Consider the following 72,089-nt stretch of genomic DNA (forward strand, 5'->3'; position numbering starts at 1 on the left):
TTCCTTAGCTATTACAGTGTATACATCCCAAATCAACAACATCAACACATTCATAGCCGGAGTTTCTGTGCTCAGGATGATAATTGTTGAGAATTGTCAAGGGTTTACACTAGAAACGCTCTCTGAGCTTACATTAAAAATGCTCCAATTTAAATTCAAAGAAGCTTACTTGAATGACTAACGAATTATACTGTTGTCAAACAATAACAATTAACAATACATTTACAGTAATTATAATAATTATTATTTCAGATATTTGCTAGCTTCCTCAGTCTGTGACAGGAAGGTACATACTGGTCTGCCAAATTTGTTGACTTCCCTCCCAACATGATATTGAGAGCTAATGTTATTGTGGAAAATCCCTGCATATTTCTTTCAAAGAAGCACTCCGTGTTCTTTCTGTCTCCTTTCTGCTTAACGTATGGGAATAGACTGACCTCTCTGGGTAGACAAGTCTGTCTTTTTTGCCCAGTGTCTATGTCCAAGTTGTGGTCAGTTAGCCTATACTGTTTTTGAAGTCTCCTTGCTGTTTCAATCTGTTCACTGTGTTTACTTTAGAAATTATTTGATCATTAATACATTTTTCTAAAGGTTATACTGATACAGAAACATTTAAGTTTTGTTTGCATTTCCTATTTCATTTGTTGTATCCTTTTTCCATCTTGCAGTATAGTTATTCATTTTAGAGCTTCAACCATATATTATCAATTTAGTTTACAAATATATTGGTCATAACAGCCCTGATTCATAACCCTTTATAATGTGAAATCTAAAGAAGGTCACCTCTGATGAATATTTTTAAGCTTGTAATAGAAGCCTGGTGCTGTGTCTTTCTCTTCTCAGCACCTGCGGCAGGTCCCAGCTGCAACAGTGCAATTACTGTGCAGTCCTGCTGAGGGAGGTTTTTGTATGGCTGTGTAACACTGTGTGAACAGACTTTTACTGTTAAGCCAGTGGTAACTCTGACAGTAATAATCTGCTGCATCTTCAGCCTGGACTCCTGTGATGGTCAGAGTGAAGTCAGTCCCAGATCCACTGCCACTGAAACGCTCTGGGATTCCAGTATCAAGGTTAGTTGCAAAATGGATCAGGAGTTTAGGAGCTTCTGCAGCTTTATATTGGTTCCAGACTAGCTGATGGTTATTACATGCTGCAGGACTGGTATTTCATGTGATCGTAACTGTGTCACCTGTCTCAGATGATATCACTGCTGGAATCTGAGTCACTTTAGCCTGTCCTGTGTACTCTGAAAATGACAAACAACACATGAGGGGGATAAAATTATAATTATAATTTCATTGTATAATTTATTGTTATAATTGTTTACACCAAATAGTATTTTTTTCTCAATTTAGTAGTGAGATAAGTATAATATAGTAGGTTGCTGTTGGGTGTTGAAGATCCTCCAGAGGAAAGTTTTGCTTTAATTAAACTCCTTGGACTGTTATTATTCTACAATAAAGAATAATTATTTATTCTACAATAAAGATTTTATGTGCTGGGGCCACATGATCCACAGGTATTTAGGTTGAGAACTATTCACAAGTAGGTATTTTTATAGCCAGCCTTGTGGGGTTAACTACCATCTCCCTGCAGTGTTGAATGAGATCTCTGCTCTTCTCTGTGATAATGCCATCTGCAGCTGAGTGTTTTATGTGGGTTGCCTCCTTTTATACCCCAGGGAAACAGTAACCTGTTGGAGGCCTCTATATACACTTGGACATGTTCATTGTAATTGTAATTACAAGTGTGGAATGTTATTGTTGATTTAATTTTGTTTAATTTCATTTTAAAAATGAGATATTTGCAGTATTTAAAGAAGTATTAAAATAAGTCTTTGCCACAGCCGTTAGACTCTTAAAGTCCGGCTCTTAATTAACCAGCCCCCACTCACACCCCACTATTTCTGCACTGAACTCACAATACTACCTCTGCTTGGTTTTTGCACACTACTGCTGTCTGAATGCTAGTGGACATAACAGTTGTTATACTTCATTTATACTACTGCTATTGTATCCTGTATTAATCACATGCAGATTCTTGCCAACCACAGTTTTATTTTTTTATTTTCATTTTATATGGCTTCTTATCATTACTGTATGCTGTTGGCACACATGCCATTATGTCCCTGTCTCCAACAATATGTGCTGTCAACTGTTATGCCATGTGGTATTTGAGGAAACAGGCAAGTAAGCACTTTATTGTACTCAGGTACATATGACACTAAACTTGAACCTGAGGTGTGAACAGAAGTGACCCTTTTGTTTTATGGGAATCAATCAACTATTAATCAAGAACAATTTTATTTTTTTAGTGCTATTAGTGTTATAGCATTGTATTTTTAGAATAGATTAAATAAATCTATAATATCTTAAATATAAAGATATCTGTCATATGATGTTGTTTGTTCCTGTTTTATCTGTGGTATGAATATAGCTAGAGCCTCTGTGTCTAATTATGAACTCCATATTACTACAGATATGTCATTCATGAAATTCAGTGTGTTTGTGTGCAGTTGAGTTCTATTTCATTGTCTTCATCCCCAGCATCTGCAGGAGGTCCCAGCTGCAGCAGTTCATTCGCTGTACAGTCCTGCTGAGGGAGGTTTTTGTATGGCTGTGTAACACTGTGTGAACACCCAGTTACTGTTGGGGTAGTGGTAACTCTGACAGTAATAATCTCCTGCATCTTCAGCCTGGACTCCAATGATGGTCAGAGTGAAGTCAGTCCCAGATCCACTGCCACTGAAACAACTTGGGGTCCCAGAGTTTAGTTTATTTACAAGATAAATCAATAGTCTAGGAGCTCCTTCAGATATTTGATGTTAGCAGGCCATGTATTCACCATAGCTGTTACTGTAAACTGCACTGCTGGTCTTACAGCTCACAGTGACTGTCTGTCGTTGGAGAACTGATCTCACTGAGGGAGTCTGAGTCACAGTAACCTGTGAGTCCACTGGACTCTGAAATGAACAAGATAGAACAAGAAACAATGAAAGTTATGCTAGAGTATTGTTCAAATATGTAGTACAATATTTGTTTACATATATCTTCCACAAAATCTTTCTGCTGTATATCATTCTTACCTTGAATGCAGAGAAAGAGAACAAAGATGAAGATGGTGATGAAAGTCATTGCTCCTGTGGGTTCTGTTGCCATGAAGGGCAGCTCTCAGTCATGAAGTGTTAAACTCACAGGGCTTTAAACACTCCCAGAGCACTGAAGCATGTGCTGCCAATGCAAAGTGTCTCTTCTATGTAAATGGTCTTCTTTGATAGGGAAGGATATTTAGCCAAGAAGAGCTGTAAACAGATTTTGTGCACTGAGGTCTGATATGAAGACATGTCTACTGGAATCTGGTCCAGCATCATTCTGAATGTTAAATTTAAACAATGTTTTTTCATCTTTAATAAATGAGTACTACAGATAACAACCCCCATGCCCAAATTTAACTCATGTTTTCCTGAAAAGGTAATCCGTTGTTTCTGAAGTTCAGTTTGGGATCTTGTTCTATTCGAACAGCATGTGACATTAACTGAGATAATTTGCACACTGTTGTGTTTAGTTGAGACTCACAGTGTGGATGAGTCACTGTTCAGCCCTTTCAGGGTCACTGATGTTGTCACGAAGCCTTTTTCAGGACCCTATGCAGATGATAGAATCTGGAAGGGAGTGCAACAAACACGGGGAAAGCAGACTAAGATCGGAGCTGGAAGACGAACAGGGGGACTTGACGACTGTGCACTGGTGCTTGGGGGGGCGTGGTCCAAGGCAAACAGGTCCAAAGGGAGTCTGTAGGGCAAGCCGGGGTGATCAAAAGGTCCAGAGCCGGGCAATCCATCCATGACTGACGAGCCAGGCGCTCCAAGCCCCAGACCCAGATGGGCAGGACACCGTTGTGAAGCCTATGCCATCGGGCCTCTCCTGGACCTGCTGGTAGGTGGGCTTCCGGGCATCCATCTTCCAAAGCTGAGTCCAGATTGGTAGGAGCGGCTGGGTTTTATACTGAGGAGCTGGAACAGGAGGCAGGTGCAAAGAATGAACAGAAACAAGACAGAGCAGGAGCGCCCTTAAGAGGAGAGGCTTACGATTGAGACAGATGCCATTGATTCTACTGCTGGAGACACTGCGGCAATTTGATCAATGAAGCATTGAAACAAAAAATCAATCTAACATTGTTTGACTTTAGTTCTACAATAAATCTTAATCATAATTGGTTAATTTTAAAAATGAAATAAGTAGAAATGTAGCAAATGTGTTTTCTCAGGCAATTCACTACACGAATCTGTATAGAAATAATTAATTCATTATTGTTGCTATTTTACCTCCAGAGTCCAGTGGGCAGATTTTCACTCAGTCGCCAACTCAGACTGTTCTCCCAGGAGAAACTGTCTCTATCAGCTGTACAACCAGCAGCTCTGTTACTATTGGTAGTATCGACCTCTTGCACTGGTACCTACAGAAACCTGGTCAGGCTCCACAGCTCCTGGTTTATTACACAACAAACTGGTATTCTGGGGTACTGAATCAGTGGCAGTGGGTCTAGAACAGCCTTTACACTGTCAATCACTGGAGTCCAGGCTGAAGATGCAGGAGATTATTACTGTCAGCAGAGTAGCACAGTGACACACATCTGCACAAAAATCTCCTACAGGAGCTGATCTTTTTCATCAACAGTAACCACAGAGGACTGAGGTTGATAACAGCCACTGAGATGCTACAGGTGAACTGAACACTGTTGGGTTAATTAGGAAATCAGTAATATATAGTACAAATGCAACATAAACTTGAGATTTTGTATCTATATTACAGTGTGAAATATATTTCCTGAAGAGTTTTAAATGCACTTCTCTGGTGACATAGCAATACCCCTGTGCTGAATAAAAAACCAACTTGGTCTCTGATACTGTAGCTCTCCAAGAGGATGACCAGCTGAAAAATCTATCTATCCGTGTCCAACACATCAACATCTGCTGTTCAGACTCAAAAACTAAACGTCTTAACATTACTAAGAATCACCAGTGGACACAATCATCCAGAACAGTGGACATCACCTTCATCCTTGTGATGCACTCATGCTTCAGCCTGTTCCTGAGAGCTGATTTACTCACCAGTGTCTTGTTGACTTTATTCAGGGCCTTACTTGCTGTACAGAGTAATGAGGACAGTATTAACCGTGCTCACTCTAGTAATCGAGAGGGAGATTGAATAGTAAATATCCTGTATTGAATCCTGTGCTACACTGGTGACTCTGGGAGGTCTGACAGCATGTGTGGAGATAAGGTGTGAGGAATTGCTAGGTGATATAGTTGGCTACAGATTTGTGGGTTCAGTATCCCAGGCAGTATCCCAGGCATTGTGGGTTCAGTATCCCAGGCAGGAATAATAAATGTTCGAGTCGAGAGTTGCTTCAGTGTGTGATCTGTAAGAGATAGAGGTTTAAAACACATTCCTTTGTAAAACTACTTATTTGATATTTAAACAGGTGTGTCATTAGCACAGGTGGAATTTGTATAAATGAGTTCCAAATAATCCAGAGAAAAAAAAGAGCCTCCAGATCTCACAGAACCCTGAGAGCCCAGATGACCCTGCTGGCTTGCAAGAAACAGCAGTGGCCACAAGGTGGTGCTCATCTCAACTTTACACTTCATAACTGGCTTAAAATTAATAAATCTACTTTTTTAAAAAAGAGGATTTCACATAAAATATTTGCTTGAATTTTATATACAGAAAACTTAGTAAAGTGTAAAGAATGTTCAAGCTTGTAAGTGATTTAGGGACAAACTGTTAATAGTACTGCTTTAGAGCACTAATTCATTGAGCTTTGAATGCAACACACATTAAAGTAAATAGCAAACCCTGACAGATTGCACCTGTTCTTCCAGCTCAGGCCTTTTCTAACTGTCTGAGACAGGATTTGTATACAAGGAGCTTTGCATACCTGTGCCGCCTCACTGCTCCAAATACTTTAAGACTCACAGTGTGGATCAGTCACTGTTCAGCCCTTTCAGAGTCAGAGTCCAGACAGAACATGCAATAAAATACTTTCCACTCCCTTGTAAAGACTATGGGTGTTAATTAACAAAGTCGAACTACTTCACTACACTACTTAAGCACATTTTTTGAGACCTGTACTTAAGTATTTTAAGTTTTACCCAAGAATGTTGTTTTAGAAAAGAAGCTACTTTTACTCCACTCCATTTCCCAGAAACATCTGTATTTCATGTTCCGTCAGGGATACTGATGTTTATATGGGTTGGAATTCTGATGGGTTAAAGCAGGGATGCATGTGGATTGCTATTGTTCTAAGCCCTGTTGGTTTTTACCTCCTAAGAGCAACACAGGGTGTCCCAGTTAAACATTTTAAATGGGGATCATGAAACATGGACCCTAAACGTGGAATTATGTCCCAAGAGGAAATATGGAAATAGTGGTTAATGGGGATCTATAATACATTAAACATGACTATTTCTCTATAAGAATCAATTGTAACGCTTACGGCCGACAGGCACTGTGTAAGAGCCGGCGTACCAGAGCAGGTGATGTCACCGCCCTTCCCTGTGATAGCAGGACTACAGCTACTGGGCTGTAGAGAGGTCTCTCTTTAGCTCACGGGGCTAGGTCACTGCAGAGAGACATGGGAGTCCCGGGTTTGAGCCCCCGACGGTGGGGGGCCGACCTAATGCGGCAAGGGTGCCCGCCTGAGCCCCCGTTGCGTTACACAATGTACTTCAACACTAATAGGGACCTAAGGACATGATGACATGAGTCTACAGTAGTGTCCATTCACGTCTTCTGTGTGTAAACAGAATGACCCATTACGCTGAGCACTTAAATGTAATTAATCCTTGTCTGAAAGAAACACCTAGAATTTGAAAATTAACTGTGAATGAGAAATGAAGACTGTGGGTATCAGTGATGAACAACATTTTTAAGCATTACAGTGCAGAATGTTCATCTTAAAATTTTAAATTTAAATGACATTAACATGTTGTGTATTGTGTATGAGCAGTGCACACAAAGATTCAACCAACACACAGCAAAATACTTTTAAATTAATCTAGTACAGTATAATGCTTCTTAAAGTTACATTAAATACTATATATATATGATAAATAGGGAAGTCTAATACTGAATAGAATAAATTTACTCATATTTGAACTCAATTAGCAACGTAGTTGCACTAGACTTTTAGAGCACTTTGCAATCAGAGGATAAAGTCAGGGCATTGAAAATACATAACAATTTCATGAACATGTCAAACACAAACAATTTGTAAATAATATAGTAAGTATATATTGACAATGATTGTTATAATTTGACAAAGCTATTTTACAAAATATTTTAAATTTTTATGCTCTGGTTTGCATCCATTGGACTTATGTCGGGGGAATTTTTATGTCCACAATCTTAAAAAGTCAGTGTTGTAAACACTGGGAGACGTTAAGCAGGGACCCTTGTATACACATCGATCTATTGTTTAAACCCTAAAGTGAGCCAAGTGTTGAACCTTCAATTGATTTTGCTGCTTAATTCCGATGCTGTGGACCTGATGGAAAAGGCACTGAGTGTTCTCCAAGCTGAGAGCAGCACACAGAGGGGAAGGATGCTGCCCTCACTGTACCAGCTTGTAGAGATCTGACTCTGGCCTGGGATCAGTACTCTTGACCTGGCTGGAGTGCATTTAGCGCATTATTCTATGATTCCATACAATTGGCAAGGGTCACTCATAAACTCCCATCCATGGTAACAGGAAAGGGTTATCATGACTGTTGACAGACTATAAAACCCTCTGTAACACTGTTGGACTTCAGGACACTGTAAGGGATGAGCCTTGTGTGTGACCTCTCCCAGTGTTCTCTGGAAATGTCTGTTTTTGTCACCAGTTAAACTCATCTCAAACCTTCACTGAACTGCACTGTGACTCCTTGAATCCCTACACAGCCATCCTCATCACCAAATGTTCTGTAGACAGAGACACGACACATAGGTGTTGACATGAACCCGACAGGTTAATTTTCTATAAGCACACACAGACACTTTTGTGGACCAGCATGTGATACTCAGTCTCTTTATGGCTGTCCTACAAGAACACAACCTTCAAACATAAGTTCTACAACACTGCATCCCAGTTCTCCAGCAGAATGCTGGGATTGATTGTGAATTCCACTGACAACAGGAACCTGGTTTTCCTTGGAGGTCTCCCACTATGGTGGTGATCTGGCCCAGCTGTGATCCATGAGACCAGATGAGATGAGACCAGGCTATAAGGGGGTAGTGCTGTCATTTGTGAATAATATAAACAAATGTGACATTTATCAATTATTACTAGTTTAGTGTGGACTTCTTCAGGACATGATCTGCCATTTTTTTATGTTTTATTCTGTCAAAGCGTTAGTGTAAAAATAATAATCAATTATTTTCAAATATACAGAATTGTCCTGTATAAGCACTTTTGAAACATTACAGAATTTAAAACAATTTAAAATTGATCTGATCAGCTTTCATTACTCCAAATTGTCATTACCTCTGTGGTGATGACAACTGGGAGTACTAAAGGCAGATTAATTGCCATTTATCAAAGTACTGTATCAATCCAGTTAGTATTGACATGATCTGTCTCCCTCTCCTGGTCAGTATTACTAACTGCAGTCTGTGTTTGTGATTCTATTTAATAACAAACATAGGAAGTAAAAATAATAGTTTCAGGGTCTCCAGGCTGGTCCTTCATCGATTTGTCGTCATTCAAATACATCCAGTCTAGTCTCTCATGCTATTTACAAATATTTTTTTTCACACAAGCTTCTGTGCCATGCCTTAAAAATGTTGGTTGGATTGCATCTTGACAATCAATATCACAGGATGAATAATTCAAGAAATGCTAAATATGTATGGTAATATTTTCTCTGGTAGCATTTATGAGCTAAAATATTTAATAGTATTACTTTTATTTGTTATTTTCAATTTCATAGCTTTCTTAGTTAACAAAGTTGTATATCTAGACATTATTTCTGTGTTTAGAACACAATATTAATAAATAATGCACTAACCCAGCTCTAATCATAGCAATCGTAGCAGCTTTGCAGCTGTTCTCAGCCTCAGTCCTCTGTGGTTCCTGTTAATGAACCAGAGCAGCTCCTGTAGAGCTGAGGGAGGTTTTTGTACAGACGTCTATCACTGTGTGAGAGGGTAGCTGGAGCCCTGCTGACAGTAATAATATCCTGCATCTTCAGCCTGGACTCCTGTGATGGTCAGAGTGAAGTCAGTCCCAGATCCACTGCCACTGAAACGCTCTGGGATCCCAGTCTGACGGGTAGTTGCATAATAGATCAGGAGTTTAGGAGCTTTTCCAGTTTTCTGTTGGTACCAAGCAAGACAGGGGCCAGATAAGCCAGTATAAGAACAGGTACCCACAGAACTGCTGGTCTTACAGCTCACAGTGACTGTCTGTGCTGGGAGAACAGATGTCACTGCTGGAGTCTGAGTCACAGTAATCTGGCCACTGGAACCTGGAACAAAATAAAAAATAAATGTATTACAAGGAAAACAATTGTATAATGTTAACATTTCTGTAATGCCTAGGGTTAGATTTGATTCGTCACCTTGCAAACAGTTTCAGGATTGAAAAATAATAATATAAAATATTCACATTGCAAATCTCCCCACTTTTTAATCTCCCCACAAATTTAATTTCTACTCACCATGAAAGCAGATAAGTGTCCAGATGAAGATAGTGATTAAGCTCATTGTTGCTGTGGGTTCAGTTGCCATGAAGGGCAGCTCTCAGTCATGAAATGTAAAACTCACAGGGCTATAAACACTCCCAGAGCACTGAAGCATGTGCTGCCAATGCAAAGTGTCTCTTCTATGCAAATTGTCTTCCTTGACTGAGCAGGACTTTTAGCCAAGAAGAGCTAGAAACACAGTTTGTGCACTGAGATCTATGAAGACTTGTCTACTGGAGTCTGGAACTGCATCATTCTGAATGATAAATAAGACATCTTTGTCACAGCAATATTCCAGGTTCATTCCAGGATTGTTCCTATAGATAACAAACATTGTGCCCAATTATATATCTTGTTTTGTTCAAACACAATGTGGATCAGTCACTCTTCAGCCATTTCAAATTCACATAGGACAGCATTCAAACAAAACTCAATCTTTTTGACTAAGTTAACTTTAGTCCTGCTATCTTAATCACAGAAGATTTTTTTTAAATAAAGGATATGTAGATATCTGTTTTCTTAAGAAAATCAATACAGTTAAATAGTTATATTATTGAAATTTCTCATGTAAACATTGAACACACAAAGCAACATTCTGGCTCTGCCATTCTGTGGAGAGTTTGAAAAGTCCCACAGAGAGGAAGCACATTGAATTTGTCACAGTCTCCTGCTGGCTTGGCAGTAAGTCAGTACTGTTGTTTTACTTAGGAGAATTTAGTGTGTATGGCTCTGGGACATAAGAGAAAAAGATTCTACTCTTAAGTGACTTTACACCTGTTTGTACACATGGTGTGACCCGGGAACAGACTGTGAATCAGGACAAAGGAGAATAAACTCAGTTCACTCCCTGTGTGTAGCTGCTACCACTGACTATACTTCAATAGCCAGGCTTGTTGATAGGAGTTTACACAAGATCATTTGTATTTCTTTATTAGATTATGGGATATTACAGCTGAGAAGCAAGTAGCAAGATTGCTTTTGTGCTGAAAGGCCTTGCGGAGAATTGTAATTCATTGCAATATTTTGTAATGATACAGCTGCTTACTTGGTGTGAATCTCATCAGTAATCAGGCTGAGGAATCCATGTGCCAGAGCCAGGATGAATGGAACTCAACTGAGGAACATGTGGAAGGTGAAGCAGGCAGGGTAGGCAGCAGCTAGAGCAGGGGCAGGGGCAGAGGTTTGCGCAGGGGCTGCAACAGTGCAGCTGGCAGACTAGACTGGAGCTGCAGGAACAGCAGGCTGATTAAAGGATTAAACAGACTTTAAAAAAAAGGATTCCACATCAAAAAATTACATGAACCTTACATACTGAAAGTATAAATAACTAGTATATATAACTTGCAGGCTTTTAAATAGTTTACAGACAGACATTGGAGCTGTACTATTGCACACCAAGCTTTAAATGCAACACATATTTAAAAAAATAAGAGGAAGGATCCAAACCTCAACAGATTGCACCTGTTTTCTCAGCTCAGGCCTTTTCTAACTGACTGTGACAGGATTTGTATACAGGATGGAGCTTTGCATACCTGTGCCGCCTCACTGCTCCAAAAACTTAAAGACTCACAGTGTGGATCAGTCACTGTTCAGCCCTTTCAGAGCCACTGACACACATGGGACAATGATGTCACTGATTCTACTGCTGGGGACACTGGGGCTCTTTGTTCAAGATGAGAAGTATATTGGTATTAATGTGAAAATAGTTCTAAAATATTTCTTTATATACATATTTCTGTTACTTTTTAATTATATTAGCACTTCAGAAGAATATAGTTTTTGTAAATATGTTTAGGTCCAACATACACTTTATTAGATAACTGATTAACCTACATTTAATCAATTTCTGAGCCAAGAGTTCAATAGATCTTCATGTTATTTCAGATAATACAATTTTCTGATTTCAGAGTCCAGTGGGCAGATCATCATGACTCAGTCTCCAGCAGCTCAGTCTGTTCTCCCAGGTGCTTCTGTCTCGATCAGCTGTCAGCTGTCAGTCCATTGGTAGAGAGCTCAGTTGGTACCTGCAGAAACCTGGCCAGGCTCCACAGCTCCTGGTTTATGGTACAACAAACCATTATTCTGGGGTTCCTGATAGATTCACTGGCAGTGGGTCTGGAAGAGCCTTTACACTGACAATCACTGGAGTCCAGGCTGAAGATGCAGGAGATTATTACTGTCAGCATGACTATAGCTTCCCTTTCACACAGTGATAAACATGTGTACAAAAACCTCGTTCAGCTCTACAGACTGAGGACAGCTGCAGAGCTGCTACAGGTGAACTGTACACTGTACAAACACTGTATAATTAGGAAATCAGTCATATACATTGCAAATAAAGCAAAATCATGAATGATTTTATTGACATTTATGAAATATAATATAAAATGTTTTCTAATAACAAGTTTCTTAAATAACAACGAGGCAGGATTCTATTAGCTCAATTTTGTTATAAGAGTACAGTACAGTATGTGTTGGTAAAATTTTGGATCTCTATCTTATTGGAATGTAACATTTTATTGTATGTATACTGTATATGATCCGTGAATGTTATTTAAGCTTTTGTATTTCAGGAGTGCTAGGGACCAGGACATGATGACATGAGTCTACAGTAGAGTCCATTCACGTCTTCTATGTTTCTATGTGTAAACTAAAAGATTACTCTCACGCATTCTACACACTCTCACAAACGTCCCAAGCGCACCCACTCAAACAGACGCTCACAGTGCAACTAATCTTCTTATCGCCTTTCACTCCTGTCACTACTTTAACCCTCCGCTTTTCCCTGACAATCACTCACTATTTCGGATTCTCCCTGGAGCTTCCTAGTGCGCGCACCCTCCTTGTTTTGCTTTTTTTATACCTTACTTCCTGACACTCGCTCGATTCTGACCACGTCTCTGCCTTTGCGTTTTTGGATTTGTTGCCTCGCTGTATTGTCTCTTCCCGATTTTGACTATCGCCTGCCCTTTGGATTTTGGGTATTATGACTTGTTTTTTTTTTTGGTAGCCTTTTCTATCTGGGTTTCCTATTGCTATTTGGGAAATAAGCCTACCTGAGCCCTGCACATGGTCCTTATTTTTAGCATTCATAATTGCTAACAATTACAGTAAAGAACCATTAAGTTGAGCACTTACTGCAGATGTAATTTAACTTTAATTTGAAATGCTTGTTTGAAAACACTAAGACTTTAAAAAGTAACAATGAATGAGAAAGAGCCTTTGAGTGATTTTGTGGGTATAAGTGAGTGATGAACCACATTTATATACATTAATACATTTCAATTTACATAATTTTAACTGAAGGTTAGGGAGTTTTTAAATCCACAGTCACAAAAAGTCAGTGGTGTAAAAGTGGGGTGATGTCAAGCAGGGATCCCCTGTAAAAACCTTCAGATTAATGTCGCTGCTTAATTCCGATGCTGTGGAGCTGATGGCAAAGGTGCTGAATATTCTCCAAGTTCAGACCAGCACACAGAGGGAAATGTTGCTGCCCTTTGCCCTGACCTGGCTGGAGTGCATTTATACACACATCTGCTGTATGAGACCTGTCAGAAATAACTGTTGTACAAGATGGCTCAGAAGTAACAGAAAGGCAGGGATAACATTATCAGGAATAGCCAATGTGCCATTAGTGGGAATATTTTGTATTAATCCATTATGATTAATAATGGTCACTCATAGTTCCCCATTTATGGTAATAACACAAAGTGAACATGACTGTACACAGACTCTAAAATCCACTGTAACACTACTGGAGTTCAGGACACTGTGGAGGATTCACCTTATGCGTCTTTTCTCCCAGAGTTCTCTGGAAATATTATTTTTTTGTCACCAGTTAAACTCATCTCAAACCTTCTCTAAACTGTGCTATGACTCCTTGAATCCCTACACAGCCATCATCACCAAATGTTCTGTAGACAAAGATGCAACACATAGGTGCTGACATGAACTGAGCAGGTTTATTTTCAACAAGCACACATGGAAAGTCATACTTGTATGAAAAACTCGGTCTCCTTATACCTGCCCTACAGGCACTTGAACACTGTGCAGTAAATATACACAACCACAATCTTCCAACATAACAAGTCCTACAGCACTGTATCCCTGTGCTCCAGCAGCATGCTGGGATTGTTTGTAAATCCTGGTTCAGCAGCTCCACTGACAGCAGGAACCTGGTTTTCCTTGGAGGTCTCCCACTGCTATACTGATCTGGCCTCAGCTTCTGAGATCTGATGAGACCAGACTACATGGGGACAGTTCTATTGTTTGAGTGCAATATAAACAAACAACACATGTACAAACTTCTTATTTAATGTGGACTGTAGTTCAAGACCTGTCAACTGACAGCTAGTTTTAGATCTTTCATTCTGTCAGAGAGTGTAAAAATACTGATCAATTACTTTCAAATATACAGAATTGCATTGTGTAAGCTCTTGTGAAACACTACAGAATTTAAAAAGATAAAAACTGATTTGCTCAGCCTTCATTACTCCAGATGTCATGAGCACTGTGGCAGGGTGTGTTGTAATTGTGAATAAATTCTGTTCAATGTTTAAAGAGTAGGCAAAAACTTTGGACAGTACATGTTTTGTATTTTCACTCAGGAATAATATACGTTAGGAAAGATGGGGCTGCTCCAGATTAGACATATCCCAGCAAATCAATTTGACTTGTTAAATACTTTCATTATTGTCCTATTCTTTGAAGTTTATTACGTCTCAAATTTTAACAAGGAAATAAGTTGATGCAGCTGTTAATACAAATCAAATTCTTTTCTTACCTTTGTGATACAGTCACTACTGTACATGGCTGGGTTAATATACTCCTGCAACTCCTCTTATACTTCTGACACTGTAAATAAACAGTAAGATTGTAACCTTGATTCTGTGCAAGATGTCTGTTTTCATCTTGTGATTGTTATTTTATGTCAAATACAATCCAATCAACTCCATTTCTAAAGACAGATCACAGAAGCTATTGTTAAAGCAGAAGAATCGGTAAAAATATCATGTGACACACTGGGGATCTGGATGTTTTTCATTCAGATATGCAACCCCGGCATCCTGACCAAATTTCCCATAGGCCCTTACCAACCACGGCCTCCTAATAATCCCCATCTATGAATTGGCTTCATCATTCCGGTCTCCTCCCCACTGACAGCTGGTGTGTGGGGAGCATTCTGGCGCATCCAGGTGGATGCTGCACATTGATGGTGGTGGAGTCCACTTTTACAGTCCCCATTACCTGTAAAAGCGCTTTGAGTGGAGTGTCCAGAAAAGCACTACAGTATATAAGTTTAAGCTATTATTATTATTATTATTATTATTACTAATCGTCATATACAACCACAACAAAAGCACAGAGTGCAGTATTAATTTTGACCACAAGAGGTCACTGCTGTCTCCATTGTAACAGCACTATGATTAAGTCAATGTAACAGCCTTCTTTCCCCACAATAGTCGACTCTGTTCTCCCAGTGTTGACATGCATCTCCTCTTAGTTAGTGACATAAAAACTAAACCTGAGGTTTTTAGATTGAAAAATTAATCATTTTAACATTGTGTATAAAAATACAAACTCTTTGTAAAATCAGTGAAGTGCTTCAGACCTGCTTAGACAAAGAAATTCTGTAGTAATGAAAGTAATTGAGAAATAGTACAGCTACTCAGTGAAAGAAAACTTGTTGTCTTACATGTCTTGATCACAAGTCTTGAACAACATTCTACACTGAATGAAAGGACATTATGGCATTATGCACCTAACACATTATTTTTAATGAAGTGTGAGGATTTTTACAGACTCAAACACAACAGTGTGCAGAGAGCAGAACTTCAGTGCCCATAACTACTTACAAGGGGACTTAATAACAAATCTGTGCTATTCCGTATTCTTAACAGTTGTCCGTGATAACTTTAATCTGCCCATTATTCAAGGGAAACATCCAGTTCCTCATCTAACCTCCCCAGAAGAACTCTCATAATCTGCTCATTATCCATTGGAAAGACAAGGACTGCTGTAGTATTTTAGTGTTACTCTAGAGCCTCTCTATAGTGCAGTGTATCTGCACCAGGTCTCTGGTCTCACCTGTCACTACAGTATCCAGTCAAAACATAGCAAAAGTACCACATACAGTACAATATCTTGTTTCATCTAGGTATTCTAATTTACCAAAATGACCTTCACAATCTTCCTAACTAAGCTGTGTTTCAGGCCTATTTTTTGATTGAAGGAAATTTAATATTTTTTGTTTTTTCCCTCAAATTTGTTGTCGGTTCAGTATCTCTATTATCTAACCCCCACATACAAAATGAACAAGAATTAAATGTTTGAAAACACTTTCTCCGTGTTAAAATCTTTTATGATTTAAATTAAAAAGGAAAAAAGCTAATTAAATGAATAAATGTTAATAAAATCCTAACCTCAGCACAAAAATGTATTTTGAACATTTTTTTCAGCTGCATGTAACACAAAAAGAAACAGCATAAAATGCATTACTTTCTAGTTGGTATTATAGTTGTTTCGTAAATGATTCTGACTAATTTTGGATTCAGTAAAGGACATTTTCAAGTCAGTCTAAGGAACTATTTAAGACAGATTTTCCACAACACATAGGCATTTTTTGGTGTGGTTGCTGAACTAATTGATTCATAAAGAACACAGTAACATTTTATCGTGACTAAACCCCAGTGGAAAGTCAGTCCATGCACTTTCTGCAGAGTTCGACATTGTCACAAACACTAACCTCAAAGCTTCAGCTGAGCTCTCGGTAGCTTCTAGGCGCTGTCAGAGCACATTTTATTAGGTTGTTCATACACTCAAATGATTATTGGTATCTCATGATTCTGAGATAATTTACAATCTTGTAATAACAAGATATTGTACCATCTTGTAATTAAAAGATACTGGGGCAGCTGTCAATCGACACAGATGGAAAGACACACTATTGACCCAGACGCCTCTCAGTTTCTACACAGTAAGAGCTGTGTGTGGTGGTGGTGCTGAATCAACGTGGACCAGACCTGAGGCAGAGGAGACAGAAGAGGAAACAAAGGAGTGACAGAGCTCCACCACACCTGGGAAACCACACACTGACAGTTCTCAAACAAGCCTGATTATTTACACTGAGCTTCCTGCTGTTATCACTTGACAAGCTCCCAGAGAGAGGGATAGTGTGGCCAGAAAGAACTACTATAAAAAGACTGACCTGTGCAGATAAGAGCTGCTCTCTTCCTCCTAAGAGCCCCTCTATATCAGACAGACAGAACATAGGAAGCCCCTTCTGTCAGACCGCAGGAGAGAGGAACACTTGGTCCAGGACCAGCAAACCAAAGGAGACATTAGAGACAGAGCTGAGGTAGTGTGCTGGGAATCTGTTTACCTGCAGGTGAGACACAGACAAGCTGGTCTGGAGAGCTGAAACTTAGGCAGTGGACAGAGTGGAAACAGAGCAGGGCTCTCTGAAGGTAGTCTACTGTACAGTAAGTACAGACTGGCGACTGCAGAGACTGGAGAGATCAGACTGTGAGGAATTATTTTTACTGTTGCTTCTTGTTCCCAACCCACACATCTACAGCTTTCAAACAACATATCTATGGCTTTGATGGAATGAGAAAGGTGAATCTGTGTATAAAGGCCAGCCTGTGATTGGAAGCCATACAGTGTGATTGACTTGGTTAAGAGAGTAATGTAAACTCTAGTAAAGCATGCTGGACCTTTAGGCCTGGGAGCTGTTATGAATGCTATGGCTGAAACTGAGGTGTCAATTACACTCATCCCCACCCAAGTGAACAGTACTTGTTGGAAAAGCTTAAACACACTCCTGAAATGTCTGGGATAAAGGACAGAGTCTCCTTTCACAAATGCTGCTACTGTGTGTCTGAGGCCCAGCTTGTCCCTAAAGTTTTGTTTCAGACACCATATCATATAGAAGTGTATCTCATCAAAAATGCCAATTATTTACAACACACATGGCTAACTATGTATCTGTGTATCGTATGGCATGCTTTTATTCATGTAATTAGCTAGTAAATGTATACTTTTTAAAACTGTTTACAAGTTATGTTTTGCAGTATTGAAAAAAAATCAAGTTATTTTTTGCAGTGTCAAAAATGTTTGTAAGTTATGTTTTGCAGTATTCTGAGTGTTTTATTATTATTATTATTATTATTTAGATAAAAGTGTTCTACCTATCATTTGTTTGCCTGTTTTATAATAAATGGAGCATCAACAAATGTATTCTACATCAATCATTTTATTTACGCAATCCTGATACATTTTAGGTTTGCTAGAGTTGTAATCCATTTTAACACGTAAAGTTTAATAGTTTTAAATCAAACACTGATACATAAAGGTCTTTTATTACTTTTACGTCTGAAACCAGACAATCTTTTTGAATAACGTTTCCAAATTCCCATTCCAAATTCTTGTGTGGGAAAGAGTTAGAATCAGAAAACTCTGCCTTTTCTCTTTAAAAAGTGAAACTTTCCTAAGTAGGTATAAAATGTAGCAAGCCAGTGCTGACCTGGTAAGTGACTTGGATGAGTGCTGACAATCAGGCACTGTGAAGCATAGTTCAGGACCCTATGCAGACGGTTTAATCCGGAAGTAAGTGGAGAAGGACAACAGAGAAGAGACGACAAGGATCAGGAGGGATTGACAGACAGGGGTGTGTGACGATGGTGAACTGGTGCTTGGGGGGCGTGGCCAAGGCAAACACGTCCAGAGAGTCCAGGGGGGAAATCCAGGGCAAAGTCCAAGGTCCAAAACTGGGTGATCCATCCAAGACGAAACAAAAGAAGATTAAAACCCAAAATAGGATCTGGGACAGGGATAGGGAATAAAAACAGGATGACGAGGCCAGGTGCTTCGAGCCCCGGACTCAGATGATCAGGACGCCGTGATGAAACCTATACCGTCGGGACTCTCCTGGACCCGCTGGTAGGTTGGCTTCCGGGCGTCCATCTTCCAATGCTGAGTGGGGAATAGCAAGAGCACCAGGCTTTAATAAGTAGGGGCAGGATTGCGTGCAGGTGCACTTAATCAGCAAAATAAGAAAGAGCCGGAGCACCCTTAAGAGTAGGGATTACGATCGTGACAGGCACCAGGTGTCTTCAGACTTCTGTCTCTGGGTAATTCTGAGGAAACTGTCATGTGACTGTCTAGTGCCAGAATGTCTTCAAGATGTCTTGTGTCCATGTTGTGCTTTGTCCACAGGTTCTACTCTTCAGCTGAAGTCATATAGGACCTGACTCCTCATGTTGGTTTCAATTACATTGTTACAACCCCAAGTGTCTAGGGGTAAAGGGGTGTAACATTTAGGATAATTTGTGAATGCAGGTGGGTTCTGGTGAGGGACTAGGAAGTGTGATAACAAGTTTTGGTGCACAAGTGATTTCTTTTAAGGGTGAATAAGTGACTGGTACGTAAAAAGACAAAATAACACAAGAATAGGGAACTAGAGTGGTGCCAAAGAAAAGAAAACAACAAACAAAATGGAGCTGGCTAAGAAAGTGAGGGAAAGCTGACCTAACTACAAAAGAAAACCCAAAACACTCGGTCTTCGTCATCTTCAAACGTCCTAGCTAACCTTCACTGACTACCCGAAACCATACAAGACAAAAGGCACTCACCCTGCCTAAACTAGTGTTACTAATACAAACATCAACTACGTGTGTAGAATGGACCCAAAAACCTTAACTAAACCCTATACACAAAAGTTCACACAAATACACAAGTGAGCTACAAATACAAACGAGAGTAGACAGAAGTAACAGGGTACAAAAGCACACAGAGGTTTAAACAATACATCTGGACAAGGTAATGGTTAAATAAAGGATAACACAAACCAACAAATGAAAGTACAAGGAGATGAACACAAACCAACAAGAGCCAAAGCTATACTAAAACACATACAGACAAAGCAAAGCCGAAGCAAAAACCAAAAGCGAAATGAAATCGAAGCTGAGCCGAGCGGGACAGAAGTCAAACGAAAGGCCCCTTCCTTCTGAAAACCTCCAAGTTATGTACTGAATAAGCTGATAACCTGAGTTCTGCTTGGTCGAGAGTTAATTAATGACGACATCATATGGAAACAATGATGTAATGATGGACCAATAGGGGAGGGAGATCAAGGTCAGGAAGTGTGGAACATACAGTAGCAACAAAACACACATGGACCACACACTGGGACCACACATTGTCAAAAACGGCGTCAACAATCATATTGATAATGTTTGACAGGGGTTGTGTGAAGTGCACTTCAGCTCTCAGGTTTCCTGTTTTTACTGAAGAATAATGTCCAGTGCACTCTTGGTCCGCAGTAAGATTAAATATGAACAAGGTGTAACCTTTTGCAAACTCATTGTGGTCGAGCAGCACTAATTAATCTTTCAGATTTCTGTCTCCTTTTTCCACTAGTTTAAATATTCATGATGGGACAAGTGGATGGGATATGGGTATGAGGGTATGAGGGTATGAGGATCCTAATGTGCAGTTCATGGTTAACGTGATGATCTCTGCCCTGTCCAGAGAGATGTCTATTTCTGACTTTTCTCTCACAGTCACTCTGGAGCAGAGCAGACTAGTGCCAGAGTAACAGCCTGCATTCCTGGATCAACACCTGGACGTCTGAACCACAAGACTCTCAACACTGGATTGTCTCTCCTGTAATGCTCTTCTGCCTTATCATGTTGGAGATCATGGTCATAGATCCAGTAGGCTGTGACAAAGACTTCTGGGCTTCATGATGCCAGCAGGTTTGCCCCTAAGCTTGTTCCCCCCTCTGATTTGCACAGGCATGACTCATTGCTCTTATACCTGGTATTCGACAAACATGGCTGGAGGGTCATGTTGTTCTCTTCTTGGGAAGCCCTAAGCTGGTTGAGGGGAAATGATTACCCTCCCTCACTGTTTCACTGGAACAGATAATTTGCCAAAAAAGTCACAATCAGTTGGGGTTAGGGGTGAGTAAAGGAGCAATATTAAATCTGGGTTAGACTGCTAGAAGTGGTGTATAGATCCCACAGAGAACATAATGTATTAGTGCATATTCTAATCGAGGTTATTAGAGAAATCAGCGTCACCTATATGTAAGGTGAGATATAAAACAGAACAGCAAAACAGAGGCTTTCTAATTTTTTGGGATTAGATTGTTAAATCTCAGGTGAGTCACCTGCTGTGCGGGGGCGCCACCAGCAGTACTCAGCAGGTTACAGGTGAGAGAGTAACCAAACAGTTTGCACGATTCTCTATGACTAAAACTTGATTGGGTTGTATAATAGTGGAAACACTAGCATAAAGACCGGTGTTGTAGGTGCAGATATCCTATTATCTCCTTCATGGAATGAGATCTTTAGCTACATGAGAAGCCTCATATTTGCTTAGCTTAGTTACTGTGTTTCTGCAAAATGGTGTGGTTCATTTAAAATGAGAAATTGTTTAATTAATGTTGTATTTAGACAAATTTTGAAATACATAAACTGAGAAATAGTCACACTCTGCTAACAGCAAATATCACATCTAAGGGTCTTGGACAGTACACTGTATAAAAAGCAAAGTTAGTTCCATAGCTGTGAGTCAACAACAGGTGCAAAATATTTAACAGAAACAAATCCCAACTAACAGAATTTGCATAGAAGGGACACTTTGCATCGGCAAGACATGCTTCAGTGCTCTGGGAGTGTTTATAGCCCTGTGAGTTTAACACTTCATGACTGAGAGCTGCCCTTCATGGCAACAGAACCCACAGCAACAATGGCTTTCATCACCGTCTTCATCTGCACACTCCTAATTTGGACTCAGGGTGAGGATTGTTTATTGTTTATAATATCACACTCATCAATTTCTCTTATAGTTTCTATATCGCTTGCTTTTCTATTTAAATACACTACTGCTATTGATTTAACAGTCCTGCCTGTTTTAATTTGTGTTTGTTACAGAGTCTTCTGGGCAGATTGTGATGACTCAGACTCCTCCAGCTGTCTCTGTCCTCTCTGGAGGAAGTGTCACAATCCACTGTAAAGCCAGTAGCTCAATTACTGGGAGCAAAAACTACCTGAACTGGTACCAACAGAAACCTGGGGAAGCTCCTAAACTCCTAATTTATTGGGCAACTACCCGTCAGACTGGAATTCCTGAGCGTTTCAGTGGCAGTGGGTCTGGACTGGACTACAGTATGATCATCAGTGGAGTCCAGGCTGAAGACGCAGCAGATTATTATTGTGGACAAGGTTGGAGCACTCCTCTCACACAGTGATACACATCTGTACAAAAACCTCCCTCAGCTCTACAGGAGCTGCTCTGACTCATCAACAGGATCTACAGGGGACTGAGAATGAAAGCAGTGGCAGACCTGCGATAGTTGGACTGAAGAGAGCTAAGGTTTGTACATCTTGGACTAATGCACACTGATAAATAGTTTTCAATAATATTAATAAACCACTCTTTTTTTTAGAAATTCATGAGCTTGGAAATTTGTACATTTGTAAAAACTAAAATTAAACTACTGTACATAATTGAAATCATACTGTATGTCTGAATGTACTGTAGATTTATATAGTACTTCAGTTCCGTATAGAGTAAATAACCTCACACATAAATATAAAAATTTAGCTTTATAAATTAACAGTGGCTTCTGTTTACATAGAATCCCAACTAACTCTGTTGGTAGAGCATGAAACTCATAATCAATCTATGTGGCAGAGGGTCACATACTTTATCTGTGACAACAGCAACAACACTCACACTAATTATGCAGAAAAAAGGCCTAGCAATCTACTTCCGTGTCTAACCATGAAAACTCTATGGATAGTGACAGTGGAACTGTCCATAGGGTCGCCATGAGTTGATACCGACTTGACGCCACTCAACCACAGAGTAGATTTATAGTCTTGCACAGATCTATATAACTGTGTTGCCCACATGAGCTGCTGACAGTAGTCAGTACTCTCCTGCATCTTCAGCTGGATTCCTGCAGATACCAGTGCAGAAACTGGTACTGTCACAGGCAATAGAACTATTTGCTCTACAGCTGTGAGAAACAGAGTATCCTGGGAGAACAGACTGAGCTGAGCTGCAAGCACAACACTTGATCAAGTCTCTGCATTTGGAATTTGAAATGAAAATGATGGGTAATAATAAATTACAAATGTTTATGCATTGTGAATATTAATAAATAGTACTGATTACCTCAGAAATACACTTAGTATACATTTAATTAGGTTATCCCATGAATTAGGATAATATTATGAAATATAATCTAATTCATAGAACAGAAGATAATTATCTTAAATTTTCCATTTCAGCAAACAGCCCCAGTGTCCCCAGCAGTAGAATCAGTGGCATCATTGTCCTGTGTGTCAGTGACTATGAAAGGGCTGAATGGTGACTGATCCACATTGTGAGTCTTAAAGTGTTTGGATAAGTGAGGCGGCACAGGTATGCAAAGCACCTACTCATGAGTCCTGAAGGATTGTGGGGATCTTAAGGCCTCTCAAGCTCTTTCGTATTTTAGCTGATTTCATGCATCTGCCCCCTATTTAATCCGTCTTTATTTAAGGCAGGAGCTCCCAGTATGCCTTGCTCAGCATTGGAAGATGGACTCCCGGAAGCCTGCCTACCAGCGGGTTCAGGAGAGACCCAACGGCATAGGCTTCATCAAGGTGTAGCGGCAAGGCTTATTAATAATACAGGAATTAAGTTTGCTGCTGCCTTGACAGTCTCCCTCTCTCTCATCTCAGTGGTGCTGGACACAGAAAGGCCATTCCATGTGGTTCAGATTTAAGGTGTTATTCTATCTGATAGAGTTTCCTGATAAGGATCAACTCCCAGGGCTGAGATTCTCCAGCCACCCTAATGAATGGTCATCTCTGGCGCCTTTCTGTCTGGGAGATTCCAAGGGAGAGTCTCATCCCAAATTGTTTACAACCCCAAGGTCAGAGAGCATGGTTACTCATCCTCCACTTAGATCAGCCAATCAGGAACTGGTAGGGCAGGGTAACCACACGTGGGTCTCAAATGCCCGTGAAACTTTCAACCAATGAACGACCGTAGTTCCTCCGGATAAAACAGGCAGCACAGGGCCCAGAAAGTGCCCCACCAGGACATATTCAGACTCATGTCGGACAATCACGTGACGGACAGTGTGTCGGACTGCCAGGACTTTACTTTGTTCTAAGAGTTGAGACTGAAGGTCGCCCACGTGTAACCAAGGGATCTGCACATGGTTAGCCTAGCAGCAAGCCTCATGAACCGCCAATAACCCACTGTGAATGTTTGCCTGATCAATGAGTGAACTACGGTTGGAACTGTCGACAGCTGAATCTCAATATTCAGGACTAGTGCTACATCGGGAACGAAGCGGTCTTCGTCCGATCTGTGTGTGACTTGTTCGGACCCACAGTCATTTTTCGTGTTCACAAACTGCTAGTTCAGCCAGGACTAACTAGGTGGTCTTCAGAGAGCCCACTGCCAGCACGTCGCAACAGGAATCTCTCCCTCTTTCTCCCACACCTCCAGCTGAACCAGCACTGCCTGGCACCAGGCTAGAGGACACCGATTGGACTTCTGCTGTTCCCTTGTGTCCGCGGGAGATCTGAATCCACACAGATTGGATGAGTATTCAACATTCTGCATTGCAGCTCAAGAATTTAATTGTTACCTCAACCACAGTTGATGTCAACTTAATTCCTATGAGTGATGTACTTGCTTTTGAGTATCTAGTGTAGAAGTTGTAATCAAAGCTCATTAACGAAACGGTATAAATGAATGGCATACTGAATGTATGTGTCTCTTGGTATTTGTAACTGTTTGTGATTAAATATACCTTTTGTATTCTGCTAACTGTCACTAAGATCTGCTATGTTTACTGTACAGTATATGCATATTTTATGTACTGTATTAATAAATGTATTCTCGTGTATTAGTATCCGTGTGTGTGCGCGTTGTCGAGTTGTTCCGCAAGGTCAATTTTCTAACAGCCATCGAAGAATCATTTTGTGACTTACTGCTACAATTAATAATTGTCCCAGTACATGCACAAAACCCTTACAACGGCGTCCTGACCATCTGAGACCGGGGCTCGGAGTGCCTGGATCGTTATCCTGTTTTTATCTTCCTGGTTGCCTGTCTCTGTCCCGGATGTTTTGTCTTGTCCTGGATGGATCCCCCGGTTTTGGACTTTAGGCTGCACCCCGAATTCCCCCTTTTGGACTTCCCCGAACCTGTTTGCCATCGCCACGCCCCCCGAGCACCAGATCACTACTATCACGCCCCCGTCTGTCAACCTGCCCTGATCCTCTTCGTCTCCTTCCCCAGTGTCCTTCTCCACTTACAGTACTTCTGGATTATACTGTCTGCATAGGGTCTTGAACTATGCCTTGCTGTATCCTGGACTGGCTCCTGTTACAGATCGGAGTCTGTTGCTGTTTTCTTCTGTCAAATCAAGACAAATGCCAGGTGCTTAGTGTTTTGTATGTGTATAGAATTTAAAAAAATGGTAAAATTGGATTTAATTAATCTGTATAAATAACCACTCAATCATCAATTTTCAGAGGAGTAAAATGTTTAACCATTCACTTCCTGTGTAATGCAGAACAATAGCTTCCCATGGAGATGAATGTAAGCAGCCTGTCAAGAGATAGGTTGTTAAAAGAATGAGATGGAACAGAATCTCGCTGTTGATGGTAACATTTATTCTTTTACCACAGCTGGGACATGAAGAGAAGTAATACAAACAGTATCGAAGCAGTCCCCTTAGTTGAAGAACAAAAAGAACATGACATTATCATTGAAGGAAGAAACTGCTCACCTCCCATGGTTGCCAGGCGTGAAAAGAGACCTGATCCTCCTACCAGCCCCCTGTGAATAAGGTCTGGCTGCTTGCTGTCTGACGGCACAGGAGACAATTATACAATACACACACCAATGACTACTACTAAAGGTAGCTATTTACAAACAGTGAGTTTCCGAGTCCTAAAAACCTGCGTCCTAAAAAAAATCTTAATGACTAGATCTTCTTTCCTAAAACATGAATGCACACATGAGAATGGGAACTAAATTATATGTATTATATATATATAATATTATAAGGAACAAGTAATAGATTTATTCCATGCTGAAAAGAGAAGAGAGGGTGTGACAGCCGAAACGTTTCTCTCTTCTCTTTTCATCAGGGAATAAACCTATTACTTGTTCCTTTGCAACCTACGCATGCTGACACAGCTACCCACCTGCATTATATAATATAAGATATACTGTAATTATATGTAATATTACATATTACAGAATCTGACTCCAAGACAGAATTAGAAACAGGATGTCTCCCACAGTTCAGCTTAAGAGGAAGAGCAGGGAAACAGATGATGATGATGCTTCTTCTTCTCTTCCTCTTGTCTCTTTCTCTTTAAATTGACTGTTCCTTTGCTCTTCCCTGTATTTATATTCCTGGATCAACCACCTCCCTAGAAATCGTCAGTCACCATTGACCGTTAATTCTTTAATATGGTGGCCATATAATTAACAATAATATTGATTTTATATAATGCCTTTAAACTTCCTTCTCAAAGTGCTTTACAGGAAAAGATAAGAAAACAGTTAAAACAAACAAAGTAAAAGATATAGGAGACAACAAGATAAGCATGGAAAAGCATAAGGGATTAGAAATGCAGGAGAGGCTGCCAGGAGCAGACACACATTCCAAATCCGTTAAAGCCTCTCTGAAGAAGAAGATTTTGAGTCTGAATTTGAAAGAGGTGACTCTTTGATAGGCTTTGGGGGACAACAGGAGAGTGCAGACGAGCTTGGGGGAAAGACAGGAGACCAGAGTCAGAGGAAAGAAGGCTGCAAGGTGGGGAGTAGGAGGATAGTAGCTCAGACAGGTACTGAGGTACCAGGTTAAGTAGAGTCTTATAGGTGAGCATGAGGACTTCGAAGTTGACAGGAAACTAGTGCAAGGACTCCAGAACAGGAGTAATGTGATCACTTGCATGCAGCCTCGGGATTCTGGCTGCTGAATTCTGGACATATTAGATACTCCATAGAGTAGGACATTGCAGTAATCAATTCTGGAAAAGGCACACGTGTTAATTATAGTTGATGGAAGATCTGGAGAAGCATGACTTCAGTCTTGTCAGGGTTGAAATTAAAAGACCTTTGAGACATCCAGGATTTTATCTCATAAATTCAATTAGAGAGTACAGGCACATCTCCTTCAATGTCATTGAACTTCTTCGACCTGAGTCAATTATGTGGAGCACCTTTTTATCATAAGTGTCATCTCTCATGTTTATATGCCCCTCCTAACCCAAAGAAAGTTGCATTGATACAGCAAAACATCCACTTTGATCTCAATCTTCCAAGTAAAGCAGTCATCTCTGACACATCAAGAATTGATGCACTGGACAGTGCTATATACCCTTTTTCTTATTTTGGGTTTAAAAGGGCCTTTATTGTGATGTGAATATCTTTATCAATTAGTTTTTGCTTTGATTTAATGACTCTGGTGAGTCAGGGTAAGAACATAGTTTAAGGGATATATATATACAATTATAAGCACCAGGAAAAAAAGACCATTTAACTAGCAACAAACTGTCTAAATAGGCTCAAAGCTCACCACTCATCTGTAGCCTTTTTTATGTTCTTGTGTTATTTTCTGAATGTATGTATCTTCCACAATTAAAATTCAGATTCACAGTAGGCATACAATAGCTAAGGAGTCCATTTAGCAGCTATGACACAATCTCAAAACTCAGAGCTGGACTTTCCTTAAAACAGCACTAAGCCCCTTTAAAAAAGAACCCTTTAAGCTCTTTAATCTGCTCAAATTAAATAACTCCCTATTGAATTACCATATAGATAAATTAAAAAGAAACAGCCAAACAATCAGCTTGTTGGGATAGACTTTGGGTCCCCTGCAACCCTGTATTGGATAAAATGGATTGATGGATAAACCATTATCAGGTTCTTCTGAAATATCAAGACTGAACACAACATTAGACATACAGTACAGCAACACTGGTGATCGTAATAACCAGATATACAGCTAGAAGTCCTACTTTCATGCAAAAATCCCAGTGATTAAAGAATTAAATATTTATTTTATTGCAGTCCTGCCACAGTTTAATTCCTAACCATTTGAATCAGAGATTCAACACTGGACCTCTGACACGCACATAAAAGCTCATTTCTTTGTCTCTGTCTCCCCCTACAGGTGTTTCCTGTAGCAACATGTCAGATAGCCTGTCTTCTCTTTGTCAAGAAACCTCAGCGCCTTTACTGTCACTCTTAGGGCTTTCACAGTCCTCACCTGTTTGTGCGTAATAATATCCTCTACTGTTACAAATTCAATAACTTAAAATGTTCCCCCAGATTCTCTGAGCTTTTTCTTCACTCTAAATAATTGTCAGGAATATGTACTGTATTTCCATGCCTTTGCAGTTAAAATCACACTTTGCCACCTCAGAGCAGGATGATGCTCTGAGGCACAATAGACAAATAAAATACAGATTAATTGAATTCGTGATTCAAGACACATTTTGCTGACATTATTATTCAAAAGTACATCCCACATGCAAATTGTTTAGACCTTGTCTTCCTGCTTTGCATAAAAGGGATCAGGCAGCCGTTAAATCTGAATGCTTGTTATAATTCTGACAACGTTGTTCAGAGTGGTAGAAAGCATCAGCCATGGCGTCAGTTGTTTCAGTTGCCTGGATCATTTTATTCTACTCTGTTGGTGAGTCAGAAAAATACCTTTCAGGTTTTATATTTTCACGTAAAATGTATTACTATAATATCTAGAGCTGTCTAATACATATTGTTTCTGTTTTGTTTGTGCAGGGACTGAGGGTCAGGTCACCATGACTCAGACTCCAGCCACAGTCTCAGTGTCTCCTGGGCAGGATGTCAGTCTCCAGTGCAGTGCAAGTCAGGGCATTAGCTGGAGTTGAACCTGGTACCAGCTCAAGCCTGGGCACAGTCCCAGACTGCTGATTAAAGCTGGGGATGAGAGATTCGATGAGGTTCCCACTCGTTTCAGTGGCAGCAGATCAGTAACTGTCTTCACCTTCAAAATCACTGGAGTCCAGGCTGAAGATGCAGGAGATTATTACTGTCGGCAGTATGACAGCACTCCTCTCAGTGGAGCAGCAAAATCCTACCCTCTTGACATGTCTAGCTACCGTTGACTCCTGGTAAACAACTTTACAAATTAATGCTCAAAACTGGACCACCTTTTTAATTTGTTTACCTTCCTACCTTACAGCCAGGATATTTACCCAAAAGTCTCTGTATAGTAGAGAGAGCAACAGAAGATGGGGAGAAGGCATATACTCATCTAATGTCATCCGCTATATGTATATTCCATTGGCAGTGCATACTGTAGCTCTGTAACACCACGGTGCAAATACTGAACCCTGATCACAACTCCAGTCCAGACTTTAGGTTCTTTGCTCCTTGAGTCTGGAGGACAATGTGGGAAGAAATCACAACAGACCTGCAAGATCAAACAGGAATATATAACACTGTTTATATTCTGCAGTCTAGATTTTTTTAAGTCATTCTGTCCCAGGGTTTACACTGAAGAAAAGTGGGATTATTGCTGAATTCTGAACACAGCATTCTTGCATATGACTGAAGCGCTCTCATCAGTGCCTTAAGGTGTGTTTCTTTAATGAGGTCAAGTGTGATCTTCTTCTGAGAAAAGACTCATGCATTGAGGAAAACAGCCTACCCATCTCTCTGCTGTTTGCAGGTAAACATATTGGCTCTTTCATTTTCATACATCTCAATGTGTATCACTGAGACAGCAACTAAGGGGATTACTTAAGGAAGAGAGCACATGCAATAAATATCTTTTTAATGTTGAAGAGGAGTCAGAGAGGATTGATCCTGTATATGAACACTGATGATAGTTTACAAATGAGTGATTTACTGTCTGTCTTCTCTACACTAAGAGTGTCTAGTGTATCTAGCGTGAAGCTGGCTTGTGTCAAGCTCTTGGTCTCTCCTGAGGATAAAAAAATATTGTTTTATGGATGATACTGTCTTTTTGGAATTACCATTCCCCACCAGATTTTTTTTTAAATTAATTACTTAGGAGTTACAAACAAGCAGCCAGTGACGTCATCAGTGACTGTCTCCCTTCATGACTACATCAGAATCGAATCACCTGGAGACTCTGAGCACCTGGGGTTAGTTTATAAACCCACCCATTCCAGGTGCTCTTTAGTGAAAATATTCGGGCTTGACAGAGCGTGGGGCATTTTTTACACTGAGCCCCTGGAGCGTCGTCTCTGTGTTTATTCCCAAGCCCCGCTTTGCTTTCTTGCTGTTACCCCATGCCCCCGGAGGACTTGTCATTCCACCTCGCATTCCAGAACTGTTCCAAATTAGTCAATTAACCAATTAATTGCCTATTTAAAACTGCTTTATCACATCTCCCAGCTCAGTATTGGGTTTATCCTGGCTAGAGCTACTCTTTCTAAATCTCTGTGACTCTCTTTTTGGATATTGGCTTCCTGATCCTGGTTTGTCTCCCAACTACGTCTCCTGGTTTTGGTTTTTGGCTTTCTACTGTTTGTACTAATTGTGGGTCATAGCTTCCTCACAGTTTTTGGCTCCGCTTCTATTTTGGCACTTCTGTCCGGCTCCAGTACCTACGGCTTACGGACCTCGGCTTGCTCACTCGAAAACATCTCTGGATATCATTCTGGATTCTTCATAGGGTCCACACTACCTTTCTTTAACATTTGCTTTGTCAGCCTGCTGTGTTTTGGCCCCCTGCTTTGTCTCCAGACTGTGTCCACAGATCTCCCCTCAGCTTTGTCTTTGTGTCTCACAGCTTCTACCCTGGCTTTTTCCTTGGACCTAACCTCGCCCTGTCTCCCAATCAGCCCCTTGTGCTTGGCTATACTGCCTCCCCAGTTGCAACCATTACTTGTGACTCCGGACTGAGTTCACCAGCACCTCTCTCTGGTTCCCCGGGCTCTCCAGTCATCAAGCTGCCTTTTCCCCATTCCCAGAGTGCACGTTCCCTGCTTCTCCAGCCCCAGTACCCCGCAGGCTTCCCTGTGTGTGCTTGCAGGCTCCCAGACTCAGTTGCTTGTCGTCCTGGATTTCCCTCTGAGTCCTACCTCAGCAACATGGCATCTCTAACAGAGAACAGAAGAAGAGTTTTTTCCCCTTTCTCTTTTCTCTTAGAGAGAAAATGTGTTTTTCTTTTCTCTTCTTTTGAATGCTTGGATCCCCATTTTTTCTTCTGTTTGGTCTGTTTTTGGCTTTCAGATAGGAAACAAAAAGAGGAAATGAAAGAGAGAACTCTCAGAAGATGTATCGAAAGACTCTGCAGTGTCTCGAACCCTCTCTTCTAGGTTGCCAGGTATGCGGATGACCAGGGCCCCATGCACTCTCTCTGCTCCCTTTGCTTTGTCTGCACTCAACTCACAGGATCTCAGTTCCCATGATCACCTGCTCCCCTGTGTGCTCCATGATTGATAGTCCACAGCCTGATATCTGGTGTGTTCTGGGCTGTTTATACATAGCTCAGTAATAAAAGAGTTAAAGAACAGGAAAAACAATGTCTTACGCCAGCTATCAGAGTTCTGCACATCATTTGAACATGTTTGTCATACCTGACTTCCCCAACTTCCACAGCAACACTAACTATGGGAGAAAGCTTTCCTAGAAGATTTGCCTTTCTTGGAGCAGGAGAGGAGTGCTGGTGTCATTCATGCCTTTTTCACCTCCGCCCCTCCAGAGGAGGGTGCCAGCCCTAACCCTAGGTCATTGGCTTTCAAATCACATCACTCTTCAGCCCCTTACTCATTCATAACTGAGCTTCAGGTCCCTCTCTCTGTGTGCACATACTATGATGGTCTACAGGTATAACAATGACCGGGATTAATCAGCCCATTCCAGGTGTTCTTCAGTATAAATAACCTGACCTGAGAGAGCCTGGAGCTCTGTTATTGCGTTCGACACCGAACCCCTCGAGATCTATCTCCATGCTTATTCTCAAGGTCCACTTTGCTTTCATGCCTTGTCAGCATGCTGTGCTTTGACCTCCTGCTTTGTCTCCACTGTGTTCCCAGATCACCCCTCAGCTCTGTTCTCTGTGTGTCTCTTAGCTTCACACCTGGCTTTTAACTTGACTGAACCTCACCCTGTCTCCTGATCAGCCCTTGTGCTTGACTACAATGCCTCCCCAGTTATGACCCTCGCTTGTTTCCCACGACCCTGGACTGTGGTTACCAACATCCTGCAGGTCTACCAATCAACCATGACCCAGGAAATTTCATTTGAGCTGTGACCTGTGGCTGACCTGAGAGAAGCCCCTGACATCCTTAAATGAAACTGTCAAGTTATTTCCTACACTGTGTAGGCATCCTCTCACGAGGCACCAGTAAATGTAGGGATTTTGTGCATTTACTGGGACAATTATTAATTGTAGCAGTAAGTCACAAAATGATTCTTTGATGGCTAATAGAAGACCAACCCAGCAGGATACTCAGCAATGCACACATGGATACTTATACACGAGGATACATTTATTAATACATAAAATGTGCATATAAACATAACAGATCTTATCATGAGGGTAGAATACAAAAGGTATATATTCAATCACAGTTAAAAACCAAGAGGGACATACATTCAGTATACCATTCATTTAGACTGTTTCGGAAATGAACTTGGATTACAACTTCTACACTAGATACACAAAAGCAAGTACATCACTTTTAAGAATTAAATTGATATCAACTCAGGTTGAGGTAACAATTGAATTCTCGAGCTGTAATGCAGAATGTTGAATACTCATCTGATCTGTGTGGATTCAGATCTCCTGCAGGCACAAAGAAGCAGTGGCAGGCTTGTTACTGTGTCCAATCAAGCAGTGCTGGTTCGGCATGCGACGTGGGAGAAGGAGGGAGAGATTTCTGTGGCGGTGCGTTGCTGATGCTCTCTGAAGACCGGCTAGTTAGTGTTGGCTGAAACTAGCAGAGTTTGTGCACAAGAGAAAAGTGACTGCTGGTCCAAGCAGTTTGCACTCTTTAGACAGGAAGAAGACCGGTTCGTTCCTGATATAGCGCTAGTTCTGAATACTGATATTCAGTTGTCCACAGTTCCGACTGTAGTTCACTTGTTGATCAGGTGAGCTTTCGCGGTGGGTTTATGAGGCTTGCTGCTGGGCTAACCTCGGGTGGATCCTTTGGTTACACGCTGACAACCTCCGTTCACGACTCTTAGAACAAAGGAAAGTCCTGGCACTCGGACACATTGGCCGTTACATGATTGACTGAGCTGAGTCTGAGGATGTCCAGGAGGAGCTGAGTCGAGAATGTCCAGGAGGCGCCCGGAGGAAGCCCTGTGCTGCCTGTTTTACCTGGAGGAACTATGGTCATTCATTGGTTGAAAGTTCTGTGGGCATCCGAGACTCACGTGGGGTTAACCTGCCCTACCAGTTCCTGATTGGCTGAGGATGAGTAACAATGCACTCTGACCTTAGGGTTGTAAACCTTGGGATGAGACTCTCCCTTGGAATCTCCAAGACAGTCAGGCGCCAGAGATGACCATTTATTAGGGTTGCTGGAGAATCTCAGCTTTGGGAGTTGTTCCTTATCAGGACACTCTATCAGATAGAAAAACACCTTCAATGTGAACCAAATGGAATGGCCTTTCTGTATCCAGCACTACTGAAATGAGAGACAGAGAGACTGGCAAGGGAGCAGCAAATTCCTGTATTTTAATAAGCCTTGCCACTACAACTGTATGGTGGACATCACCCAGTTGGGATCAGCTTCAACACCATGACTGGATAGCTGGTTATAGACCCACAGTCCCGTGGGGTTAAAGGGTTTTTTACAACCTGATGGATTATAATGACTGTGTGGCAGCTCCTTTTTAATTTACTTTCACCTGAGAAAAATCTGAAACTGAAAGTATTTGTTTGTGATGCTTGGTCAGGAAGAATCTCCATTTCTCTGTCTCTCATTCGTCACAGATGTTAGGGCTTTTGTGCAGAAGCCAGGTGTTTGGTGTCTCTAACCCTCCTGGCTGCCTCACACACCTGCTGAAAGGGAGCCCCTGTGTAAATGGGGCGGATTGCCCTCTAACACAAGATCAGGCTGCGGGTTGTAGTGGTTCGATGGGTTTACTGAGACAATTATTAATTGTAACAGTAATCACGAGGTTGTTTGTTGTAGCTTTTAGAAAATCAATCGTCAGAACAACTAACAACGCACACACATGGGTTCAATACACGAGATACATTTATTAATATAAATTGTGCACCAAAGATGTACTAGTCTGCCTGGATACGAGCGGCAGACCTTACTGTGAGGGTTATCAATATACAAGGTATATAATCTCGAAGAGATGCAAACACAAAGAGATACACAACAGAGAATATATGTCAATATATATCTTTCGGTTACCAAATCGCTAATCAGTGTTATTACCCACTGTTACTCTAAACTCGGAAGTAAATACATTACTCATGAATTAAATTGATAACAACTTGTGTTGAGGTACAATTGAATTCTAGAGACGCAATGTAGAACATGGGGTTTACTTATCCATGGTGTATGGATTTGGAATCTCCCGGCACGAACACCAAACCAGCTGACAGGCTCTGTTGCAGCCTCTGTTGCAGCGGTTGTCCAATGGGCGTTGTGTCGCCGTCCTCTGGCTACCGGCCAACCAGTCGAGGTGCAGCTCGGAGTAGGACGGGCGGAGGAATCTAACTGTGGTGCGCAGGGCAGTCGTTGCTCCGAGGGGATCTACCAGCAGTCCGGCTGGCTAGTAGAAAGTCTCTATGCACAGAGTGTGACCGCGAGTCCTCACAAGTCACTCTTTTGCCTGGGAAGAAGCTGGTTCGTTCCCGGTCCAGCGCTGCTTCTGAATAAGCTATTCAGGTTGTCGACGAGGGTCCAACTGTAGGCTGTCGTTGATCAAGCAGAGCATTCACGTTGGTAGAATTCTGAGTACGTACGGGATCCTCGGCCTTGCGCTTAGAACAAAGTCCAAGTCCTTTTGCAGACAACAGCAGTTGTCACGTGATTGTCTCTGAGGATGCGCGAAAATGGCCAAGGAGAGCCCAGATCTGAGCTTGCGCTCCCTTTTTGATCAAGACACAGATGTGTGCTGATTGGTTGAGAGTTTGGCGGGCATTGGAGACCCACGTGGTATTACCACGCCCTGCCAGTCCCTGATTGGTTGGTCAAGATGAGGTATAAGTCACTTACTCTTGACACTTAGGAATGCAGTCCAGATGTCCATTCGGCACTCCCTAGACTGATAGGCGCCAATGGATGACCATTGATCATGATAGCCAGGCTTAGCTAAGTGCATCCCCGTCTGGGAGCTTGTTCCTTATCAAAAGAAAACATCTTAAATCAGCCTGCATGAATACTTTCTCTGTGGCTGCACCACAGAGATGGAGGGTGAGATGGGGCCTCCTTTAGGACAGCATACCAACGCTTAATTCTGTCTTATTAACAAGCATTGCCGCTACAGGGTATTAAAAGTGAAAGTCTGGGAGGATGAAAGGCACTGGAATGTAATGCTCTGTTAAGCTCATGCAGTTCCCCAGCGCAGCAGGAGGCAGCCTGTGAGGCAGAGCTGGGGGAGATGAGCAGGGTTTCAGCTCAGGGCTGTGAGGGGAGGCAGGTGAAGGCAGCGACCATCTGGCTGTGTGGTTTCTATCTCTGCTGCTACCCTGAAACTGACTGTCAGTCTGCTGCTCTTTGATTGCAATCACACTCTTCTTCTGTGATTATCTCTTTACTGCCGTTCTGTGATTGTCATTCTGCCTTCGTTCTGTGGTTCTGCCGAAAGCAAAACAGACTGAATTAAACTTACAGTTTCAAATCTAATTAAAAGGTAATTTAAAACAAATTAAGCTGGATTTCACATTTAGGATCATCAGTGAGGGATCATTTTAGCTCAAATGTCCCTTGATTCCTGTGTGAAATGTATCTTTATTTCTTTTTGTTTGGTTCTCCCACACCTCTCGTCGATGCCCTGTGCTGAGAGACGATGTGCCTCTTCTCCCCAGCCTCACTCCATGTTGCTTTACTCCCAGGTGACACTCGGCCCTCGCTGACAGTCCTGCCCCCCTCCAGCAGGGAGCTGTCAGAGTAGAAGTCAGCCACGGTGCTGGGTCTGGCCAGCAGGGGCTTCCTGTCCGGCTGGAGCCTGTAGTGGACAGTGGACGGCCCCTTCAGGACCAGCGAGATCACCAAGACCCCCGGCCTCCTGGACGGCACTGGCCTGTACAGCTGGAGCAGAATCCTGACGCTGTCGGAGGCCCAGTGGTCCTCAATGGGCACTGTGGTCTGTGAGGCCATCCACAGCTCCCAGGCTCCCCTCTCAACACCCCTGAAAAAATCCGAGTGTATGGAATAGCCCAGCCCAGATTCCCAGCTTCATTCCCAGCCTAGAACTGCAGATAGTGGTGTTTAACTGTAACCTGTCCGTACTGTGATTCAGAAGCAGAAGGCTCTCACCCCCTCGCCTGTGTGGCCCGTCATCTTGAGCCAGTGAGCTGCTTGTGTTAGACCCCTCTCAGAGCTCTATTCACCTCTGCATATGGAAATGGTCTGTTGCTGATAGTGACACAACAATCAGAGTAATAAAGAGTTTTTGGATCATGAGCATCAATGTTCTGAGTATTATTGACAAACATTTTGTCTCATATTAGACTCCTGTAGCTAAACTGACAGAGTTACTTATGATTTATTCTTCAATACAAACAGGGTCACCATTCATCTACTGCTGAGGAATAATTTTTACACAGTGTGCCAATGAATGGAGTTCAGAACGAAAGTTCAGGAGGGATGACAAGAGCCAAGTTCAATCAGACTCAGTTCTCAGTAATTCAAAATCACCTCTGACGTCACTTCCTCACCTAAAACATTATAAATATTGTATGTGATCCCCTTATCTCCCTCTCATACATCTTTTTACATCCCTCCTCCACACCATCTCTACCTCTGCAGCTGCCCCTTGGTCACTCCTCACTCTGCAGGGGGTCCCTGCCTCCCCGTCCTCTGGCCAAAAGGACCAGGACGATGAAGCCAAATTTTCACTGAACACTCCAGAAACCTTCTTGGGTGTTATTCCCTGTGGATATTCCCTTGTGTGTGTTCCCTGTGGTAAATGTTGGTTATGATACACACTCACACTCGGCTCATCCCAGAGTGAAGACTGACCCTCCGAGAAGCAGATTAAAAACTAATTAATTTTTTTTAATTAACTAATTAATTAATTACAGTAATTACTGTCAAATGTGTGCTGCTGTACGGGCTACTACCTGTTAATGCAAATCATTTTAGGTTAGTGGATCACTAACCTCTTGGGATAGTAGATCAGTAGATCAGTAGATAGTAGATCAGGAATCTGTCATTTACATGTACGTGCTAAAAGCTCTTCCTTTAGCCAGTTTTAAAGAATGATATGTGTTTTTGAAATTTGATTGTGTCTGATGTTCTTCAGTGTGAATTGACCCCAGACTATACCCCAATTTGCAATGTGACTCAAGGGATCTGAGCCACTGTTTTGTTCCTTTTGTATGAGGTCATTACAAGCACCTGAATGAATAAAACATTGCAATATTCACAGATACCCTGAAAAATACACACACCTGTCTTCACAAAATTGCAGTGAAAGAGGTGTCAGACAATATTTTTAGAGCAGCAAAGAAAACATCAGCTTTGCTATATAAGAAATAGGTTTACAGAATTTTACAGTGCAATTTCTTCCAACTTGAGAAGGCTAGCCTGTCTGGAATACTACTTATGTATGATTCATAAACTGAACATTAATTAAATCCCAACCTTTCCAGTTTTAGCCTTGAAACTTGAGAGTTCATCATTTTTCCAAACAAGGATTTGAGGATACAGGAAGAAAGCAGGAGACAGCTTCTTTCACAAACAATTGTGAAATCTATCTAGATTTTTCACATTCTTTGTTTTTTTGTAACACTGAATATTTATCTTGATCACATTTTTTAAGAAAAGAATTAGTTTCCATGTGAGAAAAATTATAGCTTTTCAACACATCATGTTGTAACATCTTGTACATCACTACACAGTATGTACACATACCAGGTGTTATACAATCTACTAAAACTACAAAATAGAAGATCAAGCCTTTTACAGTCTCTCTTCCAAAAACAGACAGTATCAATTGAAGTTCACAGACAATGGTTCTGCAGTTTAATATGTGATCTTGCTGTTTTAGATAGTGAGGTTGCCTGAATGGCTTTTTACTGTTTGTAATCTGTGGTGCATTTAATTACTGTTATTTCAACTGTAGCCATAGTCAACAACCCATGTTAACACCTGTGTGTGCAAAGCACCAGTGAACTTATAATTTAAGAAGGGATTCGATGTGCACAGTTTCTGTGCTCTTGAAACACTGACACTGGGCAGGAAGGCTGCAGGACTGTAAGATATATATTAATTGGTAAACCAGGCAGAAACCAGGGGGATCTGTTGGGAGAATCTTCTAGGATCACTTCAGTACTCCAGCCTTACAAGGGTTGCCTGTGTTCTTCACGGCTCTTACTTACTTCACAAGGGGAATGTTGTTTCGTTGGTGGTGTGTTAGGATAGGAAATGGAAACAAAGAGCACGCCTAGTCAAGGCAAGATCTGAATGAAATGCAGAAAGACACTGACCATAACATGGAGGAGGAATCTTTTGAAAGAGTCTTAATGGATTATGGATCAGATTGATAATCCAACCAGCAGTTTATTTTATTACTGAAGTCATCGTTAGGATCAAGGAGATTTATCACTTGGCAAGAGCAATGTTGTCTCTTGTATCCTAGAAGAGGATACTCATGAATTCAATGTCTTTGTTTATCCAGGATGAGGATGAATTAAAGGCCATTTCCTGACTTATTAACTTGTGGAAGTTGGACACATCATTGGATAAATACAAAGAGAGACATCATCACAGAGTCTTGGAGATCCAGCTTGATTTGATCTTTGTGTCAAATGAAATTAGTCTTTGACACATGGCTTCTGTCCAATCCATGCTGGACAGAGTGAGCAACACACAAGACAGGAGCAGACACTGGGCTAAAATTGTTTCTAAGAGAACAACAAGAATGCTGGACACATTCCATAAATCACGGAGTGACCTTTTGCTTTAGAACTTCTAATGAATCCTGAAGGATATTACAAAAAATGACTGAATGATCCTGAAACCCCTTGGTCCAAAGTCCATCCTTGACTGTATTTCATGGGAATAACTTACATTGGAAACGGCATTCTTTACTGACCTTTACATGGAACTGAAATCAATGTTTCATATTTGGAATGTGTGGTCTTTTGATGTTTTTTTAAAAACATTCTGGAGAATTATTATTTTTATTGGACTGGGGATTCATCTTGGAATACATTTCATCACAATCCTGAGGAAAGAGACATAAGTCACATGTGAGTCACGAATAGTCTGTGATCAGAAATGACCTCCAGGTGTTACACAATCTACTAAAACTTCAGCAGTGCATCTGGTGGATATACTGCGCTGCACAGATTTTACATTACAAATGCTTCTCTCAGCAAAGACAAATTAAACAACCTTGATTTATACATATACCCAGATACCTTTAATGAAGTTTGCTCCAGTCTTCTGAACTCTAAATAAACCCCAACTTTTCTTCTCTTAAAAATGGTCATCAATTCAATAATACTTTGTTCTATTTTCATTGTCATTTGCTACATTTAACATGTATGATGTCTTTGAGGATATGAATGAGGATAACATTTAACTGTGAAACAGAAACCTGTGAAAGTCTCTCTGTAAGCGTCCTGCACTTCATCCATACTTGAATCCATAGGATAGTGATAGCCCTTGTGTTTATCCTTGAAAATAAAGTGCATTTAAAAATGTGATAAAGAGAAATAACATGTTATAACTGCAAAGCTTAAAGAAAAGCATTATTGGCAGTAGGCAGCATGTTGAAGAGCAGGGTCTGCTCTCTGCAGCAGCAGGAGGTTTTTGTACAGCGTCTCTATGGCAGTGAAGCACTGTGGTACACTTTTGGACAAGGCACCAAGGTGGTGGTGAAATGTAAGTGACTTCTCTTCTTTTATTCAACTCTGCAGGCTTGTTTGTCTGCTCAAATGTTTTTATGATGTTTTAACTGTGATCCAGTGTGCTTTGTGCCTCCTAATCTTGGTCATTCTTAACTGATGTACAGTACAGAATATTTATGGTTGAGGAGGGAAATCTTGGCAGGACAGAAGCTGCTTCAGTCGAGCTTCTTCTGCGGCATTTTCCTCTCTCATGATCCTAAACGATCTTGGGTGACCCAGTCTCCTGGGCTGGTTCATGAAATTAATGCTGATTCTTTCACAGGGAAAAGAAGCTTTCACACACTAACCCTCTTTGCAAAAAGATCTAAATGTAGAGTTTGAGAGTTGTTTTGGGCACTTAATGACAGAAATAAAAGAGGAAAAACTCAAACTCAGTATGTTCATTTCTAAAAGAAGTATTTTAAACTCATCTGAACTGCAGCACAGTAATATCATCATGAACTAAACTAAGGTATTAAAGTATAGTGATTACATAGAGAAGGCAGTGCACAGGAGAGCTGGGTGCTCTATCTGGAGGTTCTTGTACAGCCTCTCTATGGTAATAAAACACTGTGGTGGACTTTCGGGCAAGGAACCAAGGTGGTGGTGAAATGTAAGTGACTTCTCTTCTTTCTCTCAACTCAGCAGACTTTTCTTGTCTTTTCAAATGTTATTATTATGTTTTAGCTGTGATCCAGTGTGCTTTGTGCCTCCTGATCTTGGTCATTCTTAACTGATGTACAGTACAGAATATTTGTGGAAGAGTAGGGAAATCTTGACAGGACAGAAGCTGCTTCAGTCGAGCTTCTTCTGCGGCATTTTCCTCTCTCATGATCCTCAACGATCTTGGGTGACCCAGTCTTCTGGGCTGGATCATGAAATTAACGCTGATTCTTTCACAGGGAAAATAAGCTTTCACACAAACTTTCTTTGTTAAGAGATGTGAATGTACAGTTTAATTAATGCTCTTAATTATAGAAACAAAAGAGGAAAGACTCAAACTCGGCATGTTCACTTACAAAAGAGGTATTTTGAAGCAGCACAGTAATATCACTATTAACTAAACTGAGATATTAAAGTTTTGGAATCCAAATGATCATAGAGCAGGCAGTGCACTGGAGAGCTGGGTGCTCTCTCTGGAGGTTTTTGTACAGCCTCTCTATGGTAATAAAACACTGTGGTGGACTTTCGGACAAGGAACCAAGGTGGTGGTGAAATGTAAGTGACTTCTCTTCTTTCTCTCAACTCAGCAGACTTTGAAGTTCTGGAATTTTTACATTTCAGCAGTTTAGAATCTTTAATTTCTCCTGGAGCCAGACTGTGCTGTTACATTATACTTTAGAACCTGTTTGCTTTTGAATCAGTGTCCTATGTGACATGTTCAGCTGTAATAATCACAATCAGTTGTGTTCTTCAGGGAACAGTTTGCTCCAGTCTTCTGAACTCTACATAAACCCCAGCTTTTCTTCTCTTAATTGTGGTCATCAATTCAAAAATACTATTGTTCTTTTTTTAATGATGTTCAAACAGATAAGAATATTTCCACTCATAGTGTCAGTGACTGGAATCTGTTTTATTGTTTTCTTATCCTTGTATTTTGTGCCAGGTCGCTAAAAGTAAGTCAAGGTCAGGCACTTCACTTACAAACTTTAATTTTCTATGCATTCTAAAAACAAACTGACAAAACTCCACTAGTACTGCTGCTTCTAATTCTATTGAATTCCTATTGCCAGAGCGATTTGATATAAAGACTGCAGTTTTATCACTTCTCTTAACGTTCTGACAGGACTGGTGAAGACAACTGTTTCTTTTTTCTTTTATTGTATTTGCTTAACAGAGAAAAGCAAAACCTCTTTAGGCTCTGAAGTGCAGTTTTTAAATATGTTTAAAAGGAATTGCTGGACTGTTTTGAGCTTCTTCAGAAGTAAAGCTCTTTTTCAATACTGATCTGTAGGCAACAGAATCTAACCGAACAAGGGGCTGCTGTCACTGTTGAGGGTGAGGTTAGTTGGCATTTTAAAATTAACCCCAGTTGAGAAGTATGGTTTTCTAAAGATACTGCTGCTTTCTCCTTAGACAGAGACATGATTTAAAGAAAGAAATTCTCAAAATTTAATGTCTACTACTTCTAGTAACACCAGAATATAGTTGGAATTTACAAATCATCATCATTATTTTCAATATTAAATAAAATTAATTTCAGTTGATTAATCATCTTTGTTATAGTAGTAATTAAAATAATAATGATGTTGATATAAGTATAAAGCCCTACAGTATATTCATATTTTTTGAAAACTTAATCATGGACAAACTGCTGGTAAGTCTTTTATAAATTATTTTTATAAATATAGAAATTGATTGCTTCTAATATACAGATCAGCACAGGATCAAAAACTTTGAAGTTATTTCATGAACCTTGGGAAAGTATTTGAACTTAAATCTTCAGGTTTTGTTGCAGCTGTTTCTTGAGCTGCTCAGTAGAGCATGAAGTGGAACACCGATGACAGACCCAGCACAGTTGTTTTTTTTTTAGTAATGCCTAACGATAGTATTAAACTTCAATTGACATAGACACTTTAAAAATCATCTTAAAGTGCGTATACATTGCAAGTATGTTATGTTTACACAATTCTTGTCACAAGTTGTAACAAATGAAAATTATTCTAACACTAGACATCGAGTCCAGACCAACATCAGCCTGTGCTTTTTTCAGTCTCAGCTAACAATTACCTCCACAGCTGAAGTTTAGTTTACAGCGCAGAGAAGTGACACTTACAGTATAATGTTTAATAAGATCCTGTGAAGTGATATGTGTTGCAGATATATTAATACATGTTGTCTTTAAATTTAGAAGATTCTACATTGGCTTATTTCAAGTCTTTCCTGCAGACACTCCTCCTAAAATAATCACTATTTGTTGATTCTGAATTTCAGCAGCAGGTAGAATGGGGAGTTAGTTCACTTGGTGGCTCTGTCTAAGTGTCAGTGAACTCATTGGAAACTGGGCTGGCTGATTCAGCAGACCTGTTCTCTCTGTATCAGAGGCGAACAGGCTGCTCAGGGTCACAGCCTGGAGTCAAGGCTGGTCCAGGACACCTGGTGCAGAGAACTCAGGCGCCACGATTCCAGTGACGAGTCATCAGAACCTCAGAAAGGCTCCAAACAAGCAGAGACCTGTCCTGCTCACTAGGATACTTGTAGCACATTGATCTAAGGATGTCAAGGGGCTTCTTTGAAAGCATTCTCATTTATGATATGTGTAACTTTTAACTCACTAAACTTTAGTGAGGCTCAGTCTTCTGCTGTACACCAGTCCTGACTCTCTTCCCTGCTCTGTCTCGCTCTCTCCTAGCTGGCGCCACCGTGAAGCCCACAGTGTCGCTGTTCCCCCCATCCCCCAGTGAGCTGTCCGCCAACTCGGCCACACTGCTCTGCCTGCTCAGCGGCTACTCCCCCGAGGGGGCCAGCGTGGAGTGGACGGTGGATGGCTCCAAAGTGACCAGCGGGGTCCTGACCAGCGCCGAGGAGGGAAGGGATGGCAAGTTCAGCCGCAGCAGCTCCCTGAAGCTGAGCAAGGCCGAGTGGGAGGCCAAGGAGGAGTACGTGTGCACGGTGACCCACGACAACTCGCCGGCCTCCTACAGCGTTCGCAGGAGTCAGTGCATGGGCGCCGCGGCGTGATGCTGTCCTGGGAGAAGAGGGGAAGAGCCGCCCTCCCCTTGGCCCCAGTGTGTCTGCAGATCCTGTCGAGCCACGCAGCAGCTCAGTAGCCTCGCATGTTAGTCTCAGCCTCCGGCCGTCACTAGAGCTTGTCTGGTAACTGGTGTGTGTTTGTGTAGTCTAGGACATTTTTCATTGTTTGTTTCGCTCTAGATGTTCAAATAAAATATTGAAGTCAGAATCTGGAGTTGTGTCACTCTTTTTGTATGTGTTTGATTTTCTGAAAAGGAATATAAGATCTCCGGGTTGAGAAAGGCCCCAGTTTGACCCTGTGGCACAGAGAGCCTCCATATCAAAGGCAGCTGGCAGCTCTTAACTGAAAGATAGGGGGTCAAAGCCAGTGAGGGGAAAACATCTTCTTATAACAATAAAAATAATAATTTAATTGATTTACCTGACATCTTCATCATCAAAGATACCCAAAAATTAAAGAACTTAAAAATAATAATAAACTTTATTTTATATAGCGCCTTTAAAGGTGGCTTCTCAAAGCACTTTACAGAATGACAACAACAATAAATAAAAAGAATACACAAGATAAAACACAATTACAATATACAGAGGAGACCGTGGATGGTGGTACTAAGTATAGTAGGAGCAGAAGGGTAAAGAATGGAACCAGTTCAGAAAAGGCTCTTCTAAAGAAGAAGGTTTTGAGTCTGGATTTGAAGGAGTTTAGAGAAGGTGACTCTCTGATATCCTCGGGGAGAGAGGATATCATGTATTATCATACAGTACATGATAATACAGTATATAATATATAATATCTATAACATATACTGTAACATATTATATATATATTATGTAGACTGGGTGGATTAAAAAATCTCCTGTCATGGGTTATTATCAAACAATTCAGTGACTAAAAGCAGTACAGCTTAAGGGACAGAGACTTCAGTGAAACCACAGACCAGCTCGATGCAGAGTCAAGACAGCAGGGGCCTGAGGAGGCTGGAGACACACAAGTGTGTCTGGGGATCTGGCTCCTCCTCAAGGGTGGACAACCAGCAGTACTGGAGGCTGGAGAGCAAAGAGAAGCAACAGCTGGACATGAACAGAGAGGAGGAGGAAGAATTAGAGATTATATACAGTGTATATTATATGTGTACTGAGTACTGACACTGTGAAATGTTTCACATTACTCTGAATTGCAAACTCAGCACTGACACACCAGGATCTACAGTACCACAGTGTTATCAAATTAACAATTGTTTTTCCTGCATACTGACAAAAAGAGTCGGTACACAAGAGCCATTTTGTGCTTGTCCTGCCGTTACTTGTCCTGTTTCTAATCTTTCATAGTTTGTATACATTCTGAAACATGCCTTTGCATTTCACATGTATAATCTTTTATCTAGTAGTGACGTTTACACACCCTGTGAATATATATCAACAGCATACATGTATCACATATAATGTGTGATAAAAATCAGAATAAGGAATATGGTCTTATAATATGGTCAGGCTAGCTCCTTGAAGAGTCTGACAGCAGGGCCCTGAGGAGGCTGGAGATACCCAGGAGTGTCCAACAGGAGGCCAGTTGGCTCATCTTGCTTATTTGTCAGTTTAGTAGCAAATTGAATCTAAACTTTTTCTTAAATGTGCCTAGAGTTTGGGCCTCAACTACCAGGGTGATATATTCTAGATACCCAGAACAGTTTGGTTACAGCAACAATTTTTATTTTCCATCCTGTATTATTTCCGTTTTAGTTACTTACTTTGCATCCTTGTTTGACTTCTGAGTGTGTAAAAGTCCCTATGTTGAATCTGTCTATAACCCATAACAGTTTGTATATCTGGAACAAATCTCTCAATTTCCTCTGTTCTAGTCAGATGAGATTTAGCTCCTTTAACTTGTCTGTACATGACAATCCAGTGAAACTAGAATTTATTATTGTTGCTCTTCATTTCACTCTTTCTCAGACTGTATTCTCCTTTTTGATATGTTGCCTAAAACTGAAAACAATTTTCTAAATGAAGCCTTAGAATTGCCTTGTAAACCTTGAGTATAACCTCCCTGGAATTAGATTCAACACTTCCTGCTCTACACTCTAGCATTCGGTTTGCTTTACTGATTCCCCATATTGTCTGGATGAAGACATAGAACAATTTACCAGATCTCTTTTGTGTGTAACATCCTGCAGCCCAGACTCATTCATGCTAAATATACACAATGTACACAACATTTTCCTCCTACCTGCCTGTGTCACTGTGCACTTAACAATGTTAAATTTCATACCAGGTGTCTTCCTAATTTCTGATTTTGTCTTTAAAGTCTTATTTAGTTCCCTGTTTCTGTGTTAACCACTCTCTCTCTCTAGTTTGATAACTATACCTGAAGCTGATGTTTATATGGAACAGGAAGATGATGGGCCAAAAACCCATCCTTGAGGTACACCACTAGTTTCATCTGCCCAGATAAGTGTGGCACCCCTTAAGACCTGAACAGTGAATTTTGCGGTGCTGTGAATGTTTTGTGCCTTGACCATCGTGAGTTCTGTTGCATTTCACTCAGATTTCAGAGAAAGGTGTCTTTGTTCCTTCTTTCCTTTTATGCCATTAGGTGTTTTGGTCTCTGGTCCATTTTAAGCTTCAAGGTGCATTTTCACTAAACTCTACTGGACACTGTTATTGTTTTTTACTTCAAGTTTTCCGCTTAAATGTCTAGTCACTTCAAAGCACATAAACAACAAACCAAATAAAAGGTGTTCCTAATTAATTCAATAATTAGTGATTAGATTTTAAAAAAATCTGCAGATCTAAAGGAGCTACTTGCAAATGTACTGTAAGTGGTAAGAATGGGCAGACGATCATCCTCTAACTTGTACTTGTAGCTTTCTCTTACAGACAGTCCGACAGAAAGGGCTCAACCGGTGAAGGCACCTTTTGGAGTTCAGGCTGGGCTCTAAAGAGCTGGATTGAATCTATGATATCATTTACTCACTACCATAACTTAAACACAGACACAGACACACTCACACCAGGGCCAATCTCCCATAAGCCAATTAACCTGACAGTATGTATTTGAACTGTGGCAGGAAAACAGAGCACCCAGAGAAACCACTAAGAGAATATACAGACTCCACACAGACAGCACCCCACGTCCAGAATTGAACCCAGGACCCCAGTGCTGCCAGGCCACACTATCCCTGCTATCATTATCATAAGTACAATTTACTGTAACAGAGTCTTCTAATAAACTGTCTCTCTCCTTCCAGGACCCAGCTACTGTCTCTTTGACACTACCTGTGCTGAATCTACAACAGTCATTTCCAAAACCGTCAGTACCTACCATCAATCTTAATTTGCAGTGTGTGAGCACTGGCCTTTTCCTAGGGATCAGCCTTTAATGTTTGTGGGGATTTTTGGGGGGTTTCATCTTAATTATTTTAATTACCATGCTGTACTGTGAATGGCCAGTGTGAATATTAATATTAATCGTGTTAAAGTCTTTAAAAACCTCTGAGGGAACTGCACAGTATTCTAAGTGCCGAAGAAAGAGAGTCAATTCATCTATCATGAAGGGATACGGGTGATGGTCTGTGAGACTGGAGCTGCCTGCTGCTCTCTGAGAGACTCTCACACCTGCAGCTGGTCTATTCCGGGAGCGCGTCGGTCACGCTGGGGCACCTGCGCAGCTCGATATGCAAATCCTCTCGGCAGCGGTTTCGCTTTCTCCTCCCCGTCTTCCAGTTTCACAGCCAGAAATAGCCCGGGGGCGGCGGGGCAGCGGAGCGCGGCCGGGGAGATTTGCCTGCCGTGGCAGAGAGCCAGCCGGGCGCACAGCGCAGTGGTTTCGGAGAGCCCAGCTGTCTGAGCCACAGGCAGGAGCTCAGGAGGAGGAGCTCAGCTGCGCTGTTCAACTCTTTGACTACATGAGAGACGGAGAAACGAGAGCTGCTGTAAGGGTGCACAGATATTGAATTCAAATTTCTTGATTAAATGTAATTTTCTGAGACTGAAGATTTCTGGAACTGTCAATTACAAAAGAAGTTCAAGTAGGGAGGTGTGACAGCATGTGTAGGCTGCAAAGGAACAGGTAAAGGTTTATTCCAGGCTTAAAGGAAAAGAAAAAAAGACATGTTTCAGGTGAGAGAAGAAGGATCCACAGCTGAAACGTTGTGGCTGTTTTCTTTTCAGAATGGATAAACCTCTACCTAGTCGTTCACAAAGATATTTGTTAAAATCTGACATATTAATAGAATAATACAGATTACTTTAGTCTAAATTCCCATCCGAAATCTTAATTCACCTGAATCTTAATCTTAATGGCCTTTTTCTAGGGATCATCTTCTAACATTTGTGTAGATCTTTTGTGATTCCCCATTTTATTGATTTTAATTACTATGTTTTTATTTATTCTAAAATATTATCCAGGTGTCAGAGTCTGGATTTTATTTATTAATCTGTAGTACACAGATAATATATCATATCTAGCAAATAATTTACTAACATAACTTCATTTACAATTTCTTACCTGTAATTTTGAGCATTAAAATGACCATTTTATACATCTGACATGCGCTTTAATTGCACCCAGGTTTAGTCTGAGTGCTGTATGAATGATGGTAAACTCCTGTTTTTACTGCATTGATGAATGTTGACATCAGCAATAAGAAACGGTTTAAGAAACTTAATCTGCCTGGGCTCCTGTAAGATCGGCTTGTAAGGCATTAGTTTTCCTTTTTTAGCTTGTTCTCACACTGAATCTAGGATTCTAGCCTGTTTCTTAAATATTACAGCATCAAGTACTTTGTGAAACGATTCATACTGAACACTGTTTACTCAGTTTATTACTCATCTGGTGTTGTTTCTCCTATTAAACTGCACCCAGTTGTGAACCTCTGTGTAAACTTTATAATACATCTAGTATATACCAGTATAAACCTTATAAAACATACAGTACATAACAGATAGTACACTGCTCAGATTTATGTCTTTACTTGTTATATATGTGCTTTGTTTTGAATGAATAATGAAGTGTTTATTGATTCTTGGGCTGTTGATAGGCCTATGGATATTGTGGAGGCTTAGAAATTGATTTTCTATTTCTATCTTAATGTTCACTATAAGATTGGAGAGGTCTGTGTGAGGGATGAATTGCTCTTGAATGGGGGCAGGGTGATTACCCAACTCAGAAAAACTTTCCAGGGGTTAGCTTACTTAGACAAGATGTTTTTACATGTTTTTATTGGAAAGATGCAGTTTACTTATGCCAGACATCCAGACATACTGTAATATTGAAGCTGTTGTATTTTGGAAATACTTCCCATGTCTATGCTGTGTCCTTGATTTGAGAAAGTATTACTTGCTGGTGTTTTGTACGCATTATAAAGATGTAAGCATGTCATCTAATCCCTAGTCATTGCAGCAGAATTGGGCCAAAGATGTATTTTGACTTTTTAAACATTCCCTGGAGTCTACAAATTAATTCAGCCACGATGATTTTATACAAAGTTGTAGCTTTTTTATGATATCACAACAGCATTATTTGGTTAGCAGGGTATTATTTTAATCAATGTGTTTTTCCTTGTTCCTGTCAGCTTGTAATGCTCTAATTGTCTGTATGCTTTCTCTAAGGAATGTCACCACTTAAAGTTTGTACAGTATCTTGTGACAGACGGATCTTGTGGTAGTTTGGGAATAATCTCTATGAAAAAGATGACTTTAAGCCTGTCTGTTGAATCTGTACCGATCACAGCAAAACAAGAGATGTGCTGAAGTCAGAGAAACTAATCTAGGATAAACTGTAGCAAAGAGTGAAAGATGAACACAAAGCTTAACAAAGCAGAAAAATGTTCAAAATACTGTGGATACATACATTCCAGAAAGTTTTTTTAATTGAATGTGAACATTGTAATATCTCTGCTTTCCCAGAAAATTGAGGTATTAGGAATGTAAAATGAGGACTTAGACATTCTACCAAGTATTTTACAGTACCTGCTGTAAATACACATACAGTACAGTACTGTAACAATAATATTTTACTGCACTCACTGGGTAGAAAAAAGCTATTATTCTGGGAAAACATTGCAGTGTTTCAGGTTGTGTATGACTCTTCCAGGCTGTATTAAGATTAATGTAGTTCTGAAGCTGAGGTAACCAACTGTTATTCTTTGTGCTGGAAGTGACTCAGCAGAGTTACCAGCAGTGGCAGGAAATGGTAGGAGAATTGAAGGAGAGTCTTCAGTCTGTACACTTGCATTTCAGATGCAGTATATACAGTACCTTATTATACACAACTAAGACTCACATCACATAAATTACAATCCACAGGGAGTTCTGGGATAAATAAACCTTTATTTTTCTGTCTGCTTCTCCTTCAACTGTAACTGATCTTTTTACAGTTTACTGTTGCTTTTTTAAGTAAACTGTCATAAATTAAATGCCTAAATGTTGCACTTGTGATAGTAACAATCACACATTACAGTTTTGCACTTAGATAAAGAAATAAAGATTTACTTTAAAAGTAATTTGTGTCATTGGATTTATTGTTCAATTACCATGAAAATATTGTGATTGCACAAAGACAAAATAAAGTACAACAGAAATGTCGACAGTGGAGCACGGAAGCGTACGGAGGCTTATTATGATAAAATATCTCATGTATACGAGATAGCATTGCGTTTATACGAGACACGTTTTTTGTATATACAGTACGAGACGTTTTGCGTTTACACACAATAGTTAATTTGTGAACAATGATCCCTATTATATTAATACTGTATATCGCATTGTACTGTAAATTGCAACGAGACAGGAACTCGGGATCTTTTAAAACCACAGCGCTTTATAGTCGGACGTGCGTCAGGCTCAGCAAAGCAACGGAGAAAGTGAGAAGATATACAAATAGGGTACAACACACTGGGGTCATTTCGTCTACAGGTACGTGATATAGAGTGGTAAGTGGGTACAGATGTAAAAGGGGCTGCAAAATTGGGATAACTATTTACAGGGATCCCAGCAACCTATCCATAGTGCACACCCGTTCAGAATGGTCAGCGGCACTGGCCAGTGGCTGTCCTAGTCCCCGCCCTGACCACTACTACTACCACTACTCCCGTTCTGCCCCTCGCCGCGCACCCCAGCCGGGCGCTCTTCGGCCGCAACGCCAGGCGAGGACGCCACAATATGAAATAATATTGTCTCTTGCGAAGTAGCATTGACTTAACAGCAGAACATTTCCACACTCCTCTTTTCGGGAAAAAATAAAACAATTTAAAGGAACACGTGTTCTGCTTTTGTATACATGAAGTAAAACGCACTGTCAGTAATTACGGAAGCGCATTGCTGCCAAAAAGGTAACAAAATCGCCCTTTTTACGAGATAGCAATGATTATTTCAGTGTATACACAACCTGTTGTCTTCTGCACTGAACGCATGTAGAAGTTATTGTGAGCTTGGCTGGCACTTTCGGTTTAATGATCGTGTCAATGTCCAGCGCTGCAGAATTTGTACGGATTTACTTTCGACTGGGGTTTAGTCATAATGAAGTCTTGCGATTTTTAGCAAATATGAACAGAATCATTATAATCATGACGACCAGTTGTGTGGGATTTAGAGATCAAAGCAATGATGGCTCCGTTATGAACAGTTATACCTGCAATCAGCACCACTGCTTAAAACTGTAAGTCCGCACAGAGCGATAGAGGTATTGTATGGCGATCGTGCTGTTGCATGATCACATAAAGTACGCGAGAATTACTATCTCGTACGAGAAAATTCCTTACCGATGATTTTGTTTTCCTTAGTGGCAGCAATGCGCTTCCGTAAGTAAGCATTTCCCAGGTTAAACGCGTATCGTTTTCGCCGTTTCTGTGAGAAGAGACGTCACGGCTTTCCAAACTTTCAGTATGTTCTTCTTGATGTGAAGCTGCAGAAACATGTCCCCTACATAGGTTGTACATTGACTCCTCTTTAAACATTGAACACAATACGTTCACTTGACTCGATAATAAGACTTATGCCAAGTGTTATCGCTAGAAGAAGTTTTTGTTTGACATTACCCTGTCTCTGTACACACTTTTTCTGCATTTTTCTGTGTAAATCCAAATTCAAATTCATTTGATGTCAGCATAGCTTTTAATAATTATTATAATTGCTTACACTTATACTGTTCTGTATAATGATTATTTTTTGTAAAAGGCTGCACAGGGATTACTGTATTATTAGTCAACAGAGGGCAGCACTGAAAACTGAATTGAGGAGCAGAGCAGTGTTTTTTGTTTTTGAAAGACTGAGACTCTCAATTCAGTGTTCAGTGCCAGACTCTAGTGTCAGTAACATGGCAATTACACTGAGACAAGAGTCACATCAGTGAGAAGAGCAGCAGTTTGCTAGCAGAGACGGAGACTCTCAATTCAGTTTTCAGTGCTGCCCTCTGTTGACTAATAATACAGTAATCCTTGTACAGCTTTTTACAAAAAAATAATCATTATACAGAACAGTCTTGTGTGCAAAACTATTAATACAATGATTCAAATGACTCAAACCAAGAGCAAAAATTCTAGAATTCTATAAATGGAAGTGAAGAATTCAAATGATGAATGAAAAAAAAATGATTCAAACAAAAAAGGGAAAATGGTCACTTTTAAATTGACTTCTCAGACAGAATCATTTGCTCTTAAGTGCAGTTTACTGTACACCAGTCACATTTTTGTGCACATCTATCACAGAACCTCTTTGAAGACAGAAATTTGTATATATTGTAGTAACACAAGTCAAAATAAACATACAAATACAATCAATCCACATTTATTTTACAGTATTAGCCTATTTAGGCATTATGTTTGATACTGCATAATTAGGCAGTTGGTGCAGCTCCAATTTAATTTGAGACAGTGGCATATCTGTGGTGTTGACCTGAACCTCACAAGCAAGTGTGACTTCGTCCTCCCATCCATGACCCCATCCGTGAACATCTGCAGGTTCCATGATATCAAAGGCTGTTGGCAGCTAGTAGCTTTTATATTCCTCTGTCTTGATGACCAATATTTCAGCCCAGCAGTTATGTCACATAGACTACATGGTGGTCATAAATGAGCCACATGTGTGACTAGATGCTGTGCATGGCTGGCGAATAGCATTTGAGTTTGGTTTAAATGTGGGCCAGAGTCGTTTAGAAACCTGATTAGTTTGCATTTGGTAATTAACAATGATGTAAAGTGTATCTAAAGCCTTGGGTTTTGGAATTCAGTTTGGTTCATTGTACTGTATTAAGAGTGTGTTCATAAGAAGACTGTTGTGTATAATTAGTCAAATCATTTGTAAAAACTGAAATAAGGCCACCTGGCCTTTTGTTTTGGCTTCAGTAATAGGGTGACTACATTTCTATAAAATGAAAATAACATATCTATGTAATCCAGTTCAGAGGGGATTGAAAATGTTATTTGCTGAAGTGTAACAGCACATTCTAGTATTTTTGCCAGAAAGGGTAAATTGGAGATTTAGATTGTCCAGAGCCATGTTAGGCTTTTATGCTACAGGGGTAATGGCTGCAGTTTTGAGGACTGTTGGTACAACACCAATGCTCAAGGATTCATTTATTTTATTGAGGACAACAGGGCAGAGAGAATTGAAACAGGACTGAAATAAAGTGGTGGGGATGGGATCTAATTTACATGTGGTGGATTCCATATGTGAAGCCAGTTTACTGAGAGATGCAGAGTCAAGAAGAGAGAAGGTGGAGAGATGGGAACCAGTAAAGTTGGGCAAGCAGGGAGGAGGTGTGGTGAGAATGTGATGCCAGATGTTGGAGCTAAAGAAATCTAAGATTGTGTTGCAAAGTAGCGATGAGACAGGTAATGTGGTGGGGCAGTTTGGCTTAAGCAGTCTGTTGATGGTGGAGAAAAGGTGTCTGGGGTTGTTATGGTTATTTTCAATGATGTGAGAGAAATCGGTGGATCTAGCAGTCTCTATCATATCCTTATATTCAGACAAGTAATCTTTCCAAGAATAATAATGTATGTTTAGGCCAGAAAGACGCCACCTACGCTCATGTTTCAGGGAGACTGAATTCATTTATTGCCGATGGTCAGTGTACCAGGGGGCAGAGTGAGAAAAACAGATGGTTCGGGTTTTTAGAGAAGCAAAGGTGCCGAGTGTATATAAAAGAGCACTATTAAGCAAATGTATTTTGTCCTTTAGAGGGTCACAGAAAGAGAAACAAGATAAGGAGGATAGAACAGATTTTGTGAACCTAGGCTAATCAGCTGATCACCAGTTGAGAAAATTTATGGTGCGTGAGGGGGAAGTGATAGAAACAGGTCATTCTAGATTGAAAAGAATAGCTAAGTGATCAGAGAGGCTTAGTTCAAGGGAAGTGAAGTGAGAAACAAAAGAGTCATGTGCAATGAATAAATCTAAATCAAATCAAATCAAAGTTTATTTATCAAATGCACAACAATACAGTGTGCCTCAGTAGTTGCTGGCAATGAAATGTTATTTCTGCAAGCTCACAAAAATCACAAGAATCACAAAAATCACAAAATTAAGGTTACAATCACAAAATTAAGGTTAACTACGGTGGTTAATTAAGGTTATCTAGGGTGTGTCCTTTGTTACAGTATGTGTTGGGCTAATAACAAACTGAGTTAGATCAAAGCATCCTAACAGAGCTAGCAAATCTTTAGCCAAACTGGAAGACCTTGAGTCAATTTGTATACTAAAGTCCCCAAGGACTAAGGAGTAAGGATTCTGTTAAATCTGAGGCACAAAATGGAAATAAATCACCAAATTCACCTAAAAAGGCTGATATCTAGCTGATAATTAGAGTAGGTAGAAGAGAGCAGGATTGTCTCTTTGGAAAAGTACCAGTGGAAATAGAGATAGAGAAAAGACACAAGGTATATTTAAACAGTTGTTGTTGTTTGGCTGTTTTGAGGTTTGTAACTAGTCCTGCTTCATTTCTCATTATGTAAAAAATGTTTAAAATGTAGTTGCTTTACGACTCCAGTTAGGAGTATGGCTTTTGTTTTAACTGTTTTTTATATCAAAAAGAATTTCACCGCCTCATCAAAAGTAGGAAGACTTTAAAAACAGATACTTTATTAATTGAACATATAGTTTATGTATATTGAGGTGAATGAGTGCTCAGTTGATGTGTGACCTGTTCATTCTATTTAAAGATCCTGTAGTGACATCTAGAGGTGATACTGAGAACTGGCAGTGAGTTGGTCTCGAGTTGATCCAATAAATCTTTGGACAGGTAGATAATCATGTTCCTAAACCCACTAACATCTTACTCTCACATGACATTTATGATTACATTTGCATCTGGTCTGGTTATTTGATATGTACCTGCTATGTGCTTTGCACAATATTAATTTAATCAGTATTATAATCAGTGCTGTCTGGCTCTGGCTCTGAGGGAGGAATGATTTACCACTGAACTGAAATGGTGTGTGTTAATGTCGAGCTGTTTACTTTAGGAACACTTACAAAGGACCACAGGGTGATTACCATAAGCCTACTAAGGTAAATCTGTTGGTAAAATACTACATATGAGCCACACATCTGCTGACTGAGACTGCAACTCCGAACCCTGATTCCTCTATCAATTAGCTTGCTATGCAAATTATGAAACAATTATGAATATTATTAATAAATTATTATATATGAATGTGATAATAATTCATGTTTTGGTATACCTCTCCATCCCATACAGAATAAGTATTATTTAGACATATTCTTATCATACAACATAGTCAGTGATTGCGTTGAAATAGCTGTTTTCATCACATTGAGATTATACAAAAGTTTAACACAAGGCAACTTAGAATATTCTGATCATATACAGTAGTTGAAATCTACTACAAAGGGAATTCAAGTAATGTAATAATATAATAATATGTTGTTCTGCAATAATATGTTAGTCTGGTAATTTTCCACAGGATGTTCTGTATTATTACTGTCTTGCTGTTCTCTGGTGGCATTAAATAATTAAAGTCCCATTGATTTTTACCAGGAAGTATTGGTCTGTTTCACACAGTAAAAAAAATAAATTAAATACACAAAAACAAGACAAGCTAACTCATAATACCTAGGAGAGAGATAGATATTCTCTATCCCTCTACTTTGATTGAAATCTAAAAAAAAACTCACTATTTTTTTAAAGTACAGCCTTGAAGTTCTGTATACAGTATGTCCAACTTATTGCTTAGAGGCCGGCTATTCCACTTCACTCTGCCTGTCTTGGTTTAAATCAGGGATGGTCCAATGTTTTAGCCAGAAAAGGATTTTTCTTCTTCAAGCTGTGTGTGAAGCCTTTGCTTTTATACATTATACTGTACATGTAGATAGCTGGACCTCTGCAGTAAGACTACTGCAGCAGTCCCTCTGTCCCCAGGAAGCAGTAATGCCATGAGGAAGCCATGAGGATAGTGAAGATTAGAAAAGGTTATGTGGGGAACAGACCTCACACTTCAATGTGAATAACCCAGAGACATTATGAGCAAAATGTCCTTTCATTTAGTTTGGATTGGACGTCAATCCAATGTGAACTGACAGCAAGTTTTTGAACTGTCTTTTTTTAAAGAGTAATTGCCTTGTACAATATAAGTATGTCTGAAACAATTCTCTGAATTTATAAAAAGAAAAACAAGATTTATTATTTTGAATCCTTCAGGAGATCAGCATCACTGACAAAATCATAGTGCTATTACAGTGAAAACATCAAAGACATGTTCTGTCTCCCTCTTGTGGTCATTATTAATATTGCAGTATGTGCTTCTTGTGGTTCTGTTTGACTAACTTATCTGAATAAAAAACATTCAGATCCCCAGTGTCTCACAGTACCTTATGTGAGCTGTCTTTAGATGTAGAGTTGGTTGCTTTCTATTTTACATTAACAATAAATATCACAAGATAAAAACAGATATCTTGTTATGCTAATGTGAAACAAAACGAAAACGTGGCAAGCGGGCTGGACTACAAACAAAACTAAAGACTGAACGCAAAATACATCCTTTACCAACCATTTTACTCACCAATGTCTGATCCCACGACAACAAACTTGATGAAGTCAGACTGAGACTCTCCACACAACGAAAAATTAAAGAATGTTGTGCTTTTATTTTAATCGAAACATGGCTAACAGACAGTATTACGGACTCGGCTATACACCTACTTTAGATTTCTGCCTTCTGCATGGACAGAACTACAGAGTCCAGTAAAACCAGAGGTGGGGGAGTGTGCATTTTTATTAACAACGCATGGTGCAACAATGTATCTACCATCACAAACACTGCTCACCCGCTCTGGAATTTTTAATGATCAAGTGCCGCCCCTTCTATCTGCCAAGGGAATTTACAACTGTTATTATCACTGCCGTCTATATCCCCCCTAACTCTAATGGCAAAGAAGCGCTAGAGGTACTATACACTGCAATAAACAAACAGGAATCTGCACATTCCTGCAATACTGTTTTGAATGCACTGACTGGGATGTATTTAAAGAGGCAGCCACACGGGGATCACACACTGACATACAGGAATATGCATCATCAGTCACTAGCTACATCAGGAAATGTGCTGATGATGTTACACTCACAAAATAATTTAGAACTTTCCCTAACCAGAAACCATGGATGAAGAGTGAGGTTTGCATCCTAATTAAAGCAAGGGATACAGCATTCAAACTGGGCAATAAACCAGAACTAAAGTCAGCCAGGATCAATCTTAACAATGGTATTAAACATGCAACGCTGGTCATGGGGCACATTAAGGAGACCATTCCAGACACACTGGACCTGTACCAATTCGCCTTCCGGCCCAATAGATCCACAGATGATGCAATCTCCATTGCCATACACACTGCTCTATCCCATCTGGATAAAAAGAACACATACGCAAGACTACTATTCATAACTTCAGCTCAGCTTTTAACACCATCATTCCAGAGAAACTAGATAGATAGATAGTTTATTGATCCCGTGAGGGAAATTGCAGTGTAACAGCAGCTTAACACAGACAACACAGCCACAGTGTAACGAATGATACAATAATAATAATAATACAATACATACAATACAATCAGTACAGTGAGAAGTGCACTAGAAGAGTTACTCACAGTCCAGAACACACAAAGAACAAACTGGAACAGAACAGTATGCAGAAAAATCATATTGCACATATGAATATAAATGTATCGCACGGGTCCCTGGCATATATTGCACAAAAAACGGTTGTAAACTGGAAGAGAAAAAAAAAGAACAGATGTGTCAGTATACTGTTCAGTCCAGAAAGAGGTCACTGTCAATGTTGTCTCCGCCCAGACGCAAGGTGGATGCATTGTAGAGTCAACTAGTCAAGAAACTCAGTGCACTGAGTCTTCACACCACCCTCTGCGACTGGATTCGGAACTTTCTGACAGGCTGTCCGGCTTGGAAACCACACTTCCGGCACACTAACTCTGAACACTGGGGTTACCCTCAACGTCGGCAAAATCAAGGAGCTGATCGTTGATTTCAGAAAACTGAAAAACAGTCATGCCCCTATCCACATCAACGGCACTGAAGTGGAAAGAGTCAGTAACTTCAAATTCCTTGGCCTCCATATCACTGAGGACCTCACATTGTGTCTCAATGCCACTTGTCTGATTAAGAAAGTGCTACAGTGCCTGTACTTCCTAAGACAGTTGAAGAAGGCTAAGATATCTCCCCAGGTCCTCACTAACTTTTACAGATGCACTACAGAAAGCACACTGACAGGTTGCATCACGGTGTGGTGTGGCAATTGCTTATTGCTGACTGCAAAGCCTACAGCGGATGGTGAAGACTGCCCAGTCCATCACTGGGGCTGCTCTCTCATCCATCCAGGACAATTATGACAGACGGTGCTTGAGGAAAGCTCTAAGCATCATCAAAGACTCCAACACACCCCAGCTACAGACTGTTTGACCCTCTACCATCTGGAAAACTATACTGGAGCATTCGGGCGCAGACTTTTTACCCCTGCACTATCAAACTATTAAACTCCCAGCCTCTCTCACCTATAGTTTGAAACCTCACAGTGCCTTCTCTCTTTACCAAAACTCAAACACACATTGAAATCTACCTCTACCTCACATGTCAAAAAGTTCACTCCCCATAAATTTCTATCCTTTATTTCATACTGTTGATGAATGATTTTGCACAGCTGATGTTGTTTTGCACATTACCTGTTACCTGTTGTTGTTTTGCACATTGCCTGTTGTCTCCGTCTTTCTTTTCTTATACAATTGCATTGTTGTTTTTTTGCACTGCTTATGCTCTGAGAGCTAGCTAAATAGCATTGTGTTATACCATATACCTGTGTATGAGTAAAATGACAATAAACTTGAACTTAAAATTGACATATTTAAACAAATGACATTTATTATCTATAATGTTAATTAACATTATTTAATTTGCAATTTTCAGTTTCATAGCATATTAATCTTAATATTTGAAAACATCTGCAGATTCTTTCTTTGTTTAATGAACAACACTTACTGTATAAATTATCAAGTAAAGGTTTATTCCATGCTGAAAAGAAGAGAAAAGAAACAGCATTTCAGCTGTGGAGCCTTCTTCGAGGATTCAACCTTTAATAGTTTCCTTTGCGGACCAACCCAGCTGTTGCAGCTACTGTACCTACTTGAATTATTTATAAATGATGTACAAACCCAGCCCTGTTCATTTAATTGTAGCAGTTCTGCAGCTGTTCTCAGTCTCTATGGTTCCTGTTGATGAGCCAGAGCAACTTCTGTAGAGCTGAAGGAGGTTTTTGTACAGACGTGTATCACTGTGTGAGAGTGGTGCTGTAGCCCTGCTGACAGTAATAATCTCCTGCATCTTCAGCCTGGACTCCAGTGATTGTCAGTGTAAAAGCTGTTCCAGACCCTCTGCCAGTGAATCGATCAGGAACCCCAGACTGTCAGTTTGTTGCTCCATAAATCAGGAGCTGTGGAGCCTGGCCAGGTTTCTGTAGGTACCAGTTCAGGTAGTTGCTAACAGACTGACTGGCTGTGCAGCTGAATGAGACAGAGCTTCCTGGGAGAACAGACTGAGCTGCAGACTGAGTCAGAACAATCTGCCCACTGGACCCTAGAGAGAAAATAGAACTAAAAATAAATAATTAATGCATTCTTTATGTAAACATGTAAATATAATTGCCTCAGAAAACACATTTGCTATTTTTCTATTGAAGTTCTTTACATTTTAGGTTTCTTCCAATGTATTATGTTCTTTAAACTTTAACTTTTAAAGGTTAATATGGTAAAATTAATGTTAATAAAATAAAGAGAATTAGAGAAGTATTTTCTTTAATCCCCACCTTGAGCAAAGAACCCCAGTGTCCCCAGCAGTAGAATCAGTGGCATCATTGTCCTGTGTGTCAGTGACTCTGAAAGGGCTGAACAGTGACTGATCCACACTGTGAGTCTTAAAGTGTTTGGAGCAGTGAGGCAGCACAGGTATGCAAAGCTCCTTCCTGTATGAAAATCCTGTCACAGACAGTTAGAAAAGGCCTGAACTGGGAGAACAGGTGCAATCTGCAAGGGTTGGGTCTGTTGTTGTGTGTATATAATACAGTATGTAGTGAATGTACTGCTAGATCAGTATTCTGACATTAGAGCTCTATCACATCCGGGCTCCCCTCAGTTTGCTATTGCCCTTCTGCCCAAGACATTCAGACACCCTCAGCATGATCATTCACTGATGGACCTGATAACATCCTCAGCTGTGATTTTGTACCTTAACAGTTAGCACCTAGATTATTTCATTGGTAAATTCACTGGCTTACCTTCTCTCTCCAACTAACTTGGCAATTCTGACTTTACCAACCAGGTGACTGCAAGCAGTCCAAATCAAGGCTTTACTTTGTTAACATGCCAGACCCAGAGAGTAAGTCAGTGAAGAACTGAATTCTGCCCGAGATATTGTTACTGCAACAAACTAAATCTTTTATTTCATGAACCAATTTTATTTTGACTGATCATTGAAACTGTGAAAGTTGGACTCTTTGTCAGCATTCTGAATATCTAAACATGTTCAGTTACGGGCTGTAGCTGGGACAAACCAAATTTAAAATATTAGTAAGCATCAGTTATGATTACTGTAAAGGGAATTTGAGAGAGAGTGAGAGAAAATGCGAGAGAGAAAAAAATTCTCAACAATAGCATCACTGTGTACCAGCATTCCCAATGCACCAATGAGACACTCGCATCGGGCAGCCAATGGAGTAACTATGCGGTGCTCGTTATTTTGACTCGCACTACATAATTCAAACAAAAATATACTTAAGGGTATATTTTTTAAAAACACATATTTCAAACTCACATAAGACGCGAGCCCACTGTACTGTATATTGTATTATGTATGTACAGTATGTGTAATTTATGAATTTCTTTATTTTCTTTTATCGTTTTTTGTATCTCTGTTATTTCAAGCACACCACAAAAATTCCTCAAAACCTCAAAAATGGCAATAAGATTTACTTTGACTTTGCGCCCCTGTACTGGATACAGTGGTTAGAAAATGGACGGATGGACTTTTTGGTTGAATATGGTGGCATATGTTATTGGTATCTCTCTGCCTTGTCTCGCAGTCAGTATGATTGTAATGAGAAATAATATAATCACAGTTCTTTGTATACTGTGACTGTGTTAAATGATCTCTTATAAAAGCAAAATAAACATGTAAGTGCACCTGCAGTACAGTAGGTCCCAGCTGCAGCAGTACAGTCACTGTACATCCCTGCTGAGGGAGGTTTTTGTACGGCTGTGTAACACTGTGTGAACACACCACCACTGTGGTAACTCTGACAGTAATAATCTGCAGCATCTTCAGCCTGGACTCCTGTGATGGTCAGAGTGAAGTCAGTCCCAGATCCACTGCCACTGAAACGCTCTGGGATCCCAGTCTGACGGGTAGTTGCTCTATAGATCAGGAGCTTAGGAGCTTCTCCAGCTTTCTGTTGGTACCAGGCTAGGAAGTCGTTATTATACACTGCAGGACTGGTCTTACAGCTCACAGTGACTGTCTGTCCAGAGAGAACAGATTTCACTCCTGGAGTCTGAGTTACAGTAACCTGCCCACTGGCTTCTGAAAACAAGACAGAATACAGGAAATGCAGGAATTTAATCATGTGAATGCTTTAGTTTCTTTCAGCTATTTTATACTTTTCTGTAAAGCTTCTTAACATAATATGCTAAAAGCCATATCCTCCTTCATTAATTAAAAAACATTTTTAAGTCAGCATCCAACCAAGTATTCAATTGTACCCTGAGCAGAGATGAAGAGAGTCCAGATGAAGATGGTGATGAAGGTCATTGTTGCTGTGGGTTTTGTTGCTATGAAGGGCAGCTCTCGGTCATGAAATGTTAAACTCACAGGGCTATAAACACTCCCAGAGCACTGAAGCATGTGCTGCCAATGCAAAGTGTCTCTTCTATGCAAATTGTCTTCCTGGGTTCAGCAGCACCTGTAACACAGACTTGGTGCTGTGTGTTATGACAGAGCAGGATGAGCAGTTTAGCATTAGACAACTGCTGCTCTGCCCTTTTAGAATGCACTTCAACCATATTGCTCTCATAAAGTGCTTGGCTGGACCAATGGTTGTCTTAAAAAGGACAACCAAATTAAGTGGTGATTTTTTAATGATCTGAGATGCTCATCCTCTTCTTGACTAGAATCACCTTCAACATTGTAGCTATGACAGCTTGTTCCACACACCCACACTTCTGTGTGTAAAGAGGCACCTGCTGCTCTTGATGCTATAAACACTCTTTCCACTCTGTGGTGGCTCAAGCCCAGGCTTTGTCCAGGGCCTCTCCTGGGAGTGAGAATTGGACACACCTGGCCTGTGCCTGGTTAGTGTCCTGTGTGACTGGAATGCCACTGGAGCTCATGTGATTGGTCCAGTGAGTAATTCCACATCCCAGCAAATTTATTATCGGGTTATATTAGTAGCTAGGTGTAGAGTACTGTACGTAAGCTAGAGGTTGTGTCTAAGCTCCCGCTGTTCAGGGAGAGAGGAGGGTAGATACTGTAATGCGTTAGGATCAAGGAAAAGGTTTTTGCCTATTTGTTTTTCTGAGTAAAGCCCATGGGTAAAGTGGAGTCATTCAAACAGGATAAGGACTGGTGAATAGTTTTTTTTTTTTTTTGGTGCACAGAAGGGGTTCTTGTGGTAGATTTTTTTGCTAGTTTTGTCATGACCATGGCACCCTGTCGATATGCAACATTACTTTTGTGGACATACTGTACATCTACCCTGTTTACACTACCTGACCCCAACCCTTCAACATTGATACCTAATATTTTTAGTAAATCCCTTCTATTTATGTCTATTTCCCATCTTATCTCCCAGTTACCATTAGTAATAACTTAACTTTTCATCTAATTTAATCTTAATAATACAAGATTTTATTTAATATAGCTCCTTTAAAGGTGGCTTCTCAAAGCACTTTACAGAACAACTACAATAAACAATACACAAGATATACACAGTGAAAATACACAGCAGAGGAGACAGTAGATGGGGTTACTGAATACAGATGTGTCATGATAGGTAATTTTAACACACTCCCTTGTGCTCTAGTTAGTCTAGTAATTGTGAGACACTCCCTAGAGTAAGCTAGTGTGAGTTCGAAGATGGCTGACCTACGAACAAAGTGTTTAATAATCCTTCAAATAAAAAGTTAAGTTAGACACATTCCATATATTATGTTCAACTATATTTAGGATGTATATATAAACGAACCCAAAAGGCGACAAGTTGGAACAAAGGGGTATAAACAGAGCCAGTTAAGCAAAAGCCCTTCTAAATAAGGTTTAGAATCAGCTATTGCAGACAGCAGATTCTTTCACAAATATAGTCTATTACATTGTTATTTGTCATATATTTAGAATCTATGTGCAAGATTGTAAATTATAATGTTTGATTGATTCATAAAAGTTGTCAAGTGTTCTCACAATGTACTATTACAATTTCTGGATGTATTTCAATTTCAAAACCCCACATTATCTACACATTTAACACAGGTGTTTCACTGTAATTTTAGAATGTATCGAGTTAAAAAACAATGCGATTGTATTTCAATTCAAGGGTGAAGAGGGTTAGTAGGAACAGCCTTAGCAGCTCTTGAAAACTGCACCATCTGTAACGATCTAGTGTCTAAGGACCCTATGCAGAATCCTCTGAACGTAAATTTTCTTGTAGACACAAATCCAAATTCGTGAGTCCAAAATGCAGGCCAGAGTCAAAAGGCAGAAAAATACACTACAATCAAATCAAGAACTAAGAGACTTACAGTAGTCAGTAAACAAGCTGAGGTCAGAACATAAAACTAGGAGTCTTGTAGAGAAGCACAGAAACGATGTACCTCTGGCTAGGAAAAACATAATACTGAGCAAGGAGTGGTGTGTCAGGCTGGTTGAAGTAGACAGGTAGGAGAGGGTGTGTCTGATTATTTAATTAGAGACTGCACTAGAATGTGATGGAGTTGATTGAGGGCGATGAGACCTCCGGGGGCGTGATGCGAATGACATAACACCATTTCCAACTCAATAGGTATGATCAACGATAAAGTGCTGTACATGAAAAAAGCAAAGCTCATGCATAAACTGACATGGTTTATCCCGCCTAGCTCTCACACCACCACATACCAGCTCTCAGAGTGATGGAACCAATTCAGAGATGGGGATTATTAGGAGGCCATGACCGGTAAAGGCCAGGGAGGCATTTGACCAGGACACTGGGGTTAAGAGCCCAATCGTAAAACCCCAAATTTATAAAAGGCAAATGTCCCTTTCGATAGAAGTGGGGAAGAAAAGCTGGTTTAAATGTCCATGAAAACAAAAGTTTTTTGTCGCAGAAGGTATTAAAAATTATAGCATTTATTAGCTTGAGCCACAACTAATGACTAAAGTCACAAAATGCCCAGCCCTCTTTTTCTAGGGAAGGAGAGGGTGGAGTGGTGGAGCAGAGGGGGTCAGAGTGGCAGTACTGCTGGTTCAGTCCCTAGGGCAAATCTCTACAGTACTATAGTAACTACAGTAGCAATGTAATAATAATAATAATAATTGCTTACACTTATATAGCGCTTTTCTGGACACTCCACTCAAAGCACTTTATAGGTAATGGGGACTCCCCTCCACACCACCAATGTGCAGCATCCATGTACCAAGCATGATTTGAGAAGTAGACTATATACCTATACACGTATATTGTTTGAATTGGATGTGTACTTTGCATTGATATATCATTCAGTATGTCTACTTTATACAGTGACTGGGTGATTCAGTACATAACATATAATGTTTCTGGGTAAATGCCTGCACTGAAACAATTGTGTCTCTACAAGTCATTCTAAATGAGAGCCCTGTGAATGAACATCTCTGTGTTAAAATGCATTGAAAATAACAAAACATTCTCAATGAATCATACAAAACTATCAGTGCACCTGGAACTTATTATACATGGTTCACCCACATTATAATGTAGGAGAAGCTCGGGGTGGCAGGACACTAGTCAGTTACTTCCTGGGGCAACAGCAGCTGCAGGGAATAAAGTCCTGCGAGAGAAGAGCTGTGAGCTTCCCTGCTGAGCCTGTGTCTCTCTGAGCAGAAGGATAAAGAGAGAACTGGAGGGAGAGGAAAGAGAGATGAGGAGGAAAGCAGAAGCCAATAAGACTAGAGGACAGGAACAAGAAGCACAAGACCTGAATCCAAGTGCACAATGAGAAAACCAAACTGAAATAATTAAAAAGACACTTTTTCAGGGCACACATCAACAAACCAACTCTGATCATTACATGACTAGCCTGATACACATGGGATCACTTTCTTGTCCATAAATGTAGACAAATTTACAAAGTTATTTCTGGGAATTATGGGAAGAGTAAACCGTGTTCTACTGAAGCCACAACACATTTTTGAAGTGTGTTTAGAAAAGTGTTTTATAAAGTACTGGAAATAGTGGTTAGAAAATGGAAGAATGGACTTTTTTGTTGTCACCAGAGAACACACTTCTCATGAGCAGGAAAATTAAACACCTTGAATATCAGAGATTGCAGATTAGAATTTCTCTCCAGCTTCACAGTCAGAATGATGAGATAATACAATCCCAGTTTTTTTCAATACTGTAACTGTGTTAAATGGTCTCTTATAGTAGTAAATCTATTTTTTTATTTTAAAATAAAGTTTTTTAAGTGCACCTGCAGTAGGTCCCAGCTGCAGCAGTGCAGTCGCTGTGCAGTCTTGCTGACGGAGGTTATTGTACGGCTGTGTAACACTGTGTGACCAGAGCTTTACTGTCGATGTTGTGTACACTCTGACAGTAATAATCTCCTGCATCTTCAGCCTGGACTCCTGTGATGGTCAGAGTGAAATCAGACTCAGACCCACTGCCACTGAAACGCTCTGGGATCCCAGAGTTGCGATTATTTGCAGCATAAATCAGGGTTTTAGGAGCTTCTCCAGGTTTTTGAAGGTACCAAGACAGAGCATAGTATGTAACATCATCAACTGTGGTAGAAAACACAGGACTGCTGGCTTTGCAGCTGACAGTAATGGAGTTTCCCGGTGAAACAGACTGACCTGGAGACTGAGTCAGAACTATCTGACCATTTGACTCTGCAAAGTAAGAAATAAGAAAAGTTAAATATTTTAACATTTTAAAATACACATCATATTTAAAGCAAACAAGAGATACTTTTACTTCTGTCCTTAAACACTTGGAAATTTAAATAATTATTAATTTAAAACAATTTTAAAAATATATTAAAATCCCACTATATTTTAATAAAATACCCTTCAAAATTCACACCTTGAGAAAAGAGCCCCAGTGTCCCCAGCAGTAGAATCAGTGGTAGCATTGTCACATGTGTGTCAGTGACTCTGAAAGGGCTGAACAGTGACTGATCCACACTCTGAGTCTTAAAGTGTTTGGAGCAGTGAGGTGGCACAGGTATGCAAAGCTCCTTCCTGTATATAAATCCTGTCACAGACAGTTAAAAAAGGCCTTAGCTGGGAGAACAGATGGAGTCTGCAAGGGTTGGGTCTCTTTTAATCTTATATGTATAATGTATATTTTATATACATTATAGTCACATAGTATTGTATATACAGGCACATAACAATAGACAAGTGTTAAGATTTCATAATTGTTTAAGTGTTTTTTGGTGGCTTTTCTAAATCGCAAATAGAGCAATGCTTTTATGGATTGTACAGATAAAATTACACACCTGAAGAATGCTTTACAGCCGAAACGTTGTGTTTTCTCTCTTCTCTTTTCAGCATGGAATAAACCTATTACTTGTTCTTTCCCATAAAATTATGATGCATCTACAGTATAGTTTAAAAGCATTTTTCCATTATTCCATAGGCCATTGTAGCTGTATTATAAACTGACTGGTATGCTTTTACTAATATTATTGCTGCTTAATTACCACTTGGGGCCTCACAATACAAAAGAAAGATTTTATTTACCCACACTACCTGACCCAACCCATCAAACCTAATACCTAATATTTTTAGAAAATCACTTCTCCCATTTAAATCTATTTCCTATCTTATCTCCCAGTTACCATAAATTATAACATGAGACCTGTTTTTTTAATGAGTCAATATCTCTGCAGGCTAGAGTAGAATCCATTCTGCCACAATAATAATCTGCTGTCACGATCGTCATCCCTCCTCTAGAAGGCGCTCCTACCCTTTTTCGTTGTGTTTCTAGTTTTATTTGTCCCTGCTGTGTCATTTCTCCTTTCCCTATTTAAGCCCGGTGTCACCGTAGTTCCGGGCTCAGCTTTGGAAGGTAAATGCCCAGAAGCCTGCCTACCACTGGGCACAGGAGTGGCCCGAGGGCACAGGCTTCACCATGGCATCCTGACCTACTGAGTCCGGGGCTCGGAGCGCCTTGTCCTGTTATGCATTTAATTATTGATGTTAATAGCTCCCTGTTCCTGAGTTTGTCTTGTAAGGATCTCCCGGCACCTGGACCTTGAACTGCACCCTAAATTCCCTATTGGACTTCCTTCTGGACTTGTTCGCCTGCATTCCCCCCATGCACCAGTTCACTGCCGTCACCACCCCCAGTGTGTCTACCTGACCCGATCCTGCTGTGTCTTCCCTGATGTCCTCCTCCAGTCACTTCTGGATTATAATGTCTCACATAGGGTCTTTAACAACACACTCCACGGGAGATGGATTCTGCTCCCGTGACACCTGTATCTTCAGTCTGGACTCTAGTGATTGTCAGTGTAAAGGCTGTTCCAGACCCACTGCCAGTGAATCAATCAGGAACCCCAGACTGACGAGTTGTGTGCTACCTGTATATGAATTCTACTCTAGCCCGTAGGGCCATCTACCTAATTCACACAACCTGACCCCAACCCATCAAATTTGATACCTAATACTTTTGTAGCATGCTCTTTTATTGTAAAGGTTCACAATTCAGATTAAATGGGATTTCTTTTTAATTTAAAGAAGCTTTACAATATCATTCTCCACTCCACATTCCAGACCCTTTTTATGATGAGTCAGCATTTCTGCAGGCTGGAGTCGAATATGTGTATCAATATGTTTTTGTTACAATCCAGGTCCTGCAATCCAATGGCAGGATGAGCTGTCAGGTTGGAACACAGGTGCAGGGCTCTGTGAGATTCCCAGGGTGTCAGCAAACCGAATGTAGTGAGCTCCAGCTGAGAGATGTGGAAGACAGGCTGATACTGTGCTGAAAGCAGGCTGATAGTTGAGGGGAAGGGCAGGTGGCAGAGCAGTGACACTCTGGGGTAAGACAGGCAATGGCGCCGCTGAGCAGGAGCTGTCTGGTTGCTCAGTTAATAAGAATGGACACTGCAGTAGGAAGTGGAGCAGCTGAACGAGAAGCTGTGTAAATACTGCCTGAAGAGAAGGAAGAACTGAAGATCTGATAATTATAGCCAGAGAGTATGTAAGCAACTACAGAGATCAGCAAGAAAGATCAGCAACAGAAATCGCAATGGTAAACATAATTAATGTGTGTTTTCTTAAGCAAAGGTTACAGAGCCTTTTTGGAACAAAGCAGACTTTGTAGGAATGAGACACAGTTTAACAGAGAAATCATTTATAAAATCATTAAGTAATAATGGGACTCAGTTATAGCAATGGAGTGCAATGAACTGCAAATACAGGTTTAAAGGGATATCAGAAAGGCCACAACAGAGATAAAAATGAAAATGGAAATGGAGACTGAAACCAAAAATAAAAGTTATTTCAGTCATTTAACAACAAAATAATAATTGAGAATACACACTAAAGTGTGTTCCAACAATGCTGGTAAACTTCTAGATGATGAAGGGGAAATAACTAAATGACTGCTTCACTTGGGTTTTCACTAAAGAAGAAGTAGACAATCTGCCTCAAAGCATTTCAAGTATTCTTCAGATAGTGTAATAAATAAACCTCCGGGTACTCCAACTGTACCCAGAGAAATGAGAGGTGTTCTTCAGAAGACACTGACAGAAGTCTTCCAGATATATGTAATTATGAGATTGCACATTCTCTGGTACTTTATGTAATCACAACTTAGCACAGTTGTTATACAATACCTACATCACATTATCTGACTTTCAGTTCTAAACAGTAAAATCCATTCCAGGGCACACTTGTTCTTGTTTGAGGATAAGTCTTTGTAGCAGCAGGAATTAAGTTTTCTGCTCCCTTGCCAGTGAGGCCCCATCTCTCTCTTCATCTCTGTGGTGCAGCCACAAAGAAACTATTCATGCAGGCTGATTTAAGGTTTCTTTTGATAAGGGACAGCTCCCAAATGGGGATGCACTTAGCTAAGCCTGGCTATCATGATCAATGGTCATCCATTGGCGCCTATCTGTCTAGGGAGTGCCAGATGGACATCTGGACTGCATTCCTAAGTGTCAGGACTAAGTGACTCATATCTCACCTTGATCAACCAATCAGGGACTGGTAGGGCCGAGTAACCCACGTGGGTCTCTGATGCCCATGAAACTTTCAGCCAATGAACGAGCTGAAGTTCCTCATGGTAAAAACAGGCAACACAGAGAGCCTGGAGTAGGGGAAATTGTAGGAGACTATTCTAAAGATAATTCTAAGGAGAATTCCAGGGGTGTGAGACAATTCCAGGGCAGGACGGCCCAGGAGCAGAAAGGCTCCCAAGGGCAGGACATTCTCGCAGCGCGCCTCCTGACCATCCTGTGACAGCCCGGACAACCACAGAACGGCCAGTGTGTCCGAGTGCCAGAACTTTCCTTTGTTCTAAGAGTCGAGAGCGGAGGTTGCCAGAGAGTAACCAAATGATCCACCCGAGGTTAGCATCAGCAGCAAGCCTCGTGAACAGGTCGGAACTGTGGACAGCTGAATCACTATTCAGAACTAGCGCTTCATCAGGAACGAACCGGGCCTCTTCCTGACCTGCTGGGACCCACAGTCATCTTTTCTCCTGTGCACAAACTTTGCTAGTTAAAGCCAACACTAACTAGCCGGACAGTGAGCATCAGCAGCGCACCGTCGCAAGCCGCACAGGACAGCCTGGCACGGAGCCAGAGAGCCCCCAGAGATTGGATGAGTATTCGACTTCACTGCATTACAGCTCGGGAATTCAATTGTTATCCCAACCAGTTGATATCAATTTAATTCCTAAGAGTTATGTACTTGTTTTGAGTATCTAATGTAGAAGTTGTAACCAAGTTCAATTACAAAACGGTCTAAATGAATGATATACCGAACGTATGTCCTCTTGATACAGTATGTATAACTCTTCGTAACTGAATGAATATATATCTTTCGATTCTGATAACCCTCATGATAAGATCTGTTAGGTTTATATGCATATTCTATGTATAAATAAATGTATCCTCGTGTATTAGTACCTGTGTGTGTGCGTTGTTTGAGTTATGTCGCATGGTTGGATTCTAAGACCATTAAAAGAATCATTTTGTGATTTACGGCTACAATTAATAATTGTCCCCGTAAATGCCCAAACCCTACAGAACTGGTGCCTCGTGAGAGCACACTACAACTGGCAACTGTGTATTGATTCATAGGACTATTACTGTATGATGACTGGCAAGTGTTGTGGAGTGCTGTGCCTTTTTTTCCTTTAGTTCCTTCTCTTTAGTGTTCTGTCTGTCCTTCTATTCCAGGTGTGGGCCATACTGCACACATCCATTCTGACTGTATGGTAATTAATGAGCATCTAGGCATCTAGACACGCTGTATGATTCTATATGTGAAGAGGCTTCTGCTGTACTAATTTTTAATCATTTTCAATCAGACCAATCCAATTGTTCAATATTATATCAATGATGTGTTTTCAAATTATTATCATACTATGTTAATTAGCAGATTCTATTGGAATATCCCCTACTACCAAACTTTTATTAACTTTTTATTTCTGTATTTTGTTTTTACTACAAAATACTAGTTTCTGATACCCATTTCCACTCACCAGATATTCTATACTGTAAATACAAGTGACTCGCATCTAAAGTCTCCTCGTACGATTCTTCTGACAGCACAGTCAAGTGACTTTTATTTTCCTATTTATATCTTAATACCTGTTTAATTAGTCCCCAATGATTCCATTTTGTTGCACGTGAGCTTTTCGAACGATCATATTCTTTCTACACTGAAGGAGAAGTAACAGAAGCATTCTAATACTTTTCTAATCATCTTTGTGTTCCTTGAGCAAGCAGAAACGGCACAAGAAAGTAGCTGAAGGGTCCCCTTTCTTTAACTCCATATGGCTCTCGTGCTATGATCACAGCCACAGAGTGACCTTGTGCTCTTTGTGTGTGGGGAAGTGAGGGAGATGGGTATGTCTTTCTCAGGACAGTGATGGCCCAGTACTCTCCATGATGGATGTTTGCCGCTGGTGGCTGGATGTCAAGCAGAGAGCCATCTGGACATGATCATAAGGTCCAAGATCACTGTTCATCACCCAAAGGAAGATCCACCAGTGGGAGATCTGTAGGGTGGTATCAGAACCTAAGCTGACAGCATCTCAGGCAATCACCAGCTGTGATCTACAGAATTCTGTCCAAGATATTCTTTCTGTAACAGAGGAAATCTTGTGTTCATTAACCAATTGTTATTTTTGCTGTATATTTCGAAATAAGAGTTTGACACTTCCTTTTGGTCGACATGTTGAATGTCCAAATATATTCAGAAATAAGCTATAGCCAGGACAACCGTAGTTTTTCCACCTGTTTACCTTGTGGCCAGACCCAGGGAAACAAACTGTGTACAAACTTTGTTTTTAAAGACTAAAGTTCAGCAAGACGTGGTTATTCACAGGTGAGCTCAGCTGCCTGTCTGACTGCGTTTCCACAGCAACATGCCAGACTGGTAAAACTAGCCAACTCCACAGCACCCCCGCTGCTGGGAATATGGACCTCGGTGTGAGTGTGTGAGTGTTTGTGTTTGTGTATCTGTCTGCCCCACAGCCTCACTCTTAAAATGATTTAAATGAGAAATAGAATAATCACAGTTCCTTGAATAATGTGAATGTGTAAAATGATCTCTTACAGTAGTCTAATAAACGTTTAAGTGCACCTGCAGGAGGTCCCAGCTGCAGCAGTGCA

The 72,089-nt window shown here is 40.5% G+C and overlaps 1 protein-coding gene and 3 long non-coding RNA genes across 4 annotated transcripts; 3 read left to right on the plus strand and 1 right to left on the minus strand.

Moving 5' to 3' along the window:
- Positions 1 to 8,061: 8,061 nt before the first annotated feature.
- On the minus strand, positions 8,062 to 9,788 carry LOC148815940 (uncharacterized). The gene is made up of 2 exons (XR_016086040.1): positions 9,701 to 9,788; positions 8,062 to 9,508 (listed from the first exon to the last, which is right to left on the minus strand). It is a non-coding gene; the product is annotated as an uncharacterized LOC148815940 (long non-coding RNA).
- Positions 9,789 to 21,442: 11,654 nt separating this feature from the next.
- On the plus strand, positions 21,443 to 43,710 carry LOC148815941 (immunoglobulin lambda-1 light chain-like). Its single transcript, XM_088904793.1, has 4 exons — positions 21,443 to 21,527; positions 21,664 to 21,976; positions 39,665 to 39,804; positions 43,162 to 43,710. The coding sequence occupies exons 1-4, from the start codon at positions 21,455 to 21,457 to the stop codon at positions 43,488 to 43,490; spliced, it is 855 nt and encodes a 284-aa protein (XP_088760919.1). The 5' UTR covers positions 21,443 to 21,454; the 3' UTR covers positions 43,491 to 43,710.
- Positions 21,982 to 24,650, plus strand: LOC148815942 (uncharacterized). The gene is made up of 2 exons (XR_016086048.1): positions 21,982 to 22,105; positions 23,029 to 24,650. It is a non-coding gene; the product is annotated as an uncharacterized LOC148815942 (long non-coding RNA).
- Positions 28,377 to 36,377, plus strand: LOC148815943 (uncharacterized). The gene is made up of 3 exons (XR_016086033.1): positions 28,377 to 28,457; positions 28,562 to 29,474; positions 35,805 to 36,377. It is a non-coding gene; the product is annotated as an uncharacterized LOC148815943 (long non-coding RNA).
- Positions 43,711 to 72,089: the final 28,379 nt, after the last annotated feature.

This window comes from Atractosteus spatula, chromosome 24 (assembly GCF_055471065.1).
Source record: "Atractosteus spatula isolate fAtrSpa1 chromosome 24, fAtrSpa1.hap1, whole genome shotgun sequence".
Taxonomy (NCBI): domain Eukaryota; kingdom Metazoa; phylum Chordata; class Actinopteri; order Semionotiformes; family Lepisosteidae; genus Atractosteus; species Atractosteus spatula.

Bases quoted from the DNA above. Each gene is read 5' to 3' on its own strand.
- LOC148815941 (XM_088904793.1), top strand. From the start codon at position 21,455: ATGGCAACAGAACCCACAGCAACAATGGCTTTCATCACCGTCTTCATC. The intron at 21,528-21,663 runs GTGAGGATTGTT...TGTTTGTTACAG, and splicing joins ACTCCTAATTTGGACTCAGG to AGTCTTCTGGGCAGATTGTG. The intron at 21,977-39,664 runs GTGATACACATC...CAAAGCTTAAAG, and splicing joins TGGAGCACTCCTCTCACACA to AAAAGCATTATTGGCAGTAG.